We start from the raw sequence: 65,131 nt of genomic DNA, 5'->3' as shown, positions 1-65,131 counted from the left end.
CCGAAACACATGTAGTTTGCACGTGGCGTCCGCAGGAGCGCCACACAAGTGCGACGGGTGTCATTCCTGATTTTGACACTTTGAAGGAAGGTCGATTATTAATCTCTGTGGACCATGATTTCTATCAATATAATTGATTTTTCATATCATAAGGTTGTGATTCACTTAATTTCATTCATCTACGAAATAGAGCTCGTGTTGTACCGCCCCATACAAATCATCATACTGCCAACAGACGCCAATGGCGAACACAACGTTAACGTCGAAACTGGGATTATCGTCGCGAGCCCCGATTCACTTTGCACTTTGCGTGGTCGTGCCTGGCGTCTTCAAAATGAACATCAAACCAATGTCAACTTGACACCTCCAGCCGTTGATCGGTTATGGTGTGGGTTGGTATCACTATGACTGACCGTTGGCCACGCCCAGCAAGATTAGTTGGACATACTCCCTCTAATCATACGCAGATTCATATGCAGTATGCCTCGTGTGGATGAATGTTGGACAAATCGTTGCCGAGTTACCTCGTTTTGCACGTGCTCGGACAGAAGGTGCCATGTCATATTTTTGTTTTCTCCGCGAAGCAAGTTGCGTTCCAGCTATATGTTCAAGCTTAACATGTCTTCAAGCCACCCCTACATATGTTAAGAGTATATAACACCATCACCACTTATTGATTTAACTATTCTCCTAAAGTCTGACTGTTCAGGTCTTCATTCGGCTGTGACTGCTCAGCTCTTGACATCGTGTACATTTCGAGGCGACCAGAAACACGTGTAAACCGTTGCTGGCTGCAGTTCCTTCGGCATTTGCCTGCCATGGCCCGTGTTTTGGTACTGATATGTGTTATAACACATACGACCATGGCAAACATTTGGGTAATTGGAAAGACTGGGTCTTTTACTAAGCAAATGTCCAACAAATACCAGTGTGAAAACCTCTGCAAGCAACTGAGTACATGCAAATCGATTATCTATCATGAAAGAACCAACGTCTGTGAACTAAACTACAGGGAGGTGATGCGCGACACCCCAAATCCAACAGTAACAAGTAGCAAGCAGGTGAGTGGTTCAGGAATACGTGCAATTAAATTTACTCGTAACAAATGTTATATTTGGGATAACCCTTTCTTAGTAAAGTACAGATTGTAGTACTCTTTTGGGTTGAGTCCCATCCGGGATTCGAACCCACACTGACCAAACCAAATAAGATATTTTGTCAATTCATTTTTTTGTGAAATATAATTGTTAAGCCAAAGTTCGAGATCATTCCGATTTGTTAATGACATCCCCAAAAGACATGGCTGATGACCTCACTGACAGCATTACAAAAGCTACAAACACAGTTGTCTACAAGATTCGTTGTAAAAAGTTCCTACTTTGTGTAGATAACAATCTCATTAAAATCAGACCTCAGTTCTCGCTACCGCTAAACAAAGATCTGAAGACATCCCATTAGGGGTCACGTCAGAACGAACTTTCATCCGACTAATCAGAGCTTCGCTTACCAGATTATGAAAGTGACAGTCGGAATGTGATTTCTAATCATGCAACCTCGAGAACTTTAACACGGGGTATTCTGAACGATAGTTACGGGTTAAACAATAGAATCCATACAGTCTAGACCATCTATTAGCCATTCCAGAATGTTCTTTTATTCAGGTTTCAAATTTGTAATCGAGAATTTGTCAAAATATGATTCGAAGCGTTGTCGCCAATTTGAAATTAGTGCCGTAAAGCACGAGAAAGCTCCCCTCTGATTGGTCAATCCATTGGCCGGTCAAAGTTCGCGCAAGGTCGTTCTGACGTGACCCGTAATGGGATGTCCTCAGATCTTTGTTTAGCGGAAGCGAGAACTAAGATTTGATTTTAATTAGATTGTGTAGATAATTCCATGTAGAAATCTGTACTGAAAATCAAAAAGTTTTACATCCTTCAGTTTACATCTATAAACAGTGAATATCTCTTTCCAATTAGGTCACGATATGGCTGAAATATTGCCGATGTGACGTAAAGCTTTAACTCACTCACTCACTTTCCAATTAAAATCACAGTGAAAAATTAAGATTATTTTCATTTGATATTACTATATCTTAAAAGATTCCAGCGCCTTTAACGGTTTTCATCAGATCACTTAAGCAACTGTTTATATACAAATTCTGTAAAATTATTTTTCGTGTTTGTTGTTTTCCATGAGTCCGGTTTATTGAAAATTAAATATCTATAGTCTAATAATGTACCTATTATCGGATATTTTAGTTTCAGTTCTTCGATTTACATCAATCCGTTTTCATTGCATATATCTTTAATTGAGTAAATTCCACTATTAGCCCATTGCTTTATGTATACTCAACAACAAAAGTTTCTGTGACACCAATATCTTAGTGGGGGCACGGGTGGCCCAGTCGTCTAAGGCGCCGCGATTCTCTGTGCAGAGTTCTCGTCAGAAACCTATGATTGTGGGTTCGAATCCCGGTTCGCCCCGATTATGTTTCTAGGTTTGTCAGCACCATACCCGTGCTCGTGGGTTTCACCGAAGTGGTAAACGTCTGAGACCTGCATCACTTCGGGCTTTCCTCCCACATTAAGCTGACACGCCGTGATATAACTGGAATAATGTTAAAAGCGGCGTTAAACACAGCTCACTCACTCACTCACCAATATCTTAGTGTATGTTTCAAACAAGTACAGTTTGGTTTTCAATATTGTAATACATGTATGGAATCAAGTCACAAAAACGCAACTGCTACAGAAAAGCATGCATTCCATGCAAAAGTTGACTTTTATGCAAGCCCCATGCATTACACTACCCAAGAATGGGTATAAAAACATGTGCGTTAACGGGATTCCATATGCATTGTTTAGCATCGTGCTGACAACAACCTGTCAGAAAAACAACACTATTACGCAATTTTTCAACATTACGAAATGCCACGGCTGTCCGAAAATGTGCCTCTGCGAGCCATTGGTATGCTTGAAGCAGGATCGAGTCAACGTGATGTTGCAAGACAATTCAACGTCCACAGAAACACCATTTGGTGTTTATGGCAACGTTGGCAACGGACGAATGCAGTCAGAGACCATCCTCGGAGTGGCAGGCCACGCGTAACCAATAATCGACAAGACAACTGGATTCGAATAACACACCTACGAAATCGATTCCAGCCAGCAACAGTGACTGCAAGAAGCATCCCTGGCCTTCGACGAATATCTTCACAAACCGTACGTCGCCGCCTCAGATGTGCAGGGATTGTCGCCAAAAGAACCGCCAGACGTCCCATTTTGACAGGAAACCACCGTCAAGCACGTCTACAGTGGTGCAGTCAGCGTCTACGCTAGACGGCCAATGCCTTGGGGAAAAGTTCTATTCACTGACGAGTCTCGTTTTCACCTCAGCCACAGCGATGGACGGATTCGAGTGTACCGACGTCGAGGTGAACGTTACGTCAATCATTGTGTCATGGAAGAAGATCGGTTCGCGGGCGGCAGCGTTATGGTATGGTGTGGGATTACAGCAAGACAGAGGACCCGTTTGATGTGGTTGAGAGAAATCTCAATTGACAGCGCTACCGCGACGAGATCATCGGCCCTGTTGTTCTACCGTTTTTGCGTCTTCATGGCCCAGGCATTACCTTTCAACATGACAACGCCCGGTCTCATATTGCTCGACCTGTTCAGGATTCCCTTCAACAAAACAACGTGAATGTCATCCCCTCGCCGACTCGCTCCCCTGATCTCTCACCAATCGAGCACATGTGGGATGAGATCGATCAGCGCCTTCGACGTCAACCACGTGTTCTACAGACACTCAAGGAACTTCGAAACATGCTGCAGCAGATATGGACAGATATCCCACAGGACTTTATGCGACGCCTGGTCCATTCCATGAGACGAAGATGTGTTGCTTGCATCGCAACCAGAGGTGGACACACACGCTATTTATTTGTAAATTGACATTTTGGCATGTTCATGTTTTTTTTATGAAATCAGGCATTTTCTGAAGTCAGTATGGCAAATTAAACCATTTGAACACTTATAGGAGTCTTTTATCTGTTACAAACCGAAATTGTTTCAGATTTGGTAAAAAACATAACTTTGCATTAAATCTTATTCAGTGTCACAGGAACTTTTGTTGTTCAGTATAGTATGTTGCTTATTTGAAGTTGTGATTACACCATAATGGTTGGGACAGAATTTCGTCTATATTATCAACATTGATAATATCTGTTTTACTAAACTTATTCCAAGCTTTCAATACATCTTTCCGTTAGTTTGTTTTTTTAAAAATAGATTGCTTTTCAACATTAGCATCCAAAGAGAGTAATCTTTAATTGGGATATTGCAAGGGTTACCATATGTTGTTTTATAATCTGAGCGTAGATAGTTCCAGTGCATCCTCATATTTCCTTGTCAAAGAGGTCCCTTTTGATTTTGTCTTTTATTATTGCAGATAAAATTGTAAAATATTTTGTCAAGTGATAAGACAAAATTCTGAAGAGGGTTTGGTAGTGTCGAAAATATGTGAACTAATTTTGACAATGCTAAAGTTTTAATGACTGTATTTTTTCATATTAACGTTAGATTTCTTGTTCTCCAATTTGCAAGCAAACTATTTATTTCTTCTAGCATTCTTTTTGTATTGAATACCCAGAGTTCACTTTAGTTTGGATTAAACATCATTCCTAATACTTCGAATTCCTTGATCATTGCTACCCGCCTTTGAGCCTATCCATATCGCTTTGTCTTGTCTACATTATTTTTTAAAGCCAGACATTTTGTAGAATTTGTTAAGTGTTTCTGTAGCTGCATATAAGCTTTCATCTTTACCATTTAAAAGTAATTCAGTATTATCAACATACTGCCAGCAAAAGTTTGTATTCTTTGGCATTAACAATAATTCCTGCAATTTTATTTCTCATAATATATCCTAGGGTTTCAGGGGCGGTCGGGTAGCCTAGTGGTTAAAGCGTTCGCTCGTCACGCCGAAGACCCGGGTTCGATTCCCGACATGGGTACAATGTGTGAAGCCCATTTCTGGTGTCCCCCGTCGTGATATTGCTGGAATATTGCTAAAAGCGGCGTAAAACCATACTCACTCAGATCACTCCTAGGATTTCAGCTACTAGGAGGAACATATCTTGCGACAATGGTTCTCCTTGTCCACAGCCTCCTTCATTTGTACATAAATTCTGATAGATGCCCATTTTGTTTTATGCTTGATGTAGTAGTATCGTAAGTTAGTATATTTATCCACCTGATCATTTCTGGTCCATATCCATATTTATGTAAAACTTTCCAAATTGTTTTGATACCGTATCAAATGCCTTTTCAAAACATATCAGCAGAAGTAATCCTGATTTATTTTGTCCATTGTATTCAAAGATAATGTCGTATAACAACTTTGTTTTGTTTCTTGTCATAGATCTTCCTGCAATAAAGCCTGTTTGATTATTTTGAATGAGCAATTCCAATATTCCAAAACAAGTACTAATTATTTTAGAGTGCATTCAATAAAGTTATTGGTCTCCAGTTTTTTATCAGTGTTCTGTCTATATTTGATTTTGGTATACAAGTTATAACTCCTATTTCATTGCAATACTCATTTTGTTATTAGCAGAGGTACTTTTTAAATTCTGTATATCCAGAATTTTAGTTCTTTCCCTCACATAAAAAGTATAAATTTAACAGGAAAGCCATCAATACCGAGGCTTTTATTGTTTTTCATGTTTTTAACTGCCAATGAAATTTCTCTTTCTAAATAGATTTTCATTTAGTTGTCTAATGTTGGAGTCTCTAAATTCGTTAAATATCTGTCATTGCTATCAGATGTATATATTTTTTTATAAAAGTTCGACTCATCCAATATGCAATTACCGTCTGTTATTACCGTATCATCTTCAGTTATAACTATATTTATTGATTTACTGACATCATTTGTGTTTTCTAAGTGGCAGAAAAAACTTGTTGGCTTTTCTCCTGTCTCATACCATTGCATTTTATTTCTAATTTGTATTCCTCTTATTTCCTCTTCTTTTATATGTTCCATTCCTAATTTGTATTTTGATAGTTCTGATAGATGTTTTACAGACGATCTGGGTGTCGTTTTTTTCCCCGACCGCCACACCCAGGTCTGATTGCAACCCCAACAACCCCGACAACCCCAACAACCCCGACAACCCCTAAAACCCCAACAACCCCGAAAACCCCAACAACCCCGACAACCCCAAGAACCAACAGACGGGAAATTATGCTTTTTCATTTGCTAAACATTCGGGCCACGTTTGATGTAGATGTTGAGATGGAACGCCACGGTTTTGCAAATGTACATCTCAGCGATAGCTTATTCAAATAATTAGTTCTCTTATGTTGGAAGCATACATTCCATACATTATGCAAACGATACACTATGGCCCAATGTGAAAAATCATCCATGACAAATGGACTGTCATTGGCTTTAAAAGTCCTCTACTATTGATTATAAAGTATTGAACACTTCCCATTTTAATTCTGGAAACCCATTTGTTCAGAAACTCTTCAAAGGTTTTTAGACAATTGAACATGCTGTTCTCATAGGTACATAAAAAGGAAGAAAAAATGTAAAAAGAATATTTCCATGGCGAGAATATTTTTCTTCTCTGGACCAATGGGTTTCCAGAATTAAAATGGGACGTATTCATGGCTGGCTGGTGTCTCCTGATGTTAATGGTTTCTTGTAGTTTTCTTTGTCGCCAGTTGTCGTTGTTGGTTGACAGGACATGGGCGGCTTCCTACATGAGGTTATGGCTTTGGTTCTTCAGGATGTGTTCGGAAATAGCGGATTTCAGGTCGATTTTGTTGACAGAGCGCTGATGTTCTTTGAGTCTGATGTTGAGGGGTCTGAGGGTTTCTTCAATGTACTGGTGGCCACAGTTGCAGGGGGTCGGGTATATACATCCTTCGGTGTTGCGACTTATGCTGCTTGTCTCCTTGTCTCCAAAACCATCCGCAAGACCCTCAAGACCCTCAAGAACCTCAAGAACTCCGATCCCAGGCCCAAACCAGCTCCATCTCCCATCAGAATCACCATACCCTACCAAGGCACTGTCACTAATCAGACACCACCCCAAATTATCTTGTTTTGATTTAAAATTTAAAGTTTCAAATAAGCTTCCGGTCTACTACTCATCGTTCAATAAAGGTCATATAGCCACATTTTTAACTGACTTATCCATTTGTAACAAGAGATAACAGAGCCAAAGTCAAAATCATCGTCGAGTGACCTAGATACGTACCCACGTTTCGGTATATCATGGTGACATCTTGATGAGTATACAAGTCTTAATTCCCCAATGTCAGCTGGTCGCTGACTGAGTGAGTGAGTTAAGATTTATAGTCACAACGGCAATATTTCATCCATATCGTGACTAAATCAAGTTGTACAGTAATAATACATAAATAGAGAGTATAAAATCTGTCGACAAAGGACAGTAAAAGAACTCGAGTATTGCAGCTAGAAATATAAAACTAGTAATTAACCATACAATTTTGACTATTCGGAACAATACATTATATAAATTGGTTAGTGGTCACCAGCAATCAAAGTTAGGCCATCACACAAGGGACCATGGGGACTTACTGTTCATCTGCTTCCTGCATCGTACCCAAACAGGATTTACACCATCCCTCTGGCTAGTTACTGAGAGATCGTGGGAGTAAAGTGCTGTGCCGAAACGCTGTCATCTATATGAGGGAGGCCAAATTTCAGCCCTTTTCAGTCAAGATGCCGAAGTAAAGTACTATCTGTCTTAATTTCCTTCTTTTATAACTTTTTTTAGTACATGGACGCTGATGGCGTTTGAATGTTATGAAGGTGATGTGTTTCAAAGAGCCTAGGGATTGTGATTTATGTATATGCACGAACACCACAAACTTATTTGTGAAACCTACACACCTACTTGAACTCCTGTGCTCTGTGGTTTTCTCGTCAGTCCCAGAGGAAGAAGGATCCGTGTTGGAACTATCCATGTTCAGATGTGCAGATGTGTGTCCCGGTTCAGTCTGGCGACGACTACGTGTGCTCAGGGCTCGGTGAGTAGAACACACACACACACACACACACACACACACACACACACACACACACACACACACACACACACACACACACACACACATAAATAAATACACAGACACCGAAAGACACATTAATACATACAGACAACATACACATGGGAGACCTCTACACACACGTTGTGACACACTGAAAAATAGGACAGTTGTTTGAAAATGAGTAAAAGCTGAGCAATTAATGGCAAATAGTAAAGTAACAAACTACACTTTACATGTAACTGTAAAAGTGAAATAAGTGTACTCTGGAAATATATCATCATAAATTCCACTTGTAGAAATAGACTGTGGTCAGCCTGAGGTGGCGTCATCTAAGGTCAGCTTCGCAGCCACATCTTACGGAGCCATTGCCCACTACACGTGCCTTTCTGGCTACACGGCTTCCCCGAACACAACTAACAACACTATGTGTACCGCAGTCGGGGTCTGGCAGAATAATACGGTGTCTTGTGCACGTGAGTAGAGGTTTGGCAAAACAAAACGTTGTCTGGTTCATGTAAGTCGCAATCTGGCAGAAGACGACGTTGTCTTTAACACGTCAGTAGGGGTTTGTCCTAACAAAACTCTTCCCTTGTGAAAGGAATAGTTTAACCGGCAGAAGTATAAATTGTCTTATCACACATCCATGTCCGAATGGTGAGATCTGATTGGTCCTCGTGATCTTGATGAAATACTGTGTAACCCGCCTTGGAGGGTAATGCATTTCTCAGCAGAGAATTAATCTCTTATACGAGCAATACAGACTGCACGTGGATTTCTGAGAGACAAAATAAATGCCTTCTTACCCGCTTTAAAGCAAAACGCCGAGTCAATGGACGCCACTTGGCATCGCACCAGTTAACCTGATCACAATCGAACAGCTGTTTTCTATCTATTTTTAATTTGGTTTAATTAATTTACAATGTCATATGAAGACATGTCGGTAAGATAGCACATGAGGTTTTATGCGTTCCATGTTAGATTTTATACCATTCACCTTATGATTCCCGCCTTAGGTTTCCGGCTCATGGTATAAAACCTAAAGAGGGACGCTTAAATTCCCATCTTCCCCGACTGATCCTGCTACAATGAATTTATCTTACCGACATGTTTTAACATGACTATGAAATGAATTAAAAACAATTTCTCAGGGGGTAATAAATTCCGTATACCCCGCCACGAGCACGTGGATTTCTAAGGGGCAGAAACAATAAATCCCTTATACCCCGCTTCAAAGCTCAATCGAACAGCTGTTTTCTATCTATCTGAATTTGTTTTAATTAATTTACAATGTCATATTAAAACATGTCGGTAAGATTAGTTCGTTGTAGGAGGATCACTCGGGGTACATGCGGTTTTATGCGTTCCGCGTTAGGTTTTATATCACACGCCTCCAGCTCGTGGTATAAAATCTAACACGGGACGCATAAAACCGGAGAGCACCCTGTCTTGCGTTCGTAAGTCGTAATCTGGAAAACTGATATCTATAAGGGAAAATAGTGGACGAATAATGCTTTTTCTTGTCCTTGACAAAGTTAAAGGACGAGATCACGAGTAGTTATAGACCTAGCCCCTAATCCAACTGGAGTTATCTCCCCTACCGGAAATGCAGCCATCTTGGATTGGCGAAGAGGGGCATGCTGGGTACAGCGTGCGCATTCAAGAAGGCGGCACGTCCGTTTTCGGGGAGGCGTGCGCCTCCAAGAGGGCGCCATATCCGGTTCAGAGGAGGCGGACATAAGAAGCGAAGCGCTCGTAAATGAAAAATCAAATGAAAACGGAACAGAAGCGCACGTAAAATCATACACTTTCATGTTTAAAAAAGCGGGAAAAAGTGGTTGCGGCGGCGGCGGCGGTTGTGATGATGGTGGTGATGGTGTTGGAGGAGGGAGGAGGAGGAAGAGGTTATTTTTTTGTGGTTGTGGTTTGTAGGTAAAGCAATGATGAAAGCGTTCTTTCGGGAGAGTGGGGTGGCCCTGAAAAGGGCCGTTGGAAACAAACTGGAACGGGAACTGGAACGGGAACGGAAACGGAAACTGCATTCTAGGAAGGCGGGAAAGCTTCCTCATTCGCATTCTCCTCGCACAGATAGTGCCAGTAAGCAGTAGCTGCCACGTCTCACCAGCCCGGTCAGCTTGAGGTAGGCGTAGTGAGAGGACGACTTGAGGTTCCAGCCAAGGATCGTCGTGGGGAGCCAATCTTCTCAGCCGCATGCCACAATGAAAGCAGTACACACCATTGGCACTTTGCGTGTACACGAAGCCCGCATGGGCCATCTCTTCAGCGGTCTGGTTCATCTGCATCGGCCAATCCTCAAACGAGGCTAGCCTTCTTTCAATGAAGATAATGGGGCGACGGTGGCTTACTGGGTGGCGGCGGCGGAGGAGGAGGAGGAGGAGGGTGAGGGAGGAGGAGGAGGAGGAGGGGGGGGGGGGAGGAGGAGTTGGGGTTTTTTTGTGGTTGGTAGGTAAAGCAATGATGAAAGCGTTCTTTCGGGAGAGTGGGGTGGCCCTGAAAACGACCGTTGGAAACAAACTGGAAACAAACTGGACAAGGCTTGTCTCTGTTTTACATTACTTTCCTTGATCTCGATACTAGATTATAATACGGTCCACTCCAACAGTCGGGTACGTCAGTTCCGCGTTGTATAGTTCGTTGTAATGCTGCAATAGCCTCAGACTTGTTCTTAAACCAGTGCGGGCTCTGCGATAAGATCGTCTCCGATTCATCAGTTGGGTAGGCCACTATTGTCCACGAATAGACTTTACTCATCCACGGACATTGTTGACTGTTGGTCTGGCACTTCATACAGGTGTATCGAGACGACATGGTTGATCTCTCATTCAGTGCTAGGACTGTGACGGTGTGCGTGGCTTCGCTCTTTTTTTATAGGAGAGGCACTGAAACCCCGCTTTTTGGTTGGTCGAAAACGTAGCGCGCTGATTGGTCCGTTCCGGCGCCTGGTCTGAGCCTCGGTTTCTCCCGAAAGAACGCTTTCATCATTGCTTTACCTACCAACCACAACCAAAACAACAAAAAACCTCCTCCTCCTCCCCCTCCGACGACGACAACGACGACGACGACGACCTCCACAACAACCACCACCACAGCTACCGCCGCCGCCGCCACTTTTTAAAAACATGAAAGTGGAGGATTTCACGTGCGCTTCTGTTACTTTTTCTTTCTTTTTGTCATTTACGAGCGCTTCTTATACCCTCCTTCACGGAACCGGACGTGCCGCCATCTTGGATGCGCACGCATTACCCAGCATGCCCCTCTTCGCCAATCCAAGATGGCGGCTTATCCGGTGGGGGGTGGGGGGGTGGGGATAACTCCTGCTGGATTAGGGGTTAGGGTACGGTCTATAACTACTATCACGAAATGACCAAAATCATCATTAAGATAACTGTGGAAAATCGGTTATCACCATGCCAGGCATCTAGGACGGACAGGGACATATACTGAACAAAACACTTTTGGATCATGATATATGTTTATGTACCGTACACATTTAATGAAACTCAGTCGACTACAAACAATATCCCTAAAGATGTTCACGATCCTTAACTTTTCTTTTTCATTATATATGCATAAATATACACTGTCACTAGCAAAATTTGTGCGTAGATTGTATGTTCTCTAGGACTATTCAAAATGCACTAGAAGTATTTTTCAAAGTTGATTCCCCGTATTTTGTTTGTGGTATTTACATTGTACATTTATCCCCAGCGGTCGATTGCGGCCTTCCACCCATCAGGACTAACGCCATGGAGGAGCATCCCGCGACTACCTTCGGCTCCGTGGCCAACTACACCTGCAACGTGGGCTACATCAACACAGGAACTCCTGCCACAGCCACCTGTAACGAAAACAAGGCCTGGGTGAAGGCAGGGAATGAATGTCAACGTATGTTTGTGTCTCGTAGTGTGTAGGCTGGTTGGCGTCAGTGGATAGCAGAGCAGTTAAAACGTTCGCTCGTTATCAGAATGGCATAGAAGCGTCATCCAAATAGCTGGGGCAGATACATATATCATAGTTGTCCCTCTTTCCTGGAAAGAAGTACATTGACCCATCTAGATATGTACGCTTCTATCACTTCAATGTATACCGTTTAGCCATCCCATTGGGGCACGTGAATTTTTTTCATCTTTACATTGCCATAATTCTTAAGCATTCATCTCATTGCAAAATATATGGTTGTTTTAAACAGAATGTTTGGCTTAACTAAATAAGCAGTTTTGAATGTATTTGTAGTGTCTCTTTATGAACATGTTTCTATCGTTATTTCCTGCACGTGATGTACGTATGTTCCAAGCTGTGGACTGTCTGGATCCTGCTCCTATTGCCAATGCTGACGTTTCTCTGACCACTGCGGGCCTCAGTCTGTACCAGGCCAAAGCTCAACATACCTGCCATGTTGGATACATCTTGACGGGAGGAAACGGAATGATCACCTGTCTCAGCACTGCCCAGTGGTCCTCAGGGCCAGAACATTGTCAATGTGAGTAGTCTGCGTGTGACTGTTTGATCGGAACTAACTAGTCAACCCTTACTGAAATCTCAAATCATGCCTGGGATGAATGCTTTTTCCAATGGCTAATGGTGGACTTGTCAAGTTTGTCGAGTTTTCTAAATGTGTCACTTCCTGTTGTTTAATTTCTTTTAAAGATGAAAGGCTAGATACTTTCTAAAATCATCCATTTGTCAAAATAACAACCGATGCTTCAAAAATGTGGAAATCAGTTAATACATAATTTAATTAAGATTACTTGAATGTCTTTTTTTTACGAAACTTGGGTGATAGGTATTTTTGCTCTTTCTACACACGTGAGGACCTCCAAAGGTCCAAGGTCAATGGCACTATAAGAACATTCCCACTAAAGAATATTCTCTAATTAATCAAGTATTTAATTCACTACACATATTGACCTTCGCAATCACAATTGTCACCATCATATCAGCACTGGTGTTTCTCACTAAAGGTAAATCAACGACATGCAAGAGTGCTTGACAATGGTATAAGGATCTGTACCGACACGTCGCATCATAACAGCATCAAAACGTTGTCATCCCTGGAATATATGGTCTTTACTGTTACTGACCAACTCAAACATTAAGCGGCTACTCCCAGCAATAATTATCACTCACTCACAAATCAACCAACCTTCCACTCACTCACTTGTAGTTGCTGGCGATCTACAGCCCAATTTATAATGTATTGCCCTGTCAAGTGATGTATTTTTATGGTTCCATGCTAGTTTTAAATAATAATCTGTGATAAGTCTATTTATTTTACTGTCCCTTGTTGACAGGTTTTTATGGTTTACATGTATTTATTATATATAACTTTTGAAAATTACGATATGGCCGATGTGACTTAAAATCTTAACTCACTCACTCACTCACTTGTATGTATCACACATCACCTCATACTCTGCGATGCTAATTGCAGATAGATGTGACGCTGATGCCAGATACGTTTCGGGAGGTGACTGCCTGATTGCGTTAGAGGGTATAGATACATGGAACACATCTGTTGAGAGATGCAAGTCACTTACGTTCAGGGGAGGAGACGAAAACGTAGCGCGCTGATTGGTCCGTTCCGGCGCCTGGTCTGAGCCTCGGTTTTTTCCAAACTGGACAGACTCTTGTTATGGGTGTACAGTCACTCTAACAGGGATGTACAGACAGTCTTACAGGGGTGTACAGTCAGTCTTACAGGGGTGTACAGTCAGTCTTACAGGGGTGTACAGTCAGTCTTACAGGGGTGTACAGTCTGTCTTACAGGGTTGTATAGTCAGTCTTAAGGGGTATACAGTCAGTCTTACAGGGGGTGTACAGTCAGTCTTACAGGGGGTGTACAGTCAGTCTTATATGGGTGTACAGTCAGCCTTAAATGGATGTACAGTCAGTCTTAAGGGGTATACAGTCTGTCTTAAGGAGTGTGCAGTCAGTCTTAAGGGGTGTACAGTCAGTCTTACGTGGATGCATAGTCAATATTACAGGGTTGTTTAGTCAGCCTTACAGAGTTGTACAGTCAATAATACATGGGTGGCTTAAGGGATGTAAGGGACCCTTGTGATGGGTGTACAGCCAGTCTTACAGGGATGTACAGTCAGTCTTATATGGGTGTACAGTCAGGCTTCAGGGATGTACATTCAGTCTTACAGGGTTATAAGTCAATATTACAGGGATGTACAATCAGTCTGAAGTCTTATATGTGTGTACAGTCAGTCTTACAGGGTTGCATAGTCAGTCTTACATGGTTTTACAGTCACAAGGGTGTGTCCGGTTTGGAAAAACGGAGGCTCAGACCAGGCGCCGGAACGGACCAATCAGCACGCTACGTTTTCGACCAATCAGGAAGCAGGGTTTCAGTGCCTCTCCTATAAAAAAAAGACCGTCATAGTCCTAGCACTGAATGAGAGAATAACCATGTCGTCTCGATACACCTGTATGAAGTGCCAGACCAACAGTCAACAATGTCCGTGGATGAGTGAAGTCTAAGAAGTTGTTTAAGAACAAGTCTGAGGCTATTGCAGCATTACAACGAACTTTACAACGCAGAATTGACGTACCCGACTGTTGGAGTGGATCGTATTATTATCTAGTATCGAGATCAAGGAAAGTAATGTAAACAGAGAAAAGCCTTGTTCAGTTTGTTTCCAACGGTCGTTTTCAGGGCCACCCCACTCTCCCGAAAGAACGCTTTCATCATTGCTTTACCTACCAACCACAACAAAAAAAACGTCCTCCTAATCCCTCCTCCTCCGCCGCCGCCTCTGCCTCCTCCCTCCTACACCACCACCGCCAACGCCGCCGCCGCCGCCGCCACCACCACTGCGCCGACCTCAAGCTGACCGGGCTGGTGAGACACAAGAAGAAGAACGTGGCAGCTACTGCTTACTGACACTATCTGTGCGAGGAGAATGCGAATGAGGAAGCTTTCTGTCCTTCCTAGAATGAAGTTTCCGTTTCCGTTCCAGTTCCAGTTCCAGTTCCCGTGCTAATTTGTTTCCAGATTGTTTCCAACGGCCCTTTTCAGGGGCACCCCACTCTCCCGAAAGAACGCTTTCATCATTGCTTTACCTACCAACAACAACCACAACAACAAAAAACTCCTCCTCCTCCTACACCTCCTCCGACCTCCACAACCACCACCACCACCACATCTACCGCCGCCGCCGCCGCCGCCGCCGCCGCCGCCGCCACTTTTAAAAAAAAAATGAAAGTGGAGGATTTTACGTGCGCTTCTGTTACTTTTTCTTTTTTTCGTTTACGAGCGCTTCTTATACCCTCCTTCCCGCCATCTTGGATGCGAATCGAAGATGGCAGCTTATCGGGGGGGGGGGGGGGGGGGGGGGGGGGGGGGGTAACTCCTGCTGGATTAGGGGTTAGGGTACGGTCTATAACTACTATCACGAGATGACCAAAATCATCATTAAGATAACTGTGGTGATATCTTTTCAAATCGGTAATCACCATGCCAGGCATCTAGGACGGACAGGGACATATACTGAACAAAACACTTTTGGATCATGATATATGTTTATGTACCGTACACATTTAATGAAACTCAGTCGACTACAAACAATATCCCTAAAGATGTTCACGATCCTTAACTTTTCTTTTTCATTATATATGCATAAATATACACTGACACTGTCACTAGCAAAATTTTTGCGTAGATTGTATGTTCTCTAGGACTATTCAAAATGCACTAGAAGTATTTTTCAAAGTTGATTACCCGTATTTTGTTTCTGGTATTTACATTGTACATTTATCCCCAGCGGTCGATTGCGGCCTTCCACCCATCAGGACTAACGCCATGGAGGAGCATCCCGCGACTACCTTCGGCTCCGTGGCCACCTACACCTGCAACGTGGGCTACATCAACACAGGAACTCCTGCCACAGCCACCTGTAACGAAAACAAGGCCTGGGTGAAGGCAGGGAATGAATGTCAACGTATGTTTGTGTCTCGTAGTGTGTAGGCTGGTAGGCGTCAGTGGATAGCAGAGCAGTTCAAACGTTCGCTCGTTATCAGAATGACATAGAAGCGTCATCCAAATAGCAGGGGCAGATACATCTATCATAGTTGTCCCTCTTTCCTGGAAAGAAGTACATTGGCCCATCTAGATATGTACGCTTCATAGCTATCACTTCAATGTATACCGTTTAGCCATCCCATTGGTACACGTGAATTTTTTTCATCTTTACATTGCCATAATTCTTAAGCATTCATCTCATTGCAAAATATATGGTTGTTTTAAACAGAATGTTTGGCTTAACTAAATAAGCAGTTTTGAATGTATTTGTAGTGTCTCTTTATCAACATGTTTCTATCGTTATTTCCTGCACGTGATGTACGTATGTTCCAAGCTGTGGACTGTCTGGATCCTGCTCCTATTGCCAATGCTGACGTTTCTCTGACCACTGCGGGCCTCAGTCTGTACCAGGCCAAAGCTCAACATACCTGCCATGTTGGATACATCTTGACGGGAGGAAACGGAATGATCACCTGTCTCAGCACTGCCCAGTGGTCCTCAGGGCCAGAACATTGTCAATGTGAGTAGTCTGCGTGTGACTGTTTGATCGGAACTAACTAGTCAACCCTTATTGAAATCTCAAATCCTGCCGGGGATGAATGCTTTTTCCAATGGCTAATGGTGGACTTGTCAAGTTTGTCGAGTTTTCTAAATGTGTCACTTCCTGTTGTTTAATTTCTTTTAAATATGAAAGGCTAGATTTTTTCTAAAATCACCCATTTGTCAAAATAACATCCGATGCTTCAAAAATGTGGAAATCAGTTAATACATAATTTAATTGGGATTGCTTGATTGTCTTTTTTTCGAAACTTGGGTGATGGGTATTTTTGCTCTTTCTACACACGTGCGGATCTCCAAAGGTCCAAGGTCAATGACACTATAAGAACATTCCCACTAAAGACTATTCTCTTATTAATCAAATATTTAATTCACCAAAAATATTGACCTTCGCAATCACAATTGTCACCATCATATCAGCACTGGTGTTTCTCACTAAAGGTAAATCAACGACATGCATCAAGCAAGAGTGCTTGACAATGGTATAAGGATCTGTACCGACACGTCGCATCATAACAGCATCAAAACGTTGTCATCCCTGGAATATATGGTCTTTACTGTTACTTACCAACTCAAACATTAAGCGGCTACTCCCAGCAATAATTATCACTCACTCACAAATCAACCAACCTTCCACTCACTCACTTGTAGTTGCTGGCGATCTACAGCCCAATTTATAATGTATTGCCCTGTCAAGTGATGTATTTTTATGGTTCCATGCTAGTTTTAAATAATAATCTGTGATAAGTCTAGTTATTTTACTGTCCCTTTTTGACAGGTTTTTATGGTTTACATGTATTTATTATATATAACTTTTGAAAATTACGATATGGCCGATGTGACTTAAAATCTTAACTCACTCACTCACTCACTTGTATGTATCACACATCACCTCATACTCTGCGATGCTAATTGTAGATAAATGTGACGCTGATGCCAGATACGTTTCGGGAGGTGACTGCCTGATTGCGTTAGAGGGTATAGATACATGGAACACATCTGTTGAGAGATGCAAGTCACTTACGTTCAGGGGAGGAGACGAAAACGTAGCGCGCTGATTGGTCCGTTCCGGCGCCTGGTCTGAGCCTCGGTTTTTTCCAAACTGGACAGACTCTTGTTATGGGTGTACAGACAGTCTTACAGGGATGTACAGACAGTCTTACAGGGGTGTACAGACAGTCTTACAGGGATGTATAGTCAGTCTTACAGGGGTGTACAGACAGTCTTACAGGGATGTACAGTCAGTCTTACAGGGATGTACAGTCAGTCTTACAGGGGTGTACAGTCAGTCTTACAGGGGTGTACAGACAGTCTTACAGGGATGTATAGTCAGTCTTACAGGGGTGTACAGACAGTCTTACAGGGATGTACAGTCAGTCTTACAGGGGTGTACAGTCAGTCTTACAGGGGTGTACAGACAGTCTTACAGGGATGTATAGTCAGTCTTACAGGGGTGTACAGACAGTCTTACAGGGATGTACAGTCAGTCTTACAGGGATGTACACTCAGTCTTACAGGGGTGTACAGTCAGCCTTACATAGGTGTACAGTCAGTCTTAAGGGGTGTGCAGTCAGTCTTAAGGGGTGTACAGTCAGTCTTACAGGGTTGTAAGTCAATATTACAGGGATGTACAATCAGTCTGAAGTCTTATATGTGTGTACAGTCAGTCTTAAAGGGTTGCATAGTCAGTCTTACATGGTTTTACAGTCACAATGGTGTGTCCGGTTTGGAAAAACGGAGGCTCAGACCAGGCGCCGGAACGGACCAATCAGCACGCTACGTTTTCGACCAATCAGGAAGCAGGGTTTCAGTGCCTCTCCTATAAAAAAAGACCGTCATAGTCCTAGCACTGAATGAGAGAATAACCATGTCGTCTCGATACACCTGTATGAAGTGCCAGACCAACAGTCAACAATGTCCGTGGATGAGTAAAGTCTAAGAAGTTGTTTAAGAACAAGTCTGAGGCTATTGCAGAATTACAACGAACTTTACAACGCAGAATTGACGTACCCGACTGTTGCAGTGGATCGTATTATTATTTAGTATCGAGATCAAGGAAAGTAATGTAAACAGAGAGAAGCCTTGTTCAGTTTGTTTTCAACGGTCGTTTTCAGGGCCACCCCACTCTCCCGAAAGAACGCTTTCATCATTCCTTTACCTACCTACCACAACAAAAACCCAACTTCTCCCCTACCAACCACAACCACAACAACAAAAAACTCCTCCTCCTCCGACCTCCACAACCACCACCACCACATCTACCGCCGCCGCCGCCACTTTTTAAAAAAATGAAAGTGGAGGATTTAACGTGCGCTTTTGTTACTTTTTCTTTCTTTCTTTCATTTACGAGCGCTTCTTATACCCTCCTTCCCGGAACCGGACGTGCCGCCATCTTGGATTAGGGTACGGTCTATAACTACTATCACGAGATGACCAAAATCATCATTAAGAAAACTGTGGTGATATCTTTTCAAATCGGTAATCACCATGCCAGGCATCTAGGACGGACAGGGACATATACTGAACAAAACACTTTTGGATCATGATATATGTTTATGTACCGTACACATTTAATGAAACTCAGTCGACTACAAACAATATCCCTAAAGATGTTCACGATCCTTAACTTTTCTTTTTCATTATATATGCATAAATATACACTGACACTGTCACTAGCAAAATTTGCGCGCAGATTGTATGTTCTCTAGGACTATTCAAAATGCACTAGAAGTATTTTTCAAAGTTGATTACCCGTATTTTGTTTCTGGTATTTACATTGTACATTTATCCCCAGCGGTCGATTGCGGCCTTCCACCCATCAGGACTAACGCCATGGAGGAGCATCCCGCGACTACCTTCGGCTCCGTGGCCACCTACACCTGTAACGTGGGCTACATCAACACAGGAACTCCTGCCACAGCCACCTGTAACGAAAACAAGGCCTGGGTGAAGGCAGGGAATGAATGTCAACGTATGTTTGTGTCTCGTAGTGTGTAGGCTGGTAGGCGTCAGTGGATAGCAGAGCAGTTAAAACGTTCGCTCGTTATCAGAATGGCATAGAAGCGTCATCCAAATAGCTGGGGCAGATACATATATCATAGTTGTCCCTCTTTCCTGGAAAGAAGTACATTGACCCATCTAGATATGTACGCTTCTATCACTTCAATGTATACCGTTTAGCCATCCCATTTGGGCACGTGAATTTTTTTCATCTTTACATTGCCATAATTCTTAAGCATTCATCTCATTGCAAAATATATGGTTGTTTTAAACAGAATGTTTGGCTTAACTAAATAAGCAGTTTTGAATGTATTTGTAGTGTCTCTTTATGAACATGTTTCTATCGTTATTTCCTGCACGTGATGTACGTATGTTCCAAGCTGTGGACTGTCTGGATCCTGCTCCTATTGCCAATGCTGACGTTTCTCTGACCACTGCGGGCCTCAGTCTGTACCAGGCCAAAGCTCAACATACCTGCCATGTTGGATACATCTTGACGGGAGGAAACGGAATGATCACCTGTCTCAGCACTGCCCAGTGGTCCTCAGGGCCAGAACATTGTCAATGTGAGTAGTCTGCGTGTGACTGTTTGATCGGAACTAACTAGTCAACCCTTATTGAAATCTCAAATCCTGCCTGGGATGAATGCTTTTTCCAATGGCTAATGGTGGACTTGTCAAGTTTGTCGAGTTTTCTAAATGTGTCACTTCCTGTTGTTTAATTTCTTTTAAAGATGAAAGGCTAGACACTTTCTAAAATCATCCATTTGTCAAAATAACATCCGATGCCTCAAAACTGTGGAAATCAGTTAATACATAATTTAATTAAGATTACTTGAATGTCTTTTTTTTCGAAACTTGGGTGATGGGTATTTTTGCTCTTTCTACACACGTGCGGATCTCCAAAGGTCCAAGGTCAATGACACTATAAGAACATTCCAACTAAAGACTATTCTCTTATTAATCAAATATTTAATTCACCAAAAATATTGACCTTCGCAATCACAATTGTCACCATCATATCAGCACTGGTGTTTCTCACTAAAGGTAAATCAACGACATGCGTCAAGCAAGAGTGCTTGACAATGGTATAAGGATCTGTACCGACACGTCGCATCATAACAGAATAAAAACGTTGTCATCCCTAGAATATATGGTCTTTACTGTCACTTACCAACTTGACAATCAAACAGTTCATGTCAAGATTTGCTCAAACTTTAAGGGGGCACGGGTGGCCCAGTCGTCTAAGGCGCCGCGATTCGCTGTGCAGAGTTGCGTCCCTTGGGCACGTCAGAAACCTATGATTGTGGGTTCGAATCCCTGTTCGCCCCGATTATGTTTCCTACGTTTGTTAGCACCATACCCGTGCTCGTAGGTTTCACCGAAGTGGTAAACGTCTGAGACCTGCATCACTTCGGGCTTTCCTCCCACATTAAGCTGACACGCTGCTATATAACTTGAATACTGTTAAAAGCGGCGTTAAACCCAACTCACTCACTCACTCACTTGTATGTATCACACATCACCTCATACTCTGCGATGCTAATTGTAGATAGATGTGACGCTGATGCCAGATACGTTTCGGGAGGTGACTGCCTGATTGCGTTAGAGGGTAAAGATACATGGAACACATCTGTTGAGAGATGCAAGTCACTTACGTTCAGGGGACAAACGTATCGCCTGCTGACAATAAAAACTATGGAAAAACACAAAGACGTACAGACGTTTCTAGCGACCGCCACTGGTATGTTGATTTATTTCTGTTTTATCAGATTAATGACTAGGGATGTGTGATGAAAATACAATGGTAGTGTCATGAGAAACAAATTACATTTAGTTCTTATAGAAAACTTCCATAGTGAAAATGAATATACCATGTTTATGTCATCATGCGATTATATTATGTCATCTGAAGTTTACTGAGGAAACAATATACGAATGGTTGGACTTCCTCATAGATAACATATGTGTGTACTTTGGGGATAGGACATCAAGGCAAGAATTAGGCAACCCCATGGGCACCAGCTGTGATGCCCATCTTACTGATCTGTTTCTAAATGAAAATTAATCGGAATTTCGGATCGGATTGGCAAGATCTTCAGGTATATAACTGATTTCATATCGTTCAATGATGATCAAATAGCCAATACCTTCCAAGGATTTAATCCCTAGAACTAGACGTGAAAGTGACCAGTGAAACCGCCTCATTTGTTCCCTTATAGTGATAGCATTACAAAATGTATCCACAAGACTGTATGACAAGAGGGATGACTTCCAAACCAATAGGCAAATTTCCCTTTATGTCGAGCAATAGTCCATCACCTCCAGTCTGTGATGTCGATTTCTTCACTTTTGGGTCACGATCACATGCACTTTTGACGAAGATTTCAAAGAGAGTAAACATTGACAGCATCCAAAGCTGTTGCAAAGCTTGCTTACCCTTTTCGCAAACACCTGGTGTCATAACTGATTTTCAGTGATCTATTCAAATAATTTTCCCCTCTATTTTTGCCTATTGCGCTCAAAGGAATCTGTTTCGGCAGATAATCGAAATATTTCCCAGTGTTTCTTATTATTCCTTTTGTCTTTCCTATTTATATTCATACACAGAAAGGTTAAAGTAATTCTACAAATATTCTCATTCAAAATGTGATTTGAAGTAGCACGTATCCCAAACAAATTCGAATGGTCTTTAACTGATTCGAGCAGATACCAATTATGCTTTCTAAAGAATATCATTATTTTAAGATAATTATTTCTAATCCATTTTTCAACCCAATCCTGCCTTCCAATAGTTGTAATCTTTCATGGTAAATTGTTCTCGTACAATTCATGTTATTTCATTCTTCGTTACTTATGTATAGCAGTTTAAAGGAAAGGAAATCTCAACGGGCATAACGGTAGCGTCGATCTGCATTAGTCTGTCTATACACATGCATTGTATTGTCCACAAAAGAATCTGAAAAGCCATTTTCGTTTATCAGTACATTTACTTTGGTGTCTGAAAATATTTTGTATGGATAGTAACACAAATTAAGATGTCCCTCAAAGAAAGAAATGAAATACTTCGGTTATCATGGGCCAAAGGTTTCGAATCCATGAAGTGGTGTGATGCTTAAGACAACACTGTTAATATCTAAATGTGTTAAGAGTGACTTTTCTATTTCTATTGTATTTCGTACTTATATACTTACAGTTTCAGATGGTGTTTGGCTGGGAATCATGGATCACGGTTCCAACACGTGGACATGGAATGATGGTTCTCGGGTTGTCAACAACTTGTGGGCGAGAGACGAACCAAATCGCGCTCTTGAACACTGTGGGGTGATCTATCGGCCTGACGGTTGGCTCCTTCATGATAATAGCTGTTTGAAAAGATGGAGTGTGGTCTGCGAGGTTCCTAGTGATTGATTATTGGTTAAATAATGATAATAATAATAATAATAATAATAATAATAATAATAATAATAATAATAATATAAATGATAATAATCATCATCATTATAATAATGCATGCAGCCAAAAGATGGATGGGGTTTTTTTCAAAACCTTTAGTAACACTCACCATCAATGGTAATAAATTTCCATCGAAAAATTCCAGCACCTTTCACCAAATGCGTAGTCTTTGGTTTCAAAAACTTTCTGTCATTTTGTTTTTGGTGATGTCGCATTTCTCAATAAAACATACTTTAAAAAATCCATGATCTATCTTCTCATTCCCAAAAGCATTTCTCCAGAGATCCTCAGCAATCGGTGATTTCAACGGCGCTTTTGTCGGGTTATGGGCAGTAATGATGTCATGTGATGAAAATAGGTTTGTTTCGTCATTTCCGCCTGAAGTTTTCATTGCACCTAGTTGCTTTGCGGCTTGACAGAGGCACACTTGGACAACCCCTTGTGGATGCCGGTCAGAATTGGTCTGGTCCAGACTCGATCATTTACAGACAACCGTCATGTAGCTGGCGTATTGCTCAACAAACAACAATCAATCAATGTCCATATCCAAATAGCATATGCCTGATGACCAAGTGTATATCTGTAAACATACATAACAAAGAGTAACATTCGAAATAACCACAAGAAAATTGTAAAAACACAAAATTTGTTGGAAACTACATGCTGCACTGAACACTAGTGAGTGAATGCTAACAATGGTTACCTCTGTGACAACTATTGATGTATATAGTCGGTGGCAAGCTTAATGGGTTCCCTGATATATCTTCTTTCAGAAACGGCCGTTTACAAAAGAATAGCTTATACCAGCACATGGTTTGTCATTAGTTTTAATTTAGAAATAGCAACTTTAGTTCAATCTGCAACATAACATACGAACGCCGCACTCAGCAATGTTCAAACTACATAACGGTGGTCTGTAAATAATCGAGTCTGGACCAGACAATCCAGTCATTGTATATATCACACATCACCTCATACTCTGCGATGCTAACTGTAGATAGATGTGACGCTGATGCCAGATACGTTTCGGGAGGTGACTGCCTGATTGCGTTAGAGGGTATAGATACATGGAACACATCTGTTGAGAGATGCAAGTCACTTACGTTCAGGGGACAAACGTATCGCCTGCTGACATTAAAACTATGGCAAAATCCAAAGACGTACAGACGTTTCTAGCGACCGCCACTGGTATGTTGATTTATTTCTGTTTTATCAGATTGATGACTGGGGATGTGTGATGAAAATACAATGGTAGTGTCATGAGAAACAAATTACATTTAGTTCTTATAGAAAACTTCCATAGTGAAAATGAATATACCATGTTTATGTCATCATGCGATTATATTATGTCATCTGAAGTTTACTGAGGAAACAATAAACGAATGGTTGGACTTCCTCATAGATAACATATGTGTGTACTTTGGGACATCAAGGCATAGGACATAGGACATCAAGGCAAGAATTAGGCAACCCCATGGGCACCAACTGTGATGCCCATATTAATGATCTGTTTCTCAACGGGCATAACGGTAGCGTCGATCTGCACTAGTCTGTCTATACACATGCACTGCACTGAAAAAACGAAAACGTTTTTCCGTATATGGTCATTGGACGGGAAACGACTCTTTTTGGACGCTTTCAAACCATCGTTTTTCCGTCCAAATAAGGTCTCTATTTGACATCGGAATTTATTGGAAGACAACGATATCATCAAGCTTTTCCTTTCCTTGATTGACATTGTCAATCAAGCAACAGCCTCTACCGGTATTTATGCTTCTCAGATTTCACTGGTCAGTTCTCGCGCGTTAGATTACAGGCCGGAGTTTGACGCTGTACTCGTAGCGCTTAGCGGAAGTGCGTTCTGCGTATTCGGATTCTTTAATGCCTTGTCCAAATTTTCCGTTTCGTGCATGCGCGATTTTGCGGATTGTTTCTTAGATGTAATGTCACCACTATTTGACAGTGATTCATAAACACATTCTCATGATAAGGTCGAACTCGTACAATGTCGCTAAAATTTATGGCATGTACTTGATCGGCATGCATTTCTAATTAACACAATCATAACGGTAAGAATTTGAGTCAAAATAATTAGGAAAGCGCAAGGCTCAGGAACGGCTGAGTATGGGAAAAAGATTAATACTTTCGCAAGTTATATAATCGTCAAATACGCAAACTAATATCAACCTAAATATTTTGTCGGCACTCAAAATTTACTTTTTTGTAGGTGACCTTTTTAATTAAATGTAACCTCGAGAGTCAGTAAGAAACTAGAAATATCTGCCTTTGTTCTCACGTAGGAATATACGGTAATGAAAACGCCGATAAAGCAGCTAAACTATCCCTCAAAACCCCAGAAATAAGCTTACACTTACCCATCTCAAAATCAGAAATTAAAAGTGTAAACAAGCAAATAATCACCAAAAATGGCATAACCTATATCTAAACTCAAATAACCAAATCAAAAAAGTGTTCAGCAAACAGCTAACCAAACCAAAAATTCTCCATCCATCAAAAAAAATCGACAGAGTAATCACTAAACTCCAAACAGGGCACACCAACCTAAATAACCACCTAAAAAAAATTAAAAAACACACCACAGGTAACTGCCCACACTGCAAACAACCAGAAACCCCAGAAGACGCACTCATCCACTGCACACACTACCTAACACATCGAACCGCATTACAAACTACCCTCAATCTAAACAAGGCTCTCACTCTAGAAGCAATACTAAACCCACAAAATAAACTAGAAAACTTCAAGGCCTTAGGCGTATTCTTAATAAAAACGGAACTAATAAAACGCATCTAAAAACACAATAATCTACCAAATCAAAATTACATAAACAAACAAACATCCACCATACCCAGCTCCCTCAGTTCTCCTCCCCAACCCCATCGGCATCTATTCCAAATCTCAAAATTCCAAAATTCTATATAAGCAACCCCTAAAGCCCCCTCTTTGGTTGCACACACCACTTTCGCCCCTCTCGGAAACACATTAAATGGCCTGGAAACACATTAAATACGCATCAGTCGGAAAGTGCACGTTAAATCTCCAAAGTAAGTAAAGTAAAGACATGGGACATGAACCTGAGGAAAATCTGAACTTTCTTGATTTAGATCTTTTGATTCACAGGGAAGGGAAAATAATGGATCAGGGACTGTGATACTGTAACTGGGGAGCGAAGGGTAGAGTCCGCTCTGTCCAGTTATATTGTGCCTAGCATGTTCAGAATGAGTAGCCTTGCTGTCACCATAAACATTTTTGAACAATTCATCCAATTTTGAAATGTATACAGCAAATATAATTCAGTTTTGTGTCATCTTAATGTATAGTTTAATCCTAGAATCTTTCGGGGATACTATAATGAAGTTATTTTGAGCTAGCATGAATATAATAAAGTACTAAGCAAGTCTTTGCTCATACTATTTCCTCATTAAATGTTCTTCATGTATACTTTAAATCATGAAATTAATGCGAGTAAACCTCTGGCCTAAACTGCGTCATAAATCTAATGCAAGCAGTCATGCCTTTGAACTGTAAAACCAATCAGCAAACGAAAACACCAAGACTGTAGACTTATATAATGACTCAGACTTCCGTGAAGTAGTATTGGCTGATAGAAGTTCGACTGAAAACTATCTTTTGCTATCTTCACAAACTTAACGTCAACTGTTGGTCCAACTTCTGTGACATCAAAAGCAGGAAAGTTTATCCCTTGTACCTTTCAGGAAATAAATCACGAAAGAGGATCAAACACTGAATGGTAATGTGCTTGCCAATGTGACAATTTTACTTGTCATTTAGGTGAGTCTTCCTTAAAGGGGAAAAAGTAATTTGATGTACGTCAGTGTTTCCTGAACTGGTTGAACATATTATATTACTCTTATCGTTATACCAGATTATTACAAATAAAAGTTTTATAATTATTTCATATTAAACATAGAGCGGTTATGAAGTTTGTGGATATTATTTCTAACATTGTCATTGATAATGAAATACTTCCTTCTTGAGGATATTACAACATGCACACATTTAACTTTTAACACGTTTGTATCATTAAATTTGCATTATTATGAAATTGTTACAGAGACTTGATAAAGTGACAATAAAATATATAGTTCCCATGCTTATAAGTAGCATGCAGCATAGGCCATAGTGTTACCAATGTTGCCAACATGATTGGGTAACCAACCCAAAACGGTGCCGTATAACGTATTTACCAGTAGCAAGCTCATTGAATAACATTGATATTTGTAACATAATATTCAACAGTCATCAATGACCTAATAATCTTAAGTCGTTTTGAATCACTGATATTACTGAACATATTTTGTTTTACACAATCTTCAAATCTCTGACTGAACATAGACATGTCTATGTATAGCCCTGTGAAGATCAATGAAGCGTAATTAAGCTACAGCCGGTAAACTGTAATTGGGACCCGGCCGTGTCAATGGTAACATATTCGCTTCATCTTCCAACCCACGTCACACACATGTAGTGGTATACGCGCATAAGTCAGGCTATCCCACTATCAAGCCGATATCTATCATGGACGCCATGAACTGGTTTTGAAAAGGGAGAAATTTAAAAACCTCGAACAGAGCTGTTATCATAACAAAAGAGCATTTAAATCTTTTACAATGGATACGGTGTTGTACAATATGCGTTAAACGTAAGTATATATCGTGAAAAATCTCTGTACTTCCAGTAAAAGCCGAATGATGACTCGTAGTATCCCAGTTTGGCATGTGGACGTCAGATATTTGATGTATTTTACTTAACACTGTCATTTTCAGATCTTGAAGTTCTCGAACACATACCATCTGTTTTAAAGTTAATTTATGATCCATTTAACAACTATATTATAACTTGATTATGAAAAAGATAATTGACTTGAGATATCAGAACTCTTATGCCTTCTGGTAGTCAATACAAAGCTCTGAATCTATAAGCTTTTTAATGAAGAGTAGTTTGAAAAGTGAGTTGTCATCCAGTCCACTAGTCAGTATGTCAAGTGAGGAGGCATTTTTTGCTTTTGTGTTATTGCAGAAATTGAAACTCCTATGCCAGAAAGACTGGTCACCACATTGGTGATATACAGAAGGCATGTTGAGACAATTTGAACTCAAATCACTCACACCGGGTGATGGGAACTTACGAAATAAGGGTGTTATCTTACTCTGATGTCCTCCTTAACCAAGGTATCGTTCGTCCGTCCAAATACTGGTGCTATCCAATGGCAACTATTGAACGTTCAAATACTAGTGCTCTCCCACGGCATTATTGGACGTTGAAATACAAGTGCTATCCTACGGCAACTATTGGACGTTCAAATACAAGTGCTGTCCCACGGCAACTATTGGACGTTCAAATACAAGTGCTATCCCACGGAAACTATTGGACTTTCAAATACAGTAAACTACGGTTATAACGAACACGCTTATAACGATCTGACGGATATAATGAACTGACTTTTTGGTCCCGACTAGTTGCTGTAGTTATGCTGCATATATGCTTTTAACGAACTACGGTTATAACGAACTGAAATTAGTAGTCCCTTTGAGTTAGTTATAACCGTAGTTTACTGTACAAGTGCTATCCCACGGAAACTATTGGACGTTCAAATACTGGCGCTATACCACGGCAACTATTGGACGTACAAATACAAGTGCTATCCCATGGCAACTATTGGACGTTCAAATACTGGTGCTCCCCAATGGCATCTATTAGACGTTCAAACACAATTGCTATCCTACGGCAACTACTGGACGTTTAAATACTAGTGCTTTCCCACGGCAACTATTGGACGTTGAAGTACAAGTGCTATCCCAAGGCAACTATTGGACGTTCAAATACAAGTGCTATCCTACGGCAACTATTGGACGTTCAAATACTAGTGCTCCCACGGAAACTATTGGACGTTCAATTACTTGTGCTATCCCACGGCATTATTGGACGTTCAAATACTAGAGCTGTCCTACGGCAACTATTGGACGTTCAAATAGTAATTGTCTGTTTGTTTGTTGTTTAACGTCGCACTCAGCAGTATTCCAGCTACATGACAGCGGTCTGTTAATAATCGTGTCTGGACCAGACAATCCAGTGATTGACATCACGAGCATCGATCCACGCAATTGGCAAGTTAGCGAGCCTGACCACCCGATCCCGTTAGTCGCCTCTTTCGACAAGCACAGTCGCCTTTTACGGCAATCATGGGTTCACGAAGACCTATTCTAACCCGGATCTCCACGGGTCTCAAATAGTAGTACTATCCCGCTGCAACTATTGGAGGTCCAAATACTTGTTGTATCTCACTGCAACTATTGGACGTTCAAATAGAAGTGCTATCCTACGGCAACTATTGAACGTTCAAATAGTAGTACTACCCAACGGCAAATAGTGTATGTCCAAATGCTAGTGCTACCCCACGGCAACTATTGGCCGTTCAAATACTAGTGCCCTCCCACGGCAACTATTGGACGTTCAAATACCAGTGCTATCTCACGGCAACAATAGGATGTTCAAAAACTGGTGCTCTCCCACGGCAACTATTGGACGTTCAAATACAGGTGCTATCCGACGGCATTATTGTACTTCAAATACTAGTACTACCCAACGGAAACTATTGGATGTCTAAATGCTAGTACTAACCCACGGCAACTATTGGATGATCAAATGCTAGTACTAACCCACGGCAACTATTGGATGTCCAAATGCTAGTACTAACCCACGGCAACTATTGGATGTCCAAATGCTAGTACTAACCCACGGTAGCTATTGGATGTCCAAATGCTAGTACTAACCCACGGCAACTATTGGATGTCCAAATGCTAGTACTAACCCACGGCAACTATTGGATGTCCAAATGCTAGTACTAACCCACGGCAACTATTGGATGTCTAAATGCTAGTACTAACCCACGGCAACTATTGGATGACCAAATGCTAGTACTAACCCACGGTAACTATTGGATGTCCAAATGCTAGTACTAACCCACGGCAACTATTGGATGTCCAAATGCTAGTACTAACCCACGGCAACTATTGGATGTCCAAATGCTAGTACTTACCCACGGCACCTATTGGATGTCCAAATGCTAGTACTAACCCACGGCAACTATTGGATGTCCAAATGCTAGTACTAACCCACGGCAACTATTGGATGTCTAAATGCTAGTACTAACCCACGGCAACTATTGGATGTCCAAATGCTAGTACTAACCCACGGCAACTATTGGATGTCCAAATGCTAGTACTAACCCACGGCAACTATTGGATGTCCAAATGCTAGTACTAACCCACGGCAACTATTGGATGTCCAAATGCTAGTACTAACCCACGGCAACTATTGGATGTCCAAATGCTAGTATAACCCACGGCAACTATTGGATGTCCAAATGCTAGTACTAACCCACGGCAACTATTGGATGTCCAAATGCTAGTACTAACCCACGGCAACTATTGGACGTCCAGTCAATCATACTGTTCCACGGCAACTATTGGGCGGCCTATTATTAGTACTATCCCTGAGTTTGAATTTATTAATTTGTTACGAACACCTGGTGTCATTACTGATTTTCAGTGTTCCATTCGTATAATGTTTACCCCTGTTTTGTCTTTTACGCCCAGTCGAGCCTGTCGGATAATAGAGACTTGTTTTTCTCGGGCGTTGATCTTTTATATTTGTAAAGGTCTTAGTTAAATTCAGTTAACTGTGTGACGGCAACGACTTGCCTACTTCGTAGTAACGATGCTTTGTGGTGTAGCAGTGGTGTAACAAATTGGCTGCATAGTTCAGACATTATAAGTGGCAACTAACACATGAGTGGAAATGTGTCCAGTTTGCAGTAATCATCGCCCGTTACCAGAGAGCCCGGGTTGTCGGAGACAATGTAGTCTCGATAACTCCAGCTACGTATGTGCATGTATCAAGCAGCACAACGTATTGCATTAACATCAAGAGGCGGTTGGGAAATGTTAACACCCTCGATCGCTCACTTGATATTTTAACATAAAGAATATACACGCCGTGCCTTGCTATCAACTTCAGTGTTTGTGACCTATAAACTCAATACAAATATTATTAGCACCTGATTGAAATCTGGTGGAGATAAAAGTTATTATTTCCCTATCCATTCTATCTATTGCAAAAGAAGATGTCCTTGACAAAAGTAAAATAAACCCTATTTTACAATGTTTAATTAAGTTGGCGTTTTTTGTCGCTTGGAAAGCACAACCAACACAAACGCCATTAAAGTGTACACACAGAAATAACTTTGTTTCTTATATGAAACAAAACGCAATTTTAGAATGACTTAATATCAATGTTTGAAAATATACACTCATTTTTCTCACATTGAAAATGGGAGGCTCAAAATAGTTGTGTGAAAATGTTTTACCAATATGAGGCCTTCGTTTTCCGAGCTAAACCTCATCGAATCATCGCTCCATCACATCGCCGCATGGCTCCATTTCTCCATCGCATCGAGTATTGACGTTACACCTCCATCACATCGTTTTATGACGTCAACCCTCCATCACATCGAGTCATGACGTCACCCCTCCATCACATCGAGTCATGACGTCACCCCTCCATCACATCGTTTCATGACGTCAACCCTCCATGACATCGAGTCATGACGTCACCCCTCCATCACATCCTACCCCGTACATCCATTTCGTTGCATCGCCAGCCGGTTCATAAAAAGCACTCCATCGTTTCATCAAATTGTTTCACAGCATCCCTGCATCGTTCATAAAATAACATTTGACGATGGCCTTTCTCTGCTATCGTATATATGCATGTTACTTTCTGTTTTCTCGTAAAAAGGTATATTCTAAATATAACTGAAACATTTTTAATCATCCCAAATACAATTGCACATAACAAACATTAGAAAAATATATATTTCATTCATACAAAGCAAAATATATTCCAGCATTTGGTTGTATGACATTGTGAAACTGCAAAGCAACAAGTTTTTGTTTTACCAACATATCATAAACACGCCGCAATATCTGCATGTGCGGAATATGATGTACCCTTAACCTGACTGAGTTGGTTGCATTTAACGTCACTGTGAACTGTATTTTCATGTACCAGATGTGCACAGGCAAACTCACACTCTCATATTTCTTGATCCGCTTGATCAAGGCTATCTATTGCTACAGGTGTGCCGCGTGCACCATATGGACCTTGCTTTAACATGCAGAAATATGAAAACGAACACGTTTGTAATATAGTCGGAATCATTTATAGAAATCTGCTTCTAGCAGAGATTTCTTCTGGTTATTGACAGATTTTTGTCTCTTTTATAGCACGTTGTTATGTCGTATTTAGCGTGTATTTATCTTTGCAAACATAAATGATGTAATAGCATTCCACATTCTCCAACATCAAATTAAAAGAGACAAAACCCTTTCCATATTCATAAGAAATCTCGATTGTACAATTCCGACCATATCATGAGTATGTGTTTATGAATCAATATCCAATTGTGAGGATACCAGGTGTTCGCAAAAAGGTGAACGTGTCTTGCCCCACCGGTGGCACCCGTCAAAAATACACGCAAAGGCAAGTCAGTTGATCACCTGAACCAACACGGAACAAGTTCAAATAAAAAAAAGGACATCATTTTTGCCACTGATCCGTCAGATTAGATAATGTCCTCCACAAAAGGTTTTTTATAGCTTTACTAAGGCCTTGCATGTTGTAACTTGATCACGTGTCTGAGCAAGAGCTGTATGACGCTGTTTGAAATCTTCGCAGAAAGAGCTTGCTCGATTGTACCTCCAAAGTTGTGAAATGTAAACACCAAAGGCTGGAGCTGCTGAAACATTGCTCGAGATGAAGGGAAAGTTGACGTCACCCATCTTGTCACAGTCTCGTGGAAAGCCACGATTATATACTGGTGTCTATACCGTGCCATAACTATATGTTCAACGTAGACAAAGATCTCTCTGAAATATGATATAAAATTATATTATTCATTATTTATGAAAACTACAAATTCTAAGTAGCATTAGTGTTATTGACTTTTTGTCAAAAGTAATTCATTGCTTAATACTTTGGGTGTGTGCAAACACCAGATGTGCACTGGTAAGTTTCTAGATCTGCTTAATCCAAGTTTTCGATCTGATGTTGAGCGCTTGTTCCAGATGCTTATATCCAAGCTGGACGAGTGTGATTTTATAGTTACATTTTGTTACATAGTGCATTTTGTTTCCTTATTTTTGTTTAGCTGACCAGCGAATTTGTTTTGACTTCATACAGACATGTTCCGATTGTATCTGTTGTTTTATTGATTATTGTTGTTTTTATTGTTTTATTGTTGCTCGAACAATTGTCGTTTTCTGTAGAATACCGTAAACTACGGTTATAACGAACTCAAAGGGACCACTTATATCGAAGTTCGTTATAATCATATTTACAGCATATATACAGCAATATACAGCGGGACCATAAAAACCCAGTTCGTTATATCCGTCAGTTCGTTATAAGCGTGTTCATTATAAACGTAGATTACTGTTTAAGGCATCCCATAATTACTACCGGTCCATAGACATCATTACTATTGCATCTTTCTGTGACTTTCTTCAAATTCTCGATTCACAAACGTACGTAAAACCTCTATATTGCAGATCTATCTCAGCTAACGACCAGGAAACGAGACCAAATATCGACATCCCAGGAAGAGAGATGTATCACTTGAAGTGGGGCATATACATAGATGTCACTTACTGCAAGAGTATACATGGCATCCTTAATGCTGCTTTAACGGTAAAACATTATGACGATACGTCTACTTGTAATTGTGTATCATCTAAAACTCATCATCTACCCGAAAGTCCTATCAGCTACCCCAAAGAGTCATTTACCTACTCCAAAGTCCCACCCCCTACTCCAAGGCCCCACTCCTTACGCCAACGCCATGCCACACCCCAAAATCCCAAATACCTACCCCCTACTCATAGGTCCCAAAGCCAAACCAAAAGTTCCAATCCTCTACTGCCAGGACCAAAACCCGTAATCAAAGGTCCACCCCCTAATCCAAGGTCGCAACCTTACTCCAGATGCCAACCCTTCAAACCTATATTCTCTACTCCAATGCTCCACACCCTTATCCAAACCTCTATTCCCTACTCCAATGTCCCACACCCCTTATCCAAACCTCTATTCTCTACTCCAATGTCCCACACCCTTATCCAAGCCTCTATTCCCTACTCCAAGGCCCCACGCCCTTATCCAAGCCTCTATTCCCTACTCCAATGTCCCACACCCCTTATCCAAACCTCTATTCCCTACTCCAATGCCCCACACCCTTATCCAAACCTCTATTCCCTACTCCAATGCCCCACCCCTTATCCAAGCCTCTATTCCCTACTCCAATGTCCCACACCCTTATCCAAGCCTCTATTCCCTACTCCAATGCCCCACCCCTTATCCAAGCCTCTATTCCCTACTCCAATGCCCCACACCCCTTATCCAAGCCTCTATTCCCTACTCCAATGCCCCACACCCTTATCCAAGCCTCTATTCTCTACTCCAATTCCCCACACCCCTTATCCAAGCCTCTATTCCCTACTCCAATGTCCCACATCCTTATCCAAGCCTCTATTCCCTACTCCAATGCCCCACACCCTTATCCAAGCCTCTATTCCCTACTCCAATGCCCCACCCCTTATCCAAGCCTCTATTCCCTACTCCAATGTCCCACACCCCTTATCCAAGCCTCGATTCCCTACTCCAATGTCCCACCCCTTATCCAAGCCTCTATTCCCTACTCTAATGCCCCACCCCTTATCCACGCCTCTATTCCCTACTCCAATGCCCCACGCCCTTATCCAAGCCTCTATTCCCTACTCCAAGGCCCCACGCCCTTATCCAAGCCTCTATTCCCTACTCCAATGCCCCACACCCTAATCCAAGGTCGCAACCTTACTCCGGATCCCAACCCTTCAAGATCCATCCTCGAAGTATCCAGATCTTATGCAAATGAAGGTAACGTTACATTAGGAACGTACCATTGGTCCGTACATTTTAAGTTTCTTGTAATGTTTTTGAAAAAAATCAATACACCATCTCAAATTCCGTGTTTTTATTAGTTATTTGAGTGTAAAAAAATCTGAATCAAAACGGAGACTGAGCTTGCCTTTAACCATGCAAGTTTGTAACAAGTTATTTTGAAAGATATCATGGTGACATCTTGTACTTTACATGGTCTCATAAGTTGGGGGAAGACATCCAAACATGACCTCAAAGTCGATCAGTGAAGGGAATGCTCTCCAAGCCTGAACTGTTATATACAAAGCAAATACATCAACCACCGACCTCCTTAGCCGCATTTCATTGCTTCGAAACTTCCTTTTTGGAGTCTTGTAACGATTCTCTTCATTCCAAATATAATTCTAAAATACATGTTTGTTTGCAGGTTGTGTCGCTGGTTGGTTGGGTGTTTGCGCTCAATGGTGTTATCTCCAGAGACTGTGGGACTACCAATGGCTTCTATGAATTTGTATCCGGTTCAGTGTTCATCACCGGCCTCATCAGCTACATCTTCTACTCCATCGTAATTCACGAAAATATACGATTCAAGTTTGTTCCCTGTAAGGTGAGAGTGCGTACAATTCTACCAGCATAATGTTCCGGTTGGGTTTGAAAGTCGAATCGGCTATCCTTTTCAATTTGTCCTCCCTTTACTAACGCGCTTTGTGTGCTGATTCAGCCAGTCCTGCCTTAGACTGTATACAGCGTATAGGGTACGCGTCATGCGAGCCCCAGGTTTTACTGGAACCCCTATAGACGGATACCCAGTGCAGCCTTCACCTTTATCGGTAAAGTTCACACTGCCGTGGTGTAATCAAAATGCAACGAAACTCCGGTAATCCGGACCCTTTTAATTCGTAAAACTTACCTTCCGTACTTCCTACCCCTGGTTCGTTATACTCATCACACCGAAAACCTGGGTTCGAATCCCACATAGGTACAATGTGTGAGGCCCTAAAGCCCATTTCTGACCAAATAATAAACCACTTTGCTTAAACTGGCTTGTATACGATGTGAGGGTTAGATCTACATACTGATTAAAGCCACAAACCTTTCCATAGTTGTAATAAACAATAAACACAAGGGCTATTTAGGAAAGTAAAATTTATGAATCTAGAATCTGTAGGTTTAATAAATAAAATGTACATTTCATAAAGGCCTATTTATAAGTTGAACAGTTAGTGTACGGTAGCGTATGGTAGTATGTAATTGTGGCGTTTGATGTTGGAGAATCTGGAATATTATCGTAGCATTTGTGCTTGCAGAGATAAATACATGCATTATAAGATAGAACCTATCATAATATAAAATTAAAAAATAGGATGGCCTGAGAAAATAATCCATTATCAAAAAAAGAATCTGCTTAAAGCAGAGACAATGGGACTATTCCGACCTATCGTGAGCAATGTTTTATGAATAACAATCAATATCAAATAGTGATGACATAAGGTGTTCGCGAAAAGTGGGCGTATCTGACCCCGCCGGTGGCACCCGTCACAATCACATACATAGACAAGCCAAGAATTCGTACGAGGCATACTAAAATATGAATAATAAAGTATAATATGTATAATTTGTAATAACTGATATTCCATGATATGACAAAGACAGTACCATCAGCCAAGCGAAAAGTCCAGATATGTCAATCTATAAACAATGTCCTTTCTCAGAGACTTATTTGGGAATATTATTACCCCAAAGTCTATCATTTCCCAGTGTTTGGAATATATTTACGTGTTTCAAACTGTTAAATCATTACTATTGATACTACTATTGTGTGGTTATGTTTCCAGGACATGGTATGGTACTCTGTGTGGTCTGTCTTGTACTTCATTGCGTCAGTCATGGCGGCAGTCGACGTATGTAGCCAGCCCGAGACTGTCTCAGCCGCGGTACGTTCATATCTGAAGACACTTGCCCAAAACATGACCGAGGTCATTAGGGGTCGTGCGTCGTTTGACATTTCAACTTTCCATCTTTACAATAACTAAATTGACCTTGCAACCTTACGAAAGCCCAACTGTGCCACTTTGGTAATATATATATTAATCGAACTTTCTCGTCATTTCAATTATTTGTTTATTTTCTCGAAATTTCAAGCTTTTTCTCGTTATTTCAAGTTTGTTTCAAAAACTCGATATTTCGAGAATCTACTTAGAATAACGAGAAAAAATTTCGAAGTAATGAGAAAAGGTCATAGGAGCAACGCAAAATCTATCGAAATAACGAGAAAATAATCGAAGCAACAAGACAAAATTCGAAATTTCGAGCTTTGGAGATAAATTTGAAGTAACGAGAAAATATTCGAAGTAACGAGAAAGAACACGAAATTTCGAGAAAACAATTGAAATAACGAGAAATTTCGATTAAATTTTTAAAATTAATTCTAGCAAAAAATGGCGACAGTAGTCTTTCGAACAACCTTGTTCTCGTATTCCAGGTTTACATCACGTGAGCGGTATTTCTGGATCTTTGTATCTTACAATTCTCATTGCCTATTAATCATACTATACTATTGTGGTTGCTTTTCAGGTATTTGGGTTCCCAGCACATGCCCTATGCATTGCAAAGGTGGTATGTTCTTACAAGGCTTGGCGCTATGAGCATTGGTGTCCACATCCGGGAGACAGAGCTGATAGTTATTCCCAGCAAACACATATCAAGGAGGTGATAGTGTTGCAGAGCATCAACCTCTAGCTGCAGAATCAGTAATATTATGATGTTCTCATGATCGGAGAACACAATCCAAACAGCCCCTTCACTATACCGTTTAGAGTCGGTCGAAAACATCTTCCCGAGGCAAGGGACTATATGTAAACTGGACTTTTATAGTCAGTTAACGCCCTTGCCTCGGGAAGAGGGTCGAAAATAGTGGTGAAGGAAGAGAATTGGGGAAGAGACATATGAACTGCCTGTGAACGAATTGAAGATCCCGGAAATGAGTGCTTATTTAAGGATACGGCGGCAGGATCCGTGTTTTCCCGTTTATAACAAAGTTATCCTGAAAGTTTTCAATTCAAGTGTTGTGTATTCCGACGATAATGGCTCGAGCAATGAGGGGTATTATACTGTCCATGATATTCTTCAAGGTCGACTTTGACAGTGTCTGTGCAGGCCGGGTCAAATACAGGGACTGTCAGAGGGCGTTACTGGGTCTTGTCTATGTATCAGAGTTGGGTAGAGCAGAACAGAGTTACCATTTGTTCAGGCCCGTGAAGATCCGGGGTAGAACACGTCTTAGCAACCCAGGCTTGCCGTAAGAGGTGACGACCCGTGAAGATCCAGGGTATAATAGGTCCTCAGCAACCCATGCTGGCCATAAATGACGACTATGCTTGTCATAAGATGCGACTGACGGGATCGGGTGGTCACGGCTCGCTGACCTGCTTTATACATGTCATCGTATGCATATGGCGTAGATTAATGTTCATGATGTCAATCACTGGATTGTCTGGTCCAGTATTTTCAGATCGCCGTCATATAGCTGGAATATTGCTGATCGCTGCGCTAAACAACAAACAAACAAACAACAGGTTGTGGCTAATTGATCATCAAGAAATATCGTATTGTAGTCCAGTATTAATGTTTCACCATCTTTGTTAACAAACGGAAATGAAAGTTCTTCTATCGCTAACTTCTCGATTGGATCATGCTATGGCTGTATTCAATACAATATGATTTAAAACTTTATATGTTTATTGTGTTATGTCCACAATTTAACAGCATGAACTATCTTGATTCAAGTATTCTCTTGGGGTGTGATTTGCCTTAAATCAATTCCTGAATATATAATGAAATTGTATGCCTGTTTCCTACAAACACCCCTCTGTGTACGTACATGTAAACATCACCAGCGAAATCCAATCTCCAGGGTATTTCTGCAAAGAGATCAATGTAGTCGCCGATTTTACGTTCACATCAGAGGCTTGGAGTGAGTGAGTGAGTATGGTTTTACGCCGCTTTTAGCAATATTCCAGCAATATCACGGCGGGGGACACCACACACCACAGAGGCTTGGAAGGAGAAAACAAATATACAACATTTACGAATGATTTGTTTTCGTTTGATTCAAGATGTTTGTGTGAAATTGAGATTTGAAACTAACAGTAATCTAAACAAGAACTAGCAACTTGCAATGACATTCCTTCTGAATGTTTCCTCGGCTACGATCGGACTGCACCAAGAACGTGAGATTATAATGTGCATAGATAAGGTTTTGAGCGATCGCAGAGAAAATTATGCCAATCGAAATGTCACACGGCCACCAAATTTGGACGAAGTAAATACTGTCGTCAGTAGGAGAGAATAATGTTGACTGTATGTCCATTGTACAGTCACTTTAAGAGCTAGCCATACCCAGGACGCTTCGCTTCAATGTAACCTTGAACTGACGCACATTGGACATCAATGCAAATACAATGCCGGGCAAAAGAAAGTGTACATCTATGTTTAATTTTGGTCAAAACAGAAAGAAACAAGAATTGAATATTCGATCTTGATGTATTTGAAACGGGTATCATAGTTGTGTTTTGAGCCTTAAGTGTTTTGCCTGGCAGTGTTATATCATTTCATGAAGACCGGACTCGTGCTATTAGTGGAAAATGTGTAGTCCTGTTGTTCTTGGTTAGTGAGTATGGTTTTATGCCGTTTTTAACAATATTCCAGCAATATCACGGCGGGGGACACCAGAAATGGGCTTCACACATTGTACCCATGTCGGGAATCGAACCCGGGTCTTCGGCGTGACGAGCGAACGCTTTAACCACTAGGCTACCATACCGCCCCTTGTGTTCTTGGTTAACTGAATTATTAGTGGTAAAGGTATTCTGCCACTGTGGGCATTCCTGCACATTTAGCTGAAATATCAAACCTCACTCACATAGTATTTCCTTGCCACTTCCTTCTGTTTCCCCTTGAACAGTGACGTGGAGCAGAAAGCTTGTGGATCCGTCTCCAAGTTCTCAGATTCCAGTTCTGTTGCGCAATACACCATGCTAAACGAGCAATTTTGTGGTGATCTCTCAACAAGGAGGGCTTTAAGACTCGTCTAGCCCTCATTCCTGCTGCTTTCACTCGGTTCCTGACGGCTGTGGTGCTGAAACGACGATTGGTCAGACGAGTACTTGTTAAAAAGGGTTCTCGGCGTATGAGACGAAGAAGGTCCCTGTCTTCGCGATGTGTCTTCAGAGGAGGTCTTCCGGATCTGGGACGGTCCGGTACATCACCGGTCTGAGCATGTTTCTGGACTAAACGGCTTACGACAGTGCAATGATACCCCAAATTCCGACCAATGGCATTACAAGACATTCCTGCGTTATGCATGACGATTATTTGTCATCTTGTGGCGTTTGATAATTGCCTTCGAGCCATGGTCACACAATGTCATGGAATAACTGTTTAAAACCGAGCTTAAGAAAGCAATTTTAAGGTTTAGATATACTGCTTTTAGATATACTCGAGGGTAGCATGCTGCACGGGCATACCATGCATAGCACGTGAGCTCTCGTCACGCATGACTGATTACATCATCTCGAGAAAACATAATTCTTCCCGTAATTATATCTTTCATGACTGTTACAAATATTGGGAAGAAACAATAATTAAATATATTAGGGTGTGCTTAACCTTTTTCATTGTGGATATTTTGCAAAGGGCTAAATGTTTCAATTTGTCTTCCCCTCAGTGAGCCAATCCAACCTTAAACTGACAGCGCATTTAGTATGCGCTGTTACTGTAACACTTATAGAAGTTAACCAGTGCAGACTTCTCCTTTATCGGCACCATTCACGTTGGTATATGGACAGTAGTTTCTAATAAACATTGATGTATTTGTTGAATATATGTTCCACGACGCAGTGATACGTTTGGGGTGACCACGTCTGCTTAAACTGGGATTACCTGATCTTTCCAATTTCAGGTCGCACTGTAGACGTTTCGCTTCAGGTATTAAAACGTTATCTTGATGTTGGACGTCCACACTGTTGAACACGAAATCTAGATATATTATAAACGTAAACGAATCCATGTGTATTTCGTATTGTGGCTGGTTATTTTATGCACGCATTTCGATGTAAGGGATCCTAAAAATGTGAAGGTATTATAATACTACACCAATGCAGCATGTCAAGTTGTGAATAAATTGTGAATTTAGAAAACAAGTATTTTGTAGGTATATAGCTGAGATACGTGAATTGTTTTAAACAATGTACAGTAAACTACGTTTGTAAAGAACTTACTTTCTTGGTCCCGACTATTTGCTGTTGTTAAGATGTATATATGCTTATAACGAACTACGGTTATAACGAACTAAAATTAGTAGTCCCTTTGAGTTCGTTTACTGTATTGTCAAAGAAACAGGTAATTATGGCATTCACCACATATTTTTTCCAGTCACAGAAGATCATCTGTATTATTAATACAAACAATATTTTACATTGTTTCATCATATCAATGAAAAAAAGGACACCAAGCTGATTTACATTCTCTGTTATGTTGATGGCAATAACATACTAGTAGTTATGTACCTCAACAAATTATTTACATTTCGATGAATTACATTGACTCTACATGTAGTTTGTTTTGGCAATGATCAGATGTTTACATTGTGGATACAGGATACACGCACTTCTTATCCGAAAACCTGATATAATAAGTATTTGAAAGTGACAAAAGGAGATGGACAAGATACAGACGGAATCGTACAATCGACTCTGCATTTAGCATTGATTTCTTGTGGCTTTGGAAAGGGTTTCGTAGCTTTGATTTAATGAAATATCGTTAGTAATATTGCCTATGCATCATGTTCAAAATTCAGTGTGATATCTTATTTGTTGGTTAAAATATCTGTCATTTACTTCTATTTAAAGAGCATGACTCTGAGTAACAAAATGTTTTAGAAACACCTAACACATCTTACGACTCAGAACACTACACATCCGAGAATATTCAGGTCAGAATAGGTCTTCAGCAATCCATGCTTGTCGTAAGAGGCGACTTACGGGATCGGGTGGTCAGACTCGCTGACTTGATGCATGTCATCATATCCCAATGGCGTGTCCTATGTTTTATAAGCTCCTAATTGTCCGGTAATTGGTAAATGGAAGATTGCAATACTGACAAAAATTTGCATATATTTCAATGGTTCGACAATATAACTGCGATATATTGTCAGCAATGGCTGCGTTATAATAACATAATCCAATGACCATATTGTTACGTTATGAACAAATATGTTTGCTTTAAGAAAAAGACTCATATAAGTTATATGTTTCCATAAGCATACAAATAGTCTGGGTCCCTCTGAATATTAAACAGTCTGTTCAATAGAAAATTGAATCAATCTGAATTGGAAGAAAACATAAAGTGAGTGAGTTGGGTTTAACACCGCTTTTAACAGTATTCCAGTTATATCGCGGCGTGTCAGCTTAATGTGGGAGGAAAGCCCGAAGTGATGCAGGTCTCAGACGTTTACCCCTTCGGTGAAACCCACGAGCAGGGGTATGGTGCTGACAAACCTAGAAACATAATCGGGGCGAACCGGGATTCGATTCGCCTAAAATCCGACTCGCCTAAAAAGATATTGACCCGACTCGCCTAAAATGTTTTTGAGCGAACTACGGTCGTTTTTTGTATTTTAGAATAAGTATGTAACTATCAGAAATACATAGTAATGCATTTTATACACATAATGTACCTAAATGTTAGTGTTGTAGTCTCGGTCCCAATAGCGTAACCGACTGGGCTCTGACTCACTGACTCAACATGAAGTGCAGATGTAAATATGACCACGGACCTATATTATACAAGTCCGTGATATGACAGAAGACAAATTCTATGGATGATACGTTGTTTTTTAATATTATTTCCATACTTGTGTATGAATATACTAGCTAGTAATTGTGATCATTAGGTCTAACGTAAGTTATATTTGCCAAAATATTATATATATTTTTTAGGCGAGTCGGGTCAGATTTTTTTAGGTGAGTCGGATGTTATAATTAGGCGAGTCGGGTGCAACTCCTTGCGTTTGATTCACACAAAATGGTGGCGCCAAGTCAGGACGATCTGATCGATAATCAAGATCTATATTGTGATAAAACGGGTCTTACATCGCGAAATGCATCAAATCACGTGAGTACCATGATGAAAAACATTAAAAGATTTGGAAAATATCTGCTGACAACTAGTTGGTGGTGCCAGAGACCATATAATAGATTATTATATGGTCTCTGGTGGTGCACATGCTTTGCAAATCCTGCAATCGATCGAAATCTGCACGACAGTTTACGAACCGGATTTCGATTTCTTTGAGCGATTATGACTGGACTATGCATAGACACGTTGGTCCAGCCAAATGTAACTCCATAATGCCAGCCTAGTTCGGCAAGGATGGAAACTGGAAACTGAACTTTTATAGTCAGTTAACTCGTTTGCCTCGGGAAGATGATACCATACATGTTGGTTTATATATGAAGAATTATTCATATTCAAAAAATAATAGATTGGTTCGTTGCACAAATGAACATACAGTTATGTTGTGTGAATCGATGCACATGAACGCATGTGATGTCATAGAGCCATGACTCGAGATGCACCATTTGCCTCGTGCAGGATTAGTATGTAAAGTTGGGAAATCATGTGCAGCATATGTCATGAACTGGAACACATTGGAAACTAGGCCTGCAACGGATACACTGTTAGGTGAATACGATTCGCATGAATATAGGGTAACGAATAAGAATATTTATTCACGGATACGATTACAAGTCAGCAGTTGATGTGTTATTTATGATATTATGATATTCTGTGAAACAATAACAAAATAAATGATTTGAAATGGTTTGTTAATTATGAATTTATTAAACGTTTATATACTGCACTAATCCAGGTACTAGTATCAGCTCAAATGTGACAATGACCAGTGAATAAAACGATGTCAAATCAAATTTAATATAAAAGAGTGTTGTCATTGAACAAATCTATGCATATAATATGTTCTTGTGGTTATTTAAGAGTCAGGGTATGTAAATTCACAGGACTGTAAATTCATAAATATTCGATTCTAGTGACCACGAATAACAAATTCAATTCATAAATGAATACGGTTTGATTCACCGAATACGAGAGAGAATCGTAACAGCTCTATTGGAAACATCTCTACACCTACATACTTCTCTATATGTTTCTATGGTTCACGTTCCTTTTGGCAGTGACTATATGATCCATTCTTCAAGTTACCATGGAACAAAACTCTCATCATTTTCCCAAGATATCAGAATTTATCTCAATCTTCAGACAAAAACGAAAACCATATGTCTGTCTGTGTTTGTGTGTCTGTCCGTGTTAGTGTGAGTGTGTCTGTATGTTTGTCTGTGTGTCAGTGTGTCTGTCCGTCTTTGTGTGTCTTTGTGTGTCTGTGTCGAGGATTATCGCAGCTATATAGCGACGAGCAACACACGTTTGTGTGTGTGTGGCTGCTTGTACTAGTCCGGACTAATGCCAGTTTCATAGTGCTAGCTCACTGAGACCCAATGTCACAGTTTAACATGAATACCCCACTCAGACACAGAATCCTGACTCTGAGACAAGTGGTTCTTGTAAAGGGACAGTTCTGAAGCTATGTAGACAATAGCCGATAACCCCTGGTTGTAAACAATGGCTTTTAATCTAATCAGGCTGGCAATTAGTATTTTTGCAACTCATCCATATGAAAAACAAACAAGCTTTCTCTTCAATTTGCCTCGAAAACACAACATTATTGAAGCAAGTTTACTGCTTTACATGTGCATCCTTGTTGGCTTTGCCATGCAGACCTCTATTGTTTGGGTCTAGGAATTGAATTGGGCATGTGACGTAACACACAGAAATTACATGATGCATGATTTCAAAACACACAGAACTGTCTACATACTGTCCCTTAAATGGCTAGTGCCAGGCAGGGACCCAACAATTACCATCTTCTAATGTCTGTTGGTATGAGGCGGCCGGAGATTACTAGATGTTGATTTGTTTCTAGGGTCATGTTTGTTTGTTTGTTGTTTAACGCCACACTCAGCAATATTCCAGCTATATGACGGCAGTCTGTAAATAATCGAGTCTGGACCAGACAATCCAGTGATTGACATCATGAGCATCGATCCATGTGATTGGGACCGATGACATGCATCAAATAAGTCAACGAGTCTGACCAACCGATCCCGTTAGTCGCCCCTAAGACAAGCATAGTCGCCCTTTACGGCAAGCATGGGCTGCTGAAGACCTATTCTACCCTGGGTCTTCATGAGCCCGAGGGGTATGTACCATGTACTCTGTGTGTGAGCCTATGTACCAAAGGACCGGTTCACCATGAAGTTCTCATACCGGCATAAATTTCTCTGCATTTACCAGCATGTTATATCAAATTTGTACCCCATCTCACACATGGGAAAACATACCCATTCAGTAACCAATTAGAAACGAGTATCTTAATACAAGGTAAGATCATTCCTGTTATATGACATACCATAAACATAATTCTGTAATATTCATCTGGTTATCGTTATGAGATGTACATAACATTCAGAATGGATAACATAATAAAACATAAATACACCCAACCTGTTTAAAGCCCTTCAAAATGAGACACTTACACTGCTATGTAAAAGCTGCCTTATAGTAACAAGGGCAATGTCCATACAACAGACTAAACTGCCTAAATCTTCCATGCAGATATGACCTTCACCTCAATGAGTAAGCATTTCAGCTGTAAAAATAGATACATGAGATGCTCTATTGCAAATGTGGCACAAAAACAAAATAATATTCAAAATGCTTACTGATGAAAAAACATTATGAGACCAGCCATCTGATTCCCATTTAAAGATACAGAGACAGAGCAAGCGACCATCTGATTCCCACTTGATGATACAGAGAGTGAGCCAGCGACCATCTGATTCCCATTGATGATACATAGAATGAGCCAGAGACCATCTGATTCCCATTTAAAGATACAGAGACAGAGCAAGCGACCATCTGATTCCCATTTGATGATACAGAGAGTGAGCCAGCAACCATCAGATTCCCATTGATGATACAGAGAGTGGGCCCGCGACCATCTGATTCCTAACTGATGATACAGAGAGTGAGCCAGCGAGGAGATGGGAGATTTATCAGTTCTTTCCGCACTTTGCAGGAGATGCTCGTTTCTAATCTGTGCTGACGAGGAATGGTGTATCAAGGCCTGCAAATCCAGCACATATTCCACCCTCATCTGTTCCTAGAACCTTGGTCCTCAGCATGTGGCCACACTGTGTGTTCATCCTTTCCTCTGTTGCAGACCTGACAATACAAGTTCATCATCAGACACACAACACAAGTATATCATCAGCAATAACACAAGTACACCAGACACAACACAAGGTTAGTTTGTTTGTTGTTAACGCCGTACTAAGCTTTATAAAAAGGCTGTAAATAATTGAATCTGGATCAGACAATCACAAAAAACATGTCCGACAACAGAATGACATTATCAGACAAGTACAAGAAGGGTACCTATGGCTTGTGGAGATACACCCATTGAAAGCTAAAATGGATAGAATTATCATCAAACCGCCCGCATGTTATCCAAAAATGAGCAGGCCACTGTAACTTGATAATGCCCTCGCATTGCTTGACGACGGGCTATTATCACGCCCGTTGATAGGTGACGTCATAGGATAGGGATAGGCGACGTCACGTTCAATAGTGACGTCATCTGGTTTGTTCTATGACGTTTCCATATTTGTAAAAGTTGGTCAGTGACATTTGTGTTTATTGCAGTAAATGTTTCAAAACCGATATTGTTGTCTCTTTTATTTGATAACAAATTCCATCCATTTTAGCTATAATAACGGTAACGCTATTTTTCAGGGCATTATCATTTGCAGAAGCCCTCAGTCTTTTCAACTGCCCGACGAAGGAAGTCTTTACACTTAGTGCATAAGTGCATGAAGAAACTTAAGGGTTTAGCAGATATACCTTCCTAAAATATATCCAATATAGACGGTGTCTCCAGGTCATTCATTACACCAGACACCAGAAAAGGTATCCTTAGGTTTAGGGCATATACCTACCCAATATACACTCCATATATCCCCAGTTCACTAATGACATCAGATAGGACAAAAGGTATCCCTGGCTTGAGAAGATAGTTCTTTTGAGACTTGGGAAATATTCTCTCCATCAGGATGTAGGCATTTCGCTCTTCTGATTTCTGGTGTGCCTCCAAGAACTTGCTGATGTCTTTTCCATATAGATTGTTTCCTAGCAACAGGCAGAAGACATATCTCAGAGGACATATCACAGACAGAAGATATATCATAGACAGAAGACATATCACAGACAGAGGACATATAAAACACAGAAGACATATCACAGACATATCACAGACAGAGGACATATCACAGACAGGAGACATATCACAGACAGAGGACATATCACAGACAGAAAACATATCACAGACAGACATATCATATGACAGAAATCAAAAAAGACATTTCAGGCAGGTCACAACACAAACACAAACAGGGGACGTATGACAAAGGACATTTCAGAGGACATAACACATCCAGAAGACATACCACAGATTGAGGACATATATCATTGACAGAAGGCATGCCACAGACAGGACATATCAGACAGAGGTCACATTATTTTCAACAGAGCCAAACCATTTTAGGGTTTTTCTTGTCTGTAACTTTCCGAAGCAGTGTTTAGTAGACTTACCTCCCCCTTCCCTCTGCGGCTTGAGGACATACATGTCTGGGTCAGTCTTCCCTATCTCCACGCCCTTGTCCCCGTCTGGACCCTAGTCACCATAGAAAGTTATATACGTGTGATATAAGTATGACACATCTACACACACAATGGTTCTTGTATCTCTGTTCTCATGTACGTCTGCTTGTGTCTCAGTTCTCATGTACGTCTGCTTGTGTCTCAGTTCTCATGTACGTCTGCTTGTATCTCTGTTCTCATGTACGTCTGCTTGTGTCTCAGTTCTCATGTACATCTGCTTGTGTCTCAGTTCTCATGTACGTCTGCTTGTGTCTCTGTTCTCATGTACGTCTGCTTGTGTCTCGGTTCTCATGTACGTCTGCTTGTGTCTCTGTTCTCATGTACATCTGCTTGTGTCTCAGTTCTCATGTACGTCTGCTTGTGTCTCAGTTCTCATGTACGTCTGCTTGTGTCTCGGTTCTCATGTACGTCTGCTTGTGTCTCTGTTCTCATGTACATCTGCTTGTGTCTCAGTTCTCATGTACGTCTGCTTGTGTCTCTGTTCTCATGTACGTCTGCTTGTGTCTCGGTTCTCATTACATCTGCTTCTATCGCTGTTCTTATGTACGTATGCTTGTATCGCTGTTCTTATGTACATCTGCTTGTATCGTTGTTCTTATGTACGTCTGCTTGTGTCTCTGTTCTTATGTACATCTGCATGTATCTATGTTCTCATGTACGTCTGCGTGTACCTCACACTGTCCTAAAGAAAAAGTACTCACCAAATCTAGGCTATGCAGCTTCACAAATGTAGCTCGGATTCTCTTCACTGCAGCTGGGTCTGTAATGAATTGTTCCACTGCTCCAGGTAAGGTCAGCTCTTGTTGGATTTTCTTTGTTCCAGCCAGTTGATATTGGATGGAGGGACACTTTATGGCTAATGAACGTTCCATCTTTAGTCTAGCATCCCATTCCTGAAACAGTGATCAATGTGCTTGCTTGGTGTTTGTCTGAAAGAAGGACTTTTATATCATAAACACTGTTTCAGTTCACCCAGTATGTCCAACAAACAATTGTTAGTTTTCAGTAAATCCTTTCATACTTTTGTCTATTTGTTTATTGTTCAATGCCACACTCAGTCACATTCCAGCCTTATGATGACAGCAAATAAATAATTGAGTTTGGACCAGATAAGCCAGTGATTTATATAACAATCCTTGACGTCACACTATAACGACACACAAATCTTCAAGTCTGACTACCCAATCAAATAAGACACCTCTTATGACCAGCATAGATTGCTGGCAACCTATTCTTTCCCCGACTTCCCAGGGAAACAGCAACAGTGTCCAACCCAGAATTGAAAATCAAGGGGGGACTTGTTCCCCCATCATGTAGAAAATAGGAGGGATTTTGAAAAAGAAGGGGGGATAATTGCTGTCTTCAAAAACGTCTTATTTTGTATTATGTACTGGAACATCATCATATAATAGTGTTCCAGATCAGAATAAAGAACTGAAATGAATAACAATGCTTTGTGCTTTTTTCTATTTTGATTAAAAAAGTCTGTAATTCTTTTGTTTTAGCGCAACATGGTCATTCACTATTCAAAATATCGTCTGCGATGACAGTCGGCGATTCATATTGTGTGATTTCAGAAACCAAACTAAAACGAAACTAAAATGCTCAAAAATATTTTCAGAACTATTCAAGATAGAATATTTTTTGTCTTTAAACATCTTGTCAAAGGTTTTTGATTACTACACAAACAAATACAACATAATTTTGATCAAAGTTTTGATACATTTTCTACTAAAGTAAATCAAATTTCGATTCCTATGCCAATCCTGTCGATAATTTATTCAGCAACCCAAGGGACTTCACTCGTGTCAGAACTTTCGGTTGTTATCGATCGGTCTTCGACAGTTGTTTACAATGTTTGCTGTGAACTGTCTTTCTTCGTTAATTGATTAAAGATTTAGTGAGTATTGAATCTAAAGGTAGGGATAAACAGCTGATAAAGTAAGTGACTGAACAAGAAATTACTGTGCGGGACAGATCAGGCTTTGATTTTTTTTATGAGGGGCGATTTGCTTTTTTTTAGCGTGAATCGCGTATTCGCACGGCCTAGGTTGGACACTGCAGCAACATCAAATATCTTCAGTGTAAGGACTTTGGCAGGTCTTATAGACATGACACATACCTTATGTGTCGGGAAGGCATCCGGCTCATACCCAGTACGCAGATACACCACGGCCACTTCATCTCCATCACTAGAGAGCAATTAGAAAAACTTTACACAGCAATAGAAACATAAAATACTGAAGCTCACTTAAATTTTACAAGATGTCGACAATGAGTTTGGGTTAACACTTAACACCCTCTCGAAAAGTTTTGCTGTTTTTCCAAAATGTACATTAATGAACAACACAGAATAATCTCCTCTTTCAACAACAAAAGCCATAAAAAATAAGCTATGATAATTTTCGGTAAAGCACACATAACATAGTGGTCCTAAACAATCACAGGAAGAAAAAGCTCAATGTAACCATAATTGCAGTAACAAACAAATAATACGGTACTCTGACAGCCTGCTGGCCACGAAGGCATCGTGACATGTGAAGGTGAGCTATAGTAATGTCATGTCAGATGCTTGATATTTGGGTCCTTGAAAGATGCTGACCACTTACACCATCAATCTCTTATCATCTGTCAGGGAGGCGTTGTTGTAGATGTCGAGGTACGTGCGACGTAGTACCCGAACCCCATGGTTTAGTGAGTAGGCCTTGAACTCCAGGGCACGTTGGTCAAAGATATTCCGCTCTGCCTCACTCACAATGAACAGTAGGACTGCCCTGGAAAATGGAGCAGAGCATGAACAGGCTAAAGGAGTGAGTGAGTGAGCTTTTTTACCTTGCACAATGTGGTAGCATAGTCCAAAAGAACATAGACATTTATCATTTGGGTGAAACCAACGAGCATGGGTATGGTCTTGATCAGGGGTGACTATTGGTCTGGAAACCACTATTGCGATAACTATTGATATTGCAAGCAACTATTGCGATAAATATTGATAGTTTTCAGTGTATCATTTTAGATGAATTTTAGCGTTGAATTAAACCTTGGAACTGAAGTTTCCTTTGAATGTGATAGCAATAACAACAAATAAAAAGTAAAGTTTGAGATATGACTGATTTGTTTTTTCTTTACTCTAATAATTAAAGAAAAGAAACTTCCACATTACCATGTGTAAATTACTACCACTCATGATCAAAAGAAAAACAAAATTTAACAGCATTGCACGTATTTTATTGATATCGTAAATACAATCGAAACTATCGATATTCCTAACTGAAATCGATACTATTGATCGGAAACTTATTTAACAATCGATTTATTGACTTTAAGTGCTTACCAATAGCAATATATTGATATTTCCATTTATTGTGACAGCACTAGTCTTGATATCAACGGGGTGAATCACACTTCCAGCAGATCCAGACAGTATAGAGGCAGAGTGAGTGAGTGTGGCTAAATTCTGCTTTGAATGATATCTCAGTATAATCACTGCATGTCAACTTAATGCTGGAGTAGTGAGTGAGTGAGTATGGTTTTAAGCCGCTTTTAGCAATATCCCAGCAAAATCACCCGAGGGACACCAGAAATGGGCTTCACTCATTGTACCCATGTCGGGTATCGAACCCGGGTCTTCGGCGTGACGAGTGAACGCTTTAACCACTAGGCCACCCAACCGCCCCAAATGCTGGAGTAAGCCTGAAGAGCAGCAAGGCCATGCTGATAGACCAAGGATCATTATCATAGACAAGCTAACATCAAACATAAGATTGTTGTCAAAGGGCCACAACTGTGCACATAAATGTAGAGATGGCTGAGAACATGGGCCCAATCATGACCAAATAGTCATGTGGCAGACAGGCGTCCAGTTTAAAACTAAACTAAATACTGTGTGGACATCAGAGTTAAGCTGTCACTAACGAGTTACGTCCAACATGTAGCAACGTTGTAACTTTGTCTTTGTAACATCACTTAGTTTGTTTGTTGTTTAATGCCGCACTCAGCAATATTCCAGCTATATGACGGAAAACTGTTAATAATCGAGTCTGATCCAGACAATCCAGTGATTGACATCATGGGCATCAATCCACATAATTGGGATACGATGACATGCATCAACCTAGTCAGCGAGCCTGACCACCCGATCCCATTAGTCGCCTCTTACGACAAGCATGGGTTGCTGAAAAGTATTCTATCCCAGATCTTCACGCGGCTGCACCAAATCATTAATTACATTGACATAAACATGTTGTGAATGAGGTTTGACCATGGTTCATGGACGGAACAGTGTGATCACAGATTTGTTGAATGGACATCTTATTTGTCTCACAGACGACTGATATACATGCTCAACGCCAAAAGAAACGCGAACCATAGAAACATATAGAGAACTACGTACTTTAAGAAGACAAGTTTCCAGTGTGTACCAATAAATGACAAAACTAACAAACAGCCGGTGTTACCACAGAGTGACTTTATTTTCATCAAGATACCCTGCATGTGATTTCCAAACCTTACACAAGACAAAAGGTGCATCTCTAGTAATGTGTCTATGATGTAACATGTGATGCATCCACAAGTGTTGATTCACACAACATGACAGTATGTCTGTTTGTGCATCAATCCACTCTAATATCTTGAGTCTATGAGTGAGTGAGTGAGTACGGTTTTTACGCCGCTTTTAGCAATATTCCAGCAATATCACGGCGGGGGACACCAGAAATGGGCTTCACACATTGTACCCATGTCGGGAATCGAATCCGGGTCTTCGGCGTGACGAGCGAACGCTTTAACCACTAGGCTACCCGACCACCCCTTGACATTATGAGTAATTGTTCATATAAAAACCAACATATATGGTATTTAAGCTTCTTTTGTCGGGGAGTAAACATATATACCCCAAAACAAGTGAGTGGTTCGTCATTGCCTGTCATCTTAAGATTCATTCCACACATCACATGGTATACTATCCTAAACTGGCAAGTTAATATGTGAAGGTGAGCTACGAAAACAGGGTACTAGTTGTTGATTCTGGTACTCTGGCAAACTGCTGAACAAAAGTTATGTTAATAATGTGAAGGTGACCTACAATGTGTGAATGAGTGATTGAGTGAGTATGGTTTTACGCCACTTTTTACATCATGGTTACATCATGGTTTGTGACCTACAATAACGGTGCAACCTTACTTACTGTTTTCGGTCCCATAAAGATCCGGGTTAGAATAGGTCTTCAGCAACCCTTGCTTGCCGTAAAAGGCAACTATGCTTGTCGTAAGAGGCTCACTGACAATTGCGCTGATCGATTCTCATGTTGTCAATCACTGTATTGTCTGGTCCAGATTCGATTACTTACAGACTGCTGTCATATACCTGGAATATTTCTGAGTGTTGCGTTAAAAAACAAACAAACAAACAAACAAAACTTACTGTTTTCGGCCATACAGCTCCCAGGCTTTGACCATGCCCCGAGCTAGTCCCAGTGCAGGATCGTTGTCCGGGACCTGGCAGGCAAAATGTTACTAAATTAACATATCATCTGTAATCTGTGTCATATGCAACTTTTTTCTTGAAGTGAAAATCATAATAATCAAATAATTATTTTCAAAATAAAATGATTTAATACATTCAAAATGAAGTAATACGGCACTGTAGCTCACGTGTATATGTTGTCAACATTAAAAAATGGCCAAAGTTTTTAAAAAAAAGACAGACACTGAACGAAACTTCATGTCAGCATTACGTTCAAATATTAGTTAGCAACTAACTCTAAAATCTAACAAAATTAACAAGAACTGATGTCATCATAAGGAGAAACATGTATGACAACAAAGTTGTGTTCCCTAAATCTTCCAATTTCAGAAGAGACATTTACAAGGGGAAAAAATAAATTTTAAGAAAATATTAGGTAACGGTCAAAACAAGATTAAATTCAAATTATTTCAAAATACTGAACATAGAAGTTGAGCACTACAACTAACTACACATGTATCAAATTTCATGCCATTTTGAAAGAAAGTAATGGCCACAAAGAGTTTGTACAATATGGCTGCTGTGGCGGCCATATTGAAAATCTGATTGAAACCGAAACCTCTCGAACAAATTGGGGTGTCATCATTCAGCTTCATTGGTGCAGTGGCATCTGAGAAAAAGGTGTTTACGAAGGAGGACACACGATGGACGTCGGACAAACAGGCCAAAGACATTAGCTCGCTTGATATTAAGCCATATGAGCCAAAACGTCGAATATTTGAATGCTAGAGTCTGTGTTCCAAAACTGAATACAGCTTAGATGATGAGTGAGCTAATGAAATGCTGTTTTAAACTATTCATTCTATATCACGCCTGTCCATAAAAATAATTATATCCGGATTCTGACCATGGATCCATTAAGCTGAAGTGTACAAGTGTAGGTTGCCTGGGCATCTATTCTAATCATGCTTCCATCCTGGACTCCCCAAGTGGGCTCCTGAAAGCATGTCCTACTTACCTCCTCTGTATCATACTGCTTCCCCATCATGTCCAGGACAAACCTGCAACACAAAACTCATGTAAACCATGAATGTCACATCAGTTGAAACTGAGGTTGCTAGCCCCGGCTGAGGCACCTCACCTGAATCCCAAATTTGCCCACCTTGACTCCCAAATCTGCCCACCCTTGAATCCTGAATACTATTTAATTAACACCGATCACTCTCTACAAAGGCAAAATGTCAATCACAGATGAAAACCAAGGGCGGATCCAGCATTTTTAAAAGGGAGGGGTCAAAAATAAATATCAAAATCTTCTCTCAGACAATTTTACTGCTTACAACAAACTACATGTGGTTTTCAAAAGAGGGGTGGAAGGGTTCAGAACCCCGGGACCCCACTATCTGGATCCGCCTATGAACACCTATAGAACATGTTCCTAGGGTAGAAAGGGTCAATCTGAAGTTAAATTATTGAAAGACTATCGAAAACAATTAAAAAGTATAAAAAGAATATTTACCGGGTACATACCTAGTACAATTTCATAGTAAGGAACTGTGAACAGCTATTGCTGGTATCATCAACTGAGAGTTTGTCATTGTGTTTGTGGTTTAGCCTTGTTCAAGGACTGACAGAGGATGTACAGCCAGTGCATAAATCAAGCAATAAGCTCTTACAACACAGGAGGGCATGGGTGGCCCAGTCGTCTAAGGCGCTGCGATTCACTGTGCAGAGTTGCGTCCCTTGGGCACGCCAGAAACATATGACTGTGGGTTCGAATCCCGGTTCGCCCCGATTATGTTTCTAGGTTTGTCAGCACCATCCCCGTGCTCATGGGTATCACCGAAGTGGTAAATGTCCGAGACCTGCATCACTTCGGGCTTTCCTCCCACACTAAGCTGACATACCATGATATAACTGGACTACTGTTAATAAACCCAACTCACTCACTCTTACAACAAGGATGGGGTATTAGAGATATTCGAAACAGGAGTGTGCTGCAATATCCATCAGCCATGATTAACTCATTAAGTCATATAACAGGGTATTCTGAAAGACACTTATGGGCTTTTAACAGAATCCGTCAAAATCATCATTTGAACGGAAGAGACTTGACTTGTGGAAAGTACTGCCAGACAGTCTTGGCAATCTATTGGACATTCTAGAATGTTCTTTTATTCAGCTTTCAAATGGAGAACTTAATCAAAATATTTTTCAAAGCGTAGTCACCAGTTTGAAACTAGTGCCATATAGCTCGAATGTTGACTCCTTGTAAATGGTCACTCTGGCGTGACCTGTAATGGGATATCCTCAGGTCTTTGTTCTGCGGTAGTGAGAACAAGGATCTGATTTTAATGAGATTGCTGCTCAAGCATATGACAGCGTTTGTTTTGTGTTTCCAACAGACACCCACCTATGCAGAAGAACTGTGGATGTTGTAAGGCCGGCAAAACTTGAGGCTATGGTGTTGAACTCCACCTGTTTGGGCTGCACATGGTCTGGGTCCTTCACATCCAGCATGAAGTCGTTCCGGAACAATCCTAAAGACAGGGGCTGAAATGAGATACACTTATTTGCAACACTGAAAATATCTGAAGAAAATACAATAACACACATTGGAACGTGCAGATGAAACCACAAAGTCTACTGGACAATCGAAGAAACTACTAGCTTGAACACACAACTAGTTAACATCTTGTATCATTATTAGGATCATTTCCTCTGTCTAACACGAGACAAGTGCAGCAAGGTGACTACTGGACAATCGAAGAAACTACTAGCTTGAACACACAACTAGTAAACATCTTGTATCATTATTAGGATCATTTCCTCTGTCTAACACGAGACAAGTGCAGCAAGGTGACTACTGGACAATCGAAGAAACTACTAGCTTGAACACACAACTAGTTAACATCTTGTATCATTGTTAGGATCATTTCCTCTGTCTAACACGAGACAAGTGCAGCAAGGTCACTCTGAGGCAAAAAACAACTAAACATATCTGGCCACAAGGCTTTGTTGCTCACCTGAATTATGAAGAAATAATATGATGCTTAAAACCTTGTAACAAGCATCTATAGTGAGCTGATGCAGTAGAATCAAGGCAAAAAATACAAATTATATTTTCTAGATCCTCAGTGAAACCATAATTGACTGCCAAACATGACGCCTTAACAAATCTTGAAATTAATACGTCTCCAAATTAATACGACTACTGACCCATAGCCAAAAATGCAACACAATATCAATACTACTCCCCCCATCCCATCCCCAGTGGGATGATACATATCCTTACCTTAATCCAACCCTACCTTAATCCAACCAAACAGCAAATAGAACTGCTTATTATTGCTGAGTAGAGTACTTCAATAAAAACAATAAACAGTGTTTTCCTAAAAACAACACACAGTTTATATGTTTACTCTGTTGACTGGCATTAGGGGAAGTTCAAAGGCAATAAAATAATTGAACCTACAACACTTCACTGATTGGTATGCAGAGAAGGTGTCAACAATCTGAAGGCAGATGACATGACATAGCTGTATATCTGAGGAGTGTGATGAAGCCTATCTGTGCGCGTTGGGTCATATCAGCCACTGACGAAGTGTTGCGTGGGTGGCGTCTGTCTGGAATGCTGGAGTGGTCAATGATGCCTTGTTTGACACATTTTGGAGACATAAATGCGAAGTTCCATTTATGTTAACAAAGACTACTCGCATTTTTCACATTTAATTCATGCTCACGTTAATTTCATGATTTACAGTACTTGCCAGTATTAGAGTAAGCATCCTTGAGTGGGCCACTGACACGATGTCCTTAGTTATATTTGTGTAGGGCATTAGGTCTGAGTAACTTCCCTTGGTTTACTTTTGTTCTAATACAAAACTACCATTTGTTATTGTTAAGTTAAACTGTAAATAAATAATTTCATAAACAAACATAAACTAACCAATTAGCTTAAACCCTGTTATTTAGATATATGTCTTCGTTTTGCTAAAATGTAATGTTTGAAAATAAACCTACAGTTAAACCTTAAATACATGTTCTCTTAAATCAGTGTTAATCAATATGGGTTATATAAATAAATAAACACACATTCAGTGTGGGCAGGCTTGAATACATTTACTGTGAGGTTGGAACCAATATCATTAATATCAGATCTTAGTTCTCGCTACCGCTAAACAAAGATCTGAGGACATCCCATTACAGGTCACGTCAGACCGACATTCCACGATCATTGACCGACCAATGGATTGACTGACAAGAAGTCGACATTAGCCAATCAGAAGGCAGCTTTGTCATGCTTTACGGCACTAGTTTCAAACTGGCGACTACACTTTGGAACATTTTGGAATGGCTAATAGATGGCCTAGATGGTATGGATTCAGTCCTAAAGACCGTAACTGTCATTTGGAATACCCCTTCCAGGTTGCATGATTAGAAAACAAATTCTGACTGTCACTTTCCTGATCTGGTAAGCGACACTCTGATTGGTCAGATGAAAGGTTATTCTGACGTGACCTGCAACGGGATGTCCTCAGATCTTTGTTTGGCGGTAGCAATACATAAGATCTGATTTTATGGAGATTGGGTTGGAACACACATTTACTGTGGGGATGGAACACATATTTACTAAGGTCGGAACACACATTAACTGTGGGGTTCAGACACACATTTACTGTTTGGCTTGATCACACATTTATTGTGGTCTTGAAACACACATTTACTGTAGGCCTGGAACACGCATTTACTGTGGGGCTTGATCACACATTTACTGTAGGGCTTGATGTGTCTGTTTCTTGTTTGACGCCACATTCAGCAATATTCCAGCTATCTGTAAATAATCAAGTCTGGACCAGACAATCCAGTGATTGACATCAAGAGCTTCAATCTATACATTTGGGACATGATGACATGCATCAACCAAGTCTGCAAGCCTGAACACCCGTTTGTTCCCTCTTAACACAAGCATGGGTTGAAGACCTGAGTGTAGGGCTTCAACACACATTTACAGTGGGGCTTCAGCACACATTTACAGTGGGGCTTCAGCACATTTACTATCGGGCTTCAACACACATTTACTGAGGGGCTTCAACACACATTTACTGAGGGGCTTCAGCAAACATTTACTGTAGGGCTTCAACACACATTTACTGAGGGGCTTCAGCACACATTTACTGTAGGGCTTCAACACACATTTACTGTGGGGCTTCAACACACATTTACTGAGGGGCTTCAACACACATTTACTGTGGGGCTTCAGCAAACATTTACTGTGGGGCTTCAACACACATTTACTGAGGGGCTTCAACACACATTTACTGTGGGGTTTCAACACACATTTACTGTGGGGCTTCAACACACATTTACTGTGGGGCTTCAACACACATTTACTGTGGGGCTTCAACACACATTTACTGTGGGGCTTCAACACACATTTACTGTAGGGCTTCAACACACATTTTCTGTGGGGCTTCAACACAAATTTACTGTTGGGCTTCAACACACATTTACTGTGGGGCTTCAACACACATTTACTGTGGGGCTTCAACACACATTTACTGTGGGGCTTCAACACACATTTACTGTGGGGCTTCAACACACATTTACTGTGGGGCTTCAACACACATTTACTGTAGGGCTTCAACACACATTTACTGTGGGGCTTCAACACACATTTACTGAGGGGCTTTAACACACATTTACTGTGGGGCTTCAACACACATTTACTGTGGGGCTTCAACACACATTTACTGAGGGGCTTCAACACACATTTACTGTGGGGCTTCAACACACATTTACTGAGGGACTTCAACACACATTTACTGTGGGGCTTCAACACACATTTACTGAGGGGCTTCAACACACATTTACTGTGGGGCTTCAACACACATTTACTGTGGGGCTTCAACACACATTTACTGTGGGGCTTCAACACACATTTACTGAGGGACTTCAACACACATTTACTGAGGGGCTTCAGCACACATTTACTGTAGGGCTTCAACACACATTTACTGTGGGGCTTCAACACACATTTACTGAGGGGCTTCAACACACATTTACTGTGGGGTTTCAACACACATTTACTGTGGGGCTTCAACACACATTTACTGTGGGGCTTCAACACACATTTACTGTGGGGCTTCAACACACATTTACTGTAGGGCTTCAACACATTTACTGTGGGACCTCAACACACATTTACTGAGGGGCTTTAACACACATTTACTGTGGGGCTTCAACACACATTTACTGTGGGGCTTCAACACACATTTACTGAGGGGCTTCAACACACATTTACTGTGGGGCTTCAACACACATTTACTGAGGGACTTCAACACACATTTACTGTGGGGCTTCAACACACATTTACTGAGGGGCTTCAACACATATTTACTGTGGGGCTTCAACACACATTTAATGTGGGGCTTCAACACACATTTACTGTGGGGCTTCAACACACATTTACTGAGGGACTTCAACACACATTTACTGAGGGGCTTCAGCACACATTTACTGTAGGGCTTCAACACACATTTACTGTGGGGCTTCAACACACATTTACTGAGGGGCTTCAACACACATTTACTGTGGGGTTTCAACACACATTTACTGTGGGGCTTCAACACACATTTACTGTGGGGCTTCAACACACATTTACTGTGGGGCTTCAACACACATTTACTGTAGGGCTTCAACACATTTACTGTGGGACCTCAACACACATTTACTGTGGGGCTTCTACACACATTTACTGTGGGGCTTCAACATACATTTACTGATACAAAGGCCCACAGTATATACATGTTCAATAACACTACATACCTGGGTGTACCCCTCCTCCTTCACGTGTGTGTAAATCTTCCACAGTCCTTGTGTAAAGTCATCCACCTGCAAAACACTGAAATGGGCGAAAACAGATGAGTGAGTGTATTTTACAGCAGGCAATACTCCTGGCATGTCACAGGGGCCTTTAAATATAAATATCTGGATACATTACAACAATGACTGAGAGCATGAGTAGCTATCCACATCATTGGGTGCAATAACACGGGAGTCAGGTAAGACACGGTGCTTGACAACTGACTCCCATTCCAGTGTGACTGATGACAAGCACACATTAGTGGAGACCTCATCTGACCCGGGCGCCCCAAAGTGATACATACAAGGCGAGCAGAGTCTGGTGGCATGCAACATGGCAGTCATGGATGGTCAAGTGAGGACACAGCCTTTAGGAAAAGTAGGAGTGCATTTAACATAAAAATGACTGGAAATAATTTTACGTGAGTGAGTGAGTATGGTTTTATGCTACTTTTAGCAATATTACAGCAATATCACGGCGGGGGACACCAGAAATGGGCTTCACACATTGTACCCATGTCGGGAGTCGAACCCTGGTCTTTGGCGTGACAAGAGAACGCTTTAACCACTAGGCTACCCAACAGCCTAGAAATAATTTGGAAAACAATTTATGTAGGTTAGCCCCAAAATAGTCAATGAATTGTTATGTTGGTTGAAAACATGTCAGCAAATTTGCTAAATAATTTAGCTCTAGGTGTTTTATATGATTAGAGTGCTTCAAATAGCTTGTACTTACTTCTTAAGGGACTTTTCCAGGAAGTTGTGATCATGGGCTACTTTATGGATGAGTCTGTTGAAATCCTGCATGCAGTCCACGGCCTGTTGGAAGCATGTCCGGGGCACCACGCTGGGGAACAGGGTGAAGGGGGCACACTCTGCCAGCACGGAGCCCTTCTCTCCCTGCAGGGACTTCATACTGATTCCTAGGGAGTGGGACAGTGAGTGAGTGAGTGAGTGAGTGAGTGAGTGAGTGAAGGAGTGAAGGAGTGAGTGAGTGAAGGAGTGAGTGAGTGAAGGAGTGAGTGAGTGAAGGAGTGAGTGAGTGAAGGAGTGAGTGAGCCTACTTTTAGAACCGTCATATATATCTAAAAAATGATTTCATCAATTTTTTTAATCTCAAAGTGCTTCCTCATTTTGGGAAAAAATAATAGAATGATGATTAGATGAGTGAAAACATATTGGTTACCCAATGAAAAATGTAATAACCCAATTAAAACAGAACCCTAGAGTAAAACCTCAATTGCTCAAAAAGTTATCTGCAGCTCTGAATATTGACCAAGAAAAAACAAATGTGAGCAATGGTGAGGCCCTACTTCTAACTACACAAATGGCAAATTTCAGTACATTCTGAAGTCCGAATAATGGTCATTACAGGCTTTTACATATGGCTGTCAGGGTGAAATGGGGGTACATGAGGGTCAATGGTTATAATATATGCCCAAAAGGCAAAATAAGTTCCACATACTGCATATACTTGGCACAGCAAATTTCATCATGCAGACATGGCAGAGTCATCAGCAAAAATTAAATTTTCAATATGGTCACCAAAGCTTTGCTTCAACACATTCATACTGTTTTGTCATTAGTTAAAAATTTACAATTTTTAATTTGAAGTTTACACGATATACAGCTTTTTCCATTGGATCAGTGGTCGGTCACATGACCGTGATATTGACGTTCGTAAGTGTATGAACAACACAATTTGACGTTCATACATTTTTCCATGAGACTGTGTTCTTGAAATGATGTAAACACTGATGAACACTGATAGGTATAATATTAGGTATAATACATGGAAATAGAGCTTCCTTTACATACTTAGCTACATTTCTGAGTATACAGTCATTTTGGCAATTTAAGACAAACACAAAATGGACTTCGTCCTCAATACAACCATTGTTACATAGCCAACAAAAGCGTTGTGAATAAACAATATCCTCCCTTCTGCCCAGATTACTCTGTATAGGCAATTCACTTAATCTCAACAGGCACAGCATACGTCTATGGTCTCTATTTCTGATAATAATATTCCATATCCAATAATATCTTGACGTGTGAATAATACCGTATTCGACGTAATAAGCGCCCCGCTCTAATAAGCGCCCACAGCGATATTTGCTAAATATATTGGCCAGTGAACAAATCCAATCAGCACCACTTCCGATTGATAAATGTACACAAGCCTTATTTATTCGTGTATAATACGCACTCGTGTGTTATATCACCCTTAATTATGGGCAATTAAATTCTTGAAAAAAATATCTGTCGTTTGTAAACATGTCAGGCTGTTTAGCATAAACCACGAAATTTACGACCTTTCAACTCAAAATAATATTCTGATAAGCGCTCCCTATTTCTAATTTTGAGAGCGCCCTGGGCGCTTATTACGTTGAATACGGTACCTTAATTTACAAGACTCATAGATTTTCATTTGTATACTGTTTGTTACAATCCAACAAACGCTGTCTAAACAGCTGCAAGAAACAATTAACATTACAATATTCTGTTCATGCCACACATAACCAAATCCATAAATGTCAAGTAAATATTTAACATGAGTTGCCCATGTAATTCTTCCACATTCATGCAGCTTCTTCATTAACAAATAACACTGTCAGGGATATCTTTCATCATTCATTCTAATAAGTTTACACAAGTATTTAACACACTTCATATGATAATCCACATGCAAACCATTTCTTCCACATTCAGCAAATATTGCTGTGCTTGATACATATTTACCAACTCCTAAAACAAATTTACAAAACATAGTATGAAAAGTTTCGACAATTTGACTAGCTTTGCAACCCCATATCTCCACACCATAAAGAAGAATTAGCTTTATCTTAATATCAAATAGCTTAAATAAAATATTAACTGGCATATTTACAAAGTGAAACTGCAATTGTTTAATGGCAAACAAAGCCTTATTGGCTTTGATCTTGAGGGTATCAATGCATTTCGTCCAAGACAATCTATTTGAAAACAGAACACCCAGATAACTATAGTAAGTACTAACATTGATACGTTTATCATTTAAAAACCATCGTTCATCATACCTTAAAGTACAAGCCTCTTCTGGAAACCAAAATTTCGGTTTTAGACATGTTAATTTTAAGTTCCCATATTTTTAAAAAATTGGATAAAATAAAAAAAATTCTTTGCAGACCTATTACTGTGTCATCGAATATACACAATCATCTGCATATAGTAAAACTAATATGTATATAAACTCCTCTCCAATAACAATCCCTCGCAAATCACTACTTTCTATCATAGATGTAATTCAAGAATAAACATTGTGAATAGAAATGGACTCAACACCACTCAGTGATTCGAAATAATCTAAAAGAGATTTATTTGATGTCCTGAGGCACACTGAATCCTAGAGTATAGATCCTTCAAAACCACCAATAAACGACAGTGTATTCCATTTTTCATTATTGAATACCACAAGAGCTTTTGGTTAGTCGAATCGAACGCTTTACGGAAATTAGCAAACAAACAAATCTTCCCTGATGTTTAGAGAGCTATTTTTGTGCTAAACACTGTAATGTAAATATATTATCAGTTGTACGGTATCCGCTTTGAAATCCTGTCTGAGCTTCAGTAATTGTGTCATAAACGTTCGCAAAAGTCTTGAGTCTATCATTTAATACTGTTGTCATCAACTTTCCAAATACATCCATCAGCATTTTTCCTCCAAAATTATTGACATCATTTATATTATCTTTCTTATGCAGAGGAACTACTATACCCTGTTCCCACTCGTAAGGGAATACACCACTATGCATAATCCTATTAAAAACTATAGTTAAGTATGATATGATTGAAGTACTACAACATTTCACCATTTCCGGTAGAATTCCATCCGGTCCAGCCGATTTACCCAGTTTCAAGTTATGTATAGCTGATGATACTTCTTCTTCAGTTATATCAGCATTAAGGACATTATACATAACATTACAGCTCTCATTAATATCATGGCTGTACTTAAAAGTTTCTGCCTCATGCAGATTGTCCCCATCAACAGGCATATCAGTTAAATTAAACACATGCTAGAAATATTCGGTCCACTGCATATTGCTAGTACCTGGGCTGTCTGTCATAGAAGGTGAAGGAATAATATTGTTGACGCGTCTCCAAAAGGAGTTACCATTTTTGCTGTTGTTGACCAAATCATTTATCCAATATTCATCATGCTCCAATCTCTTTTGTCTACACAGTTCTTTATATATATTCTTAATTACAAAATATTCCTTCAAAAGCTCCTTATTTCCTAAGATTCTGAATAAATCAAGTTTATTAAACTTTTGTCTTTTTAATTTCATACACTCATCATCATACCAATTCTTACTATCCATAGTCCGGCAAACAGAACTATACTTCTTTTTTAAAAGACCACAGGACTAATTTTTCTACCGCAGACTCGATATTAAGTAGAACCTAGTCTCTGTCACTGTCTAATACATAAGGTGATAACATATCAGCTACAGGCTGACGAAACGTTTCAATAACAGCGTCTTTCCAAACATATCTTAGTATATCTGACGATGTATTATTTTCCTCGTTTTCTGCCCTGTTCTCCATTGTCCATGTCCTCAAAGCTTGGTTTATACCGATTCCCATCATGCACAACAAAATCGGACTGATTTCCACACCGGGCGTTAAGATCCCCAAACACTATAAACTTGAAAACGATTACTAATAGATAAAAAGCTTTGCTCCAGATACTCTATACCTTGCAGTGGTCTAACATCTGTTACCACAGAGGAGCCAGTAGGATATGTGTA

The 65,131-nt window shown here is 40.5% G+C and overlaps 2 protein-coding genes and 1 pseudogene across 2 annotated transcripts in view; 2 read left to right on the top strand and 1 right to left on the bottom strand.

The window, feature by feature from the left end:
* The first annotated feature begins 6,778 nt into the window (after positions 1-6,778).
* On the top strand, positions 6,779-20,263 carry LOC139453870 (sushi, von Willebrand factor type A, EGF and pentraxin domain-containing protein 1-like). The gene is made up of 9 exons (XM_071235322.1): positions 6,779-7,081; positions 7,967-8,066; positions 8,384-8,560; positions 11,814-11,990; positions 12,400-12,585; positions 15,875-16,051; positions 16,466-16,651; positions 19,484-19,660; positions 20,070-20,263. The coding sequence occupies exons 1-9, from the start codon at positions 6,779-6,781 to the stop codon at positions 20,261-20,263; spliced, it is 1,677 nt and encodes a 558-aa protein (XP_071091423.1).
* A 7,533-nt stretch (positions 20,264-27,796) lies between these two features.
* On the top strand, positions 27,797-37,898 carry LOC139451793 (CKLF-like MARVEL transmembrane domain-containing protein 7; annotated as a pseudogene).
* Positions 37,899-44,598: 6,700 nt separating this feature from the next.
* LOC139451783 (glutathione synthetase-like) overlaps positions 44,599-65,131 on the bottom strand; it is a 21,890-nt gene continuing 1,357 nt past the window's right edge. Inside the window, exons 3-13 of the mRNA XM_071233093.1 lie at positions 61,075-61,261; positions 60,303-60,378; positions 55,888-56,027; positions 54,493-54,535; positions 53,433-53,506; positions 50,621-50,785; positions 50,134-50,203; positions 48,713-48,904; positions 47,943-48,024; positions 47,291-47,480; positions 44,599-46,517 (exon numbers count right to left, since the gene is read on the bottom strand). Of these exons, the coding sequence (XP_071089194.1) occupies positions 46,385-46,517; positions 47,291-47,480; positions 47,943-48,024; positions 48,713-48,904; positions 50,134-50,203; positions 50,621-50,785; positions 53,433-53,506; positions 54,493-54,535; positions 55,888-56,027; positions 60,303-60,378; positions 61,075-61,261 (1,352 nt within the window). The 3' untranslated portion in view covers positions 44,599-46,384. The remainder of the gene's footprint in view (positions 46,518-47,290; positions 47,481-47,942; positions 48,025-48,712; positions 48,905-50,133; positions 50,204-50,620; positions 50,786-53,432; positions 53,507-54,492; positions 54,536-55,887; positions 56,028-60,302; positions 60,379-61,074; positions 61,262-65,131) is intronic.

This window comes from Haliotis cracherodii, unplaced genomic scaffold (genome assembly GCF_022045235.1).
Source record: "Haliotis cracherodii isolate W230 unplaced genomic scaffold, xgHalCrac1.p SCAF_10, whole genome shotgun sequence".
In the NCBI taxonomy this organism is placed as follows: Eukaryota; Metazoa; Mollusca; class Gastropoda; order Lepetellida; family Haliotidae; genus Haliotis; species Haliotis cracherodii.
Note: the sequence above shows the minus strand (reverse complement) of the source record. Positions and strands in the feature narration are given on the sequence as shown.

What these genes read in the sequence shown, in the direction of transcription:
- LOC139453870 (XM_071235322.1), top strand. Translation starts at nt 6,779, where the DNA reads ATGGCTTTGGTTCTTCAGGATGTGTTCGGAAATAGCGGATTTCAGGTC. An exon ending in GGCAGGGAATGAATGTCAAC is followed by an intron (nt 11,991 to 12,399) that starts GTATGTTTGTGT and finishes GTATGTTCCAAG; the next exon opens with CTGTGGACTGTCTGGATCCT. An exon ending in GGCAGGGAATGAATGTCAAC is followed by an intron (nt 16,052 to 16,465) that starts GTATGTTTGTGT and finishes GTATGTTCCAAG; the next exon opens with CTGTGGACTGTCTGGATCCT.